General features: G+C 42.1%; 4 protein-coding genes across 8 annotated transcripts; 3 read left to right on the forward strand and 1 right to left on the reverse strand.

The window, feature by feature from the left end:
* The first annotated feature begins 4,168 nt into the window (after positions 1-4,168).
* LOC104600614 (polyadenylate-binding protein-interacting protein 3-like) lies at positions 4,169-30,903 on the forward strand. Of its 5 annotated transcripts, none has more exons than XM_010263669.2 (16): positions 4,169-4,486; positions 5,151-5,202; positions 15,245-15,429; positions 15,501-15,662; positions 15,861-16,000; positions 16,139-16,329; positions 16,903-17,080; positions 17,182-17,418; positions 19,106-19,233; positions 19,366-19,426; positions 19,545-19,578; positions 23,036-23,364; positions 23,470-23,616; positions 27,475-27,570; positions 27,702-27,764; positions 30,541-30,903. In XM_010263669.2, the coding sequence occupies exons 3-16, from the start codon at positions 15,291-15,293 to the stop codon at positions 30,568-30,570; spliced, it is 1,935 nt and encodes a 644-aa protein (XP_010261971.1). In that variant the 5' UTR covers positions 4,169-4,486; positions 5,151-5,202; positions 15,245-15,290; the 3' UTR covers positions 30,571-30,903. The 5 variants fall into 5 exon arrangements, with proteins under 5 accessions (XP_010261971.1, XP_010261973.1, XP_010261972.1 ...); XM_010263671.2 differs by having other exon boundaries at positions 4,201-4,486; positions 15,279-15,429; XM_010263670.2 differs by having other exon boundaries at positions 4,201-4,486; positions 15,290-15,429.
* On the forward strand, positions 7,739-10,135 carry LOC148789566 (uncharacterized). The gene is made up of 5 exons (XM_088892995.1): positions 7,739-8,244; positions 8,343-8,403; positions 8,521-8,638; positions 8,891-9,556; positions 9,969-10,135. The coding sequence occupies exons 1-5, from the start codon at positions 7,739-7,741 to the stop codon at positions 10,133-10,135; spliced, it is 1,518 nt and encodes a 505-aa protein (XP_088749121.1).
* Positions 30,904-32,424: 1,521 nt separating the features above from the next.
* LOC104600616 (uncharacterized) lies at positions 32,425-35,765 on the forward strand. The gene has a single exon (XM_010263672.3). The coding sequence runs from the start codon at positions 33,786-33,788 to the stop codon at positions 35,463-35,465; it is 1,680 nt and encodes a 559-aa protein (XP_010261974.1). The 5' UTR covers positions 32,425-33,785; the 3' UTR covers positions 35,466-35,765.
* An 868-nt stretch (positions 35,766-36,633) lies between these two features.
* Positions 36,634-45,514, reverse strand: LOC148789567 (uncharacterized). Its single transcript, XM_088892999.1, has 3 exons — positions 45,335-45,514; positions 44,769-45,261; positions 36,634-36,647 (listed from the first exon to the last, which is right to left on the reverse strand). Exons 1-3 carry the CDS (start codon positions 45,413-45,415, stop codon positions 36,634-36,636), a joined length of 588 nt encoding a protein of 195 aa, XP_088749125.1. The 5' UTR covers positions 45,416-45,514.
* Between the last annotated feature and the right edge of the window lie 5,437 nt (positions 45,515-50,951).

Below are 50,951 nucleotides of genomic sequence, written 5' to 3' on the forward strand. Positions count from 1 at the left end.
GTTGTCTTTTCTAAAAAGCCATTGGGTGGGCACTTGGCCCATTAACCCGTTAATGACCTATTTTGGGTTCAACCCAAACCCACCATAATCCAACCCAACTTGCCCAAACCATTAATTTTTCACATAATACATAAATTCTAGAAAAAATAAAACTATAAAAAATACATAATATACAAATAAAGATAGAAAATGTAGAAAATAACATAAATTAAAGAAAAAATAAAAAATGCAAAATAATTATGAAAACATAAAAAACGAAGAAAATAATATAAACTACAACAAACAAAGAAATACATAAAAATGTGGAAAGTCATAAGAATTGATGAAAATAACAAAAATTACTATAATCAAAGAAAACCATAAATTGCAAAAAAATGAATAAAAAATGCATAATAAACCAAAAATTTATAAAGAATATAAAAATGAAAAAAATATAACAAAAATACATAAATTTCATTCCATGGGCCCTATACATGTTTGTTAGTTGGGCCCACGTCTTATAAGGGCATTTTGGCCATTGGGATTGTATGTTCTCATGTGTGTGTTTGTTAAGTAGGGCCTGCAACTCATGTCCTTAGTCGTATGCAACACTATAACACATTGTGAATCGTTTGATTGTTTTATTATTGAACAAACGTGCCTACAAGGTGTTTACATACATGTTACTCTAGTAGTTGGTTGATAAATATTGCTTCCAACTAATTTCTTTACCTCATTTTAGTTAAAAAGTAAGAAGAAAATGTTTTTAGGCATAAATATACGTTATTTAATAGTCATCTTAGATAATAACTTCCACTATTCAATAGTTAATTGAGTAAATTAACATAATAGTTTAGTTTTACTTATAACCATTAATAGTAATTATTTTCATAGGTTAAAAGTTATCACAAAACATGAGATCGGTTAAGAGTGGCATCTCCAATTCTCCATAAAATTTGTGTTTTTTGGGGATGAAATGTATCTATATATAATTTTGTTGAATGTAATTTTATTAGGGGTGCTCACAGTTTGGTTAACCAAACCGTGGGGCATTTTTTGGAACCGAACCGATACTACCAGTTTTTTTGAAAACCGGTAACCGGAACCAAACCGAAACTAGTTGGTTAACTAGTTAACTGGTTGGGTTAACCATTGGTTTGGTTCATCAGTTTTTCAGTTTTTAATTTTTATAATATTATATATATAAATATATAATAAAAAATTATAAATATATATAATGCATATTTATTAATTTATAATATATAAAAATATAATATACATAAATATATAAAAAAATATAGAAATATATGTATACCGGTCGGTTCGGTTAACTGCTGGTTTTCTATATTGGTTAACTAAAACCGAACAGGTACCTTTGTTTTTTTAAAATACCAAATCGATCGGTTCAGTTAATTGATTTTTCGGTTCGGTTTCGATCAGTTTGGTTTTTCGGTTTTGTTTTTTGCTCACCCCTAAATTTTATCATTGATTTGGTGCATTAATGTTTCAATCAAATGCATTTGCAACAAATATTATAAAATATAAAATTTAGATATTGGCATTTTGTGATGATAGTCTTTTTTTATGTATTATATAATTGTCTTAGGACTTGAACGGTATGTAAATTTTCATATATGCCCAAGATTTAAAAGTATAGTCAAACATCACCATCAATATCAAATATCCCGTTATTAAAAGCACAAATAATTAAAGAAGTGGAGCAAAGTGTGATGTGAAGAAAGCTTTTTTTTCCCCCCAAACAGCCAAGCTCTGAGCTATTAATATTCATCTCAGCGTTAAAAAAAAAAAGAGTATCAATGATTGAAAACTCCACATAAGTGAATTTTTGCATATTCAAAGCTTCAGATTTCTGCACCATAATCAACCCCTTCCTCTTACTTTAATGGCATCACAGAATGTGAGTGTGATTCTATAAATAACTCAATTTATTCATACTTGTTAAAGAATGGATACAAGAGAGAGCCCTTTAAAGTATAAAATACCAATAAAGTTGGAGGTGGTTCAATAATAAGACCATGCAACATGTCAAATGTGCAAACAATTTTTTTTTTTTTTTACAATTAAAAAAAACTAGAAGCATAGATGGTTATTAATTATCAGCCAATTTAGGATGACAAAACTTGTTTGTCTAATATGGTTTCAGGGTTCAACCCTGTGATACTTTTGGCAACATCAACCGGATACAATTTTTATGGAAAATTGAGAAGTGAGAACTGTGAGCTTTATCATTATTTTTTACGCTAAAACTAAATTGATAAACCAAAATAGAGCACGGACAACTATTTCAAGCAAAAAGAATCCAAGTTATCTAGCTGTAGTCTTTGTTCTTCTCTATGGTGTTCTTTTATGGTTTTAAAATGTTAGGGTTTTTGCTATTTATATTTATTTTCGTGTTAGAATCTGATCAATATCTAGGGTTTCACTTCCATAAATCCTCTTTTACCATCTTCGGTTTGTGAAGCAATGACCAATTCATTTCAGTACTCGTCGACCAAAAACAGTTTCTATACGACGATCTCAATGCTCCCTCGTCTATGGACTTCGTTCTAGAGTTGATTGACTCGTCCTTATCTCTTTGTCGTCTTCAATTTTAAATCATCATCATTGCAGCTTTATCGAACTTACAACAGAAGTTCTCAGACAAGAGCGGAAGCGAAGAAGATGAGAGTCGACGCAAGAAGCAGAGGTGGAAGGTTTCACAAGGAGTTTGGTTGGAGATTAACGAAATGGAGGAAATGCAGGTGTAGATAGACGAGAAAACAGGGGGTTGGTCGGATGTGTCATGCGTGACCGATTATGACGGGAAATCAGGGCTGAACTCCTCGGCCTCTTCTGCCATTGTAAAAACAATGGGGACGTACCGAAAAACCGCCAGAGACACTGCGACGGAGGCGAAGCCAGTGGGACATACAGGGTGCGTTGTGAAGGCAACGGTGGAGAAGAAGGTGAGAGGTCTAGGGTGTGAGGCAAAGCGGGAGGAGAACGACATGCTGGATGCAATGTGGAAATCGATCGCAGACAGACGGAATCCTGTGACATGATAGTTGAGGAGGGCACCAGAATGGTGAATTGCTATCGTTATGATTGGGTTCAAAGCTCGACTAGAAAATGATCTGTCAATTTATTGTATAGTTTAGGTGTGAGCATTTTCAACCTACCCATTTATTAATGGGTTTGGTTGGGTCGTGTTTGTTTTCAAACATTGATCATCAACCTGGTGGATTTAGTGTTAATGGGTTGGGTGTATTGGGTCACAACTTATGCAAGGCTGCATTTGGTTGCAATGCAATTTTATATGCACTATTACAAATGCATGAAAGTGCAAATGAAAAAAAATATATAAATTCTCATTTAATTTTGTTTTGTGTTTTATTTTATTATGTTTAATGTTTTAATTTATTTCATTTATACTGCAATCAAATAAAATAAACTAAAAATTGAAACAAAAATAAGTCAAAATTTACACTCAATTTATTTACAATCATAATTTTACATCAATACAAATTTACTCGCATCGCAACCAAATATAGCCCAATGAATAACCCTTAACCAATGCCCACATACAGTCATCACAAATTTAATATGTTTTCTCTTATTATCTCTCTCGTCCAACAATTGTGTACCCTTTTCAACTCAAACCAATAGAGCCCAGATTTTACATTGATCATATATCGAGTTTTATTGAGGTTGATCCATGTTTAGATCAAATTATAAATTTCATTCTAATCGGATCGGTTATAAATCGAATCCAAACAAAATGGATAACGTATTTTTTATGCATTGAAAAAAAAAAAAACGTTTTTTGCAGTCCTATTCGTGCTAAGGCCTGAGAGTGAAGTCAGTACAGGGTTAGAATTTTTAGGCTCAAATTACAGTTGAAATAGGTGCCAGCTCAAAACTGATGCTAATTCACGGTATTATGTATTCTGTATAAAACGAAGGTTTTTGACATTTTGAATCTTTATAGTTCTCCAGTACAATTTAAAAATTTGCATTGAACTTATCCGTACTTTTTCGATTTTATTACTACGTGTCACATTTTAATTGGATTGTCCACTATCGACAGGTAACGGCCCAGTTAGCCCATTAATATTGTTTATTAACCAAATCCTCTTGAATGCCCTTGGCTTTCTGATATTTCCATTTCAGTACCCATTCGTTCACGCTTGCAATCAAGCATTTATTTGCGTTCAACTGGTCTTTGTTTCTTTTTTGCCCCCGTTTCTCCCTAGAAACCCTAAAAAAACCCGTCTTCCCCCTCCCATCTCAGCCCCCATATCGGTCGATCTTTCGGTCATACTCTTCTTTGTTGCAGAGGAACATCGTGATCCGTCAAATTGCTTTGTTCCTCTGCTTTTCTTTCCAACTTGTAAAACATAACAAGAAACCCTAGCCCTAATCCTCGAGTGGAGATTAGCTTTGTCTCCTATTTGCATCCGAAGGAGAGGAGGAGGGAGAGGAGAGAAGCAGTGAATAATTGAAGTTGGTACGCTAACGATCGTGTTCTTCTTACTTGTGGCTCTGTTTCACGAGATCAATACGCATATTTTAACTGTTTTTTTATTCATTTACTTGGATCCCCGGAAGCCTTTATTTATTTATCATATTTAACCTGCTTTTTGAGATTTCAGGTTTGTTTTTTCCTCATTGTCAAAATGTTTCTCCAAGTGCATTTTCCACTTACTAATTTCTCCTAATTTTCGTCTTCTCCACTTTATAATTTATCCAATATGTTCTTTTTCTTTGTGAGTAATTGTGCTTATTTATTTTCCATTTATATCAAAACATGTTTCTAATGTAATTACGTTTACAATTATTGTTGTAGTTGCTTTATGGCTTGTTGCTGCTGCTGTTGTTGTCGTTGTTATTTGTGTGTTCGTGTGAGCTTTATTTTAATCTACATTGGTTTTAATTAATCGTGCTTTTGCTTTTTGCAAAAGAACATTTTATAGCTGATGCACTGAAACCAACTTGTACTGTACTGTACTGCTTTTTCAGGTTGGTTTTGAAATAGATTCCTTATTCATGGACTAGCTTTGCAATTTTACAGTATATTATTCATTTTGCATCTGTATTTTTTTACCCTGTCAAGAGGAGCAAGGGTATTGAGCGGAAACAAGTATATGATTTTTTTTTTTTTTTTGCTGCAGATATTCTTTTACAACTTCATAGGAGCTACCACCTGTGGCTCTGGTTCAAGAGGTAGCAAAGTTTTCCATATTCCTTGCATTTTAATTGCATGTGATGTTAAGGCATGTATCTGAAGTTTGCTAAGTATTGAATATTTGGAAGTTTAGGCATTTATCAAGTTGGCAGGGAGCATTCTGTACTTGTTTTAAAAGATGACATGACATGCCCTATGTTTGTTGAAAGACAAAAACCATGAATTATAGCTTTTGAAATTTTAAGTTCTAATGGATTTTTGTTCTTGGTTAAATGCCTGATAAGCCAATTTTTTACTTGAGTTCCCACCTATGGTACCTGGACAGGACAAGTGTAGGACCACCATGGAAAACAACATGGCTTTTCATTTAAAATTTAAGTAACAAACATTAAGAAGAGTTCTGTCTAAATTACTGGGGAAACATAGAGAGACTGCCTTCTTGTGTTCCTAAGATGTCATGAAAAAGACCAGTACTTTAACAGATAGATGAGCTGTAGTTCAGATCCACAGGTTAATCAAGCACCAGAGGTTTCATTTTCTCAAGGTTGCTATGGTCGTATTTTGCATGTTGATGCATTGCCACTCCCTACTGATTAAATCACTATGACTCTTATTCTTGTATTTTTATAGTCAAAACATCTTGTTGCTTTTGCAGAAGCACTGAAGCACTAGAGTTTAGACATATGATGTGAACAGAGATTTTATATTCTGAGAAAATTTTAAATATTTGATGTTTAAAAAGGGCAGCCCAGTGCACAAGGCTCCCACAAATGCGGGGTCTGGGGAGGGACAAATGTATGCAGCCTTACCCCTGCACATACAGAGAGGCTGTTTCCAAGAGTTGAACCCTGGTCACCCAAGTTGCAATGGAGCAACCCAACCGTTGCACCAAGGCCCACCCTTCAAAATCATAATTAATCTTTTGCTAATCTTGGTATTGGTTACTATTATTAGCAAATGAATGTAGATAAAGGGAGCATATAGATAGTGTCCACACTCCACAAAGGGATAAGAGTCGCAAGAAAAAACATGAAATTTCTCCATGATAATTAATTTCCATTGGGTGTATATGAGCAATTGTTATATTTTTTTGTAAACAATTCTGACATTTTGTTCCAACTTTGTTGGCAACCAAATGTCATCTATAGAAACTTATTGCTTTAAGGTTGAAATAGAGAAATAGGGTAGAAAACAAGAATACAAGGATAAAGGCAGGTATTAAGAGGAAATGAGTAGGAACTAGGAAAAAAAGAGGAAGGGCTATAAAACAAAATTAAGTTTTTCTTTTGGTATTATATACATCAAATTTTTCTTGAAACTCAAAAGGATTACTGAAATTCTACAAAAAATTTAGCCCAAATTTCCATTTTGGACGATGTTGAAACATGGTTCAGTAGTGTTGGATGGAATCAGACATGGGAACTGGAATCTAATGCATGTCCAGGAGTCTGATTCAATGTACCCAAAAAGGTGAAAATAATTTACATGAAGGAGCCAATGCTTTTGATGTAACAGTGGTTGGGGATTTTGGCAGGGAATGCCGGTTTGAGTGAGGATGATTATATTTGGGTGGTAACTCATCTCCCACCCACAAAGAAGGAAACTAGAGTTTTGGTTGAAGAGAAGGGGATCTGAAGTTGATAAGGGTGGGGAACACTCTTCAGATGTGAGTCCATAGAGTGAGTTTATTAGACTGTCATCCCCTCTCGAAAAAAAAATAAAAAAAAAGATGTGGGCTGGTCTATGGTTGGGGTTTAAAGTCTGATAAAGCGGAATGCATTGAGGTGATTTATTCACAGACTATGTGTGGACTTGGGTTGTTGCAGGTGAATAAATCAGGGAATTACATCAATTTTGAACAATGGATGGAAGGGTGATTTGACTATTCAAGATTATGTGATGAAAAGATAGAAATGTTAGTATAGGTAGAAAGGTGAAAGGGCCAAAAGAATCAATGTTTAATTCATATTATCAAAGAGTTTTTGAGATTTAAAATTGGACTCTGTGGACCTGTACCATGTAAATAGTTTAGAAGGGTTTACAAAAGAAAGGGAATAAAGATCCTTCTTACTGATGTTGGATGGATGAAGAGATGTGGGATAATTTTGGAAGATGGTGATATTGAGTGTAGTGAACACCTCAATTATCATCCCATTCTTTTCATGTTCAAGATAAGACTTGGATAATTGAGGATAAGATTCATAGATCTGTTGTGGAAGGTAATTTGATAGATCTGAGAAAGATGATGAAAGTATTTAACTAGTCTGGGTATAGAGGTTAAGGAAGAAGCAGAGGTAGAAGCTGCATAAGGTGTTATTCCAAATGTTGAAGATTTCCAAGTAGTCAAGTAGAGGTGCGGGTCACGTGGATTTGACTGTTGGAAAAGAAGTTGAGGTTGGCAAGAAGTTGGGCCTGTTCTTAGGAGGTGAAGAGTCTTTGAAGAAAGCGTTTATTTACGCTAGAAGGAGTCATGGATTAAAATTTTGAAAATTTATCCATCGAATAAAACAAGCAGGTTGAAATTAAATGGCTTGGCTGAAAGAGGGGGATAGGAATACACATTTTTTTCACAAAATGGCAAATGCCAGAGCTAGAGCTTATATAATTACTAGGCTGGAGGGAGAGGGCAGGGTAGGTCTTACTGAGACTGATATGAAGCTTGTGGCAACTAGCTTTTACAAGAAGCTGTATAAGGAGTCTTGGTTCTTCAGACCTTTTCCTAGATCGCTTTCTTTTAACCAGTTGAGTGATGAGCAGCAGTCTTCCCTTATTGAGAGACCTTTCTCTGAGGAGGAAATAAAAGAAGCTATCAAGTTGTTGGCTGATGAGAAGTCTCTAGGGCCCGATGGTCTTACAGATCTCTTCTATATTAAATGCTGGGATGTGGTGAGACAAGGCATCCTGAATGTCTTCCAGGATTTTTTTGAGAGGGGTTCTTTGCAGAGAAGTCTGAACACTACCTTCATTACCCTCATTCCAAAGATTGAAGGTGCAGTGAATATAAAGGATTTCAAGCCGATTAGTCGTCTGCATGGCTTCTACAAAATTCTAGCTAAAGTACTTGCTAAGAGATTGAAAGAGTCCTTGGTAGTGTTATCTCAAATAACCAAAGTGCTTTTATTCCGGGTAGGAAGATGCTGGATTTTGTTCTTATTGCCAATGAGCTCATTCACTTCAGGAAGAAAGAAGGTTCCCTAGGGTTGATCTATAAACTTGATATTGAAAAGGCCTATGATCATGTTAACTAGAGATGTGTGGACCTTGTGCTTCGTCAGATGAATTTCGGGCAGAAATGGAGGAAATGGATTAAAGTCTGTATCACTTCTCCAAAGTTCTCAATCTTGGTTAATGGATAGTCCACAGGTTTCTTTGATAGTTCTAGGGGTCTTAGACAGGGAGACCCTCTATCTCCTCTTCTATTTATATGTGTAATGGAGACCCTCACTCTTTTCTGTAAGAAGGCTGCAGTTTTAGGTGAGTGGGAAGGTTTTGCAATTGTGCCAGGGGGAGAGAAGGTGAATATTCTTCAATTTGTAGATGATATATTGTGCTTTGTAGATGCCTCCCCCTCTTAGGTGGAGTTAATCCTTGGGATTTTGTCTTGGTTTGAAGTGATAACGGGTCTAAAAGTAAACTGGAACAAGAGCCAAATCATCCCAGTTGGCCATGTTTCCAATTTAGCATAGTGTGCTGGTATTTTGGCTTGTCAAATTGAGTCCCTTTCAGTCAAATATTTGGGACTCCCGCTAGGGGTGAGTGGTGGTTCCTCTGCAATTTGGGACCCAGTTATTGAGAGATTGGAAGGGAAGCTGGCTTCTTGGAAGGCAAAATACCTCTCATTTGGGGGGAGGGTGATTCTGATTAAGAGTACTCTCTCCAATTTGCCTACCTACTTCTTGTGTCTATTCCATATTCCTAAGAAGGTTGCAAATCAGATTGAAAAGCTTCAAAGGAGTCTTCTTTGGAGAGGCTGGGAGGAGGAGAAAAAAATTTACTTGGTGACTTGGGAGCAAGTCCGTTTTCCCAAAAGTGAAGGGGGGTTAGGTATTAGGAAGTTGAATTCTTTTAATTCTGCTCTCCTCTGTAAATGGATTTGGAGATTTGCTGTAGAAATTGATGCTTGGTGGAGATCTCTCATTGCCAGCAAATATGGTGTGAGTTGGGGCAATTGGAGAACTAGGGACCCTGCCCCCATCTGGGGTAACTCTCTGTGGAAAGGGATAATGAAGAACTTTTCAGCTCTGGCTACGGGGGTCTCAGTTAGGGTTGGTAATGGTAACGGGACCAAATTCTGGAAGGACCCTTGGTGCTCAGATGATCCTCTTGCTGAGTCCTTCCCACTCCTTTTCCAGTGTGCTTCAGATCAAGAGGCCTCAGTTGCAGAGTGTTATAGTATTTCCAGTGGTTCAGTCCTTTGGACTCCCTCATTTCGAAGGAATCTTTTTGATTGGGAGGTGGCAAAGGTTGTGAATCTCTTGACCTGTCTTCAAAACCAAGAGTTGGATTATAGTTCGGTGGATAAGTGACATTGGAAGTGGCACTCTGATGGGATGTTTTCTCTTAAATCTTTGGCTGCTATTCTTGGTAGGAGGGGTGCTCCTGATTCCCAGTTCGGCAAGTGTGGAATCCTAACAGCCTGGCTAAAGCAGGCTTCCTAGTTTGGACTATGGCTCTTAATAAATGTCTTTCTAAGGAGAACCTTGTGAGAAGGGGAATTCAGGTTTCGGACTTGACTTGCAGTTTATGTGGGAGCAATGTTGAATCTACTGATCATTTGTGTATCCACTGTCTGTTTTCTGCTCAGTTGTGGAACCATTTCCTCAACTCTTTGAAGGATTGTTGGGTGATGCCAAGGTCGGTAAAAGAGATGTTGTGTTGCTGGCAGATTATGGGTTTGAGCAAGAAAAAGAAGACTATTTGGAAGATGATTCCAATTGCTGTAATTTGGTGCATCTGGACCAAGAGGAATAGAAGGGTTTTCAGCAACAAGTTTCTAAGTCTGGAAGACTTAATTCAGAAGTCAGTGGGCAAGCTGATTTCTTGGTTGTCTGTGGCTGCAGATTTTAGAAACTGTAATGTGTCAGATGTATTATTTTCTATCTCTTGATGGATTGTGTAATTGCTGATTAGATCAGTCAGCCTGTTCTGGGACTGATCTCAGCCTCCTGTGTGTATTTCCTTCTCAATAAATATTACTTTACCTTTTCCAAAAAAAAAAAAAAACAAGCAAGTTGAGGAGAGAAAGTTTGATCAACAAGGTGTACAAGGAGAGGTAGTTTTTTTTTTGATAAATAACATTAATTCCATTAAAATAATGAATAGATACAAGAAGATTCCCTTAGAGGCGCGAGGAGCAGCCTCTCCAAACAGCAAATACACAAACTACAACAGAGATAACATGAATGTTGAAATTAAAACAATAGTTACAATTGTGCCCAGAACAATGTTTCCCTATTTATCCCTTGTTTTGCCAAGACATCAGCAAAAGCATTAGCTGATCTCCCAACCCATTGTACTGTTATAGACATATTTCTCGTCAGCCATTTGAATTTCTTTAACTCGTTTTTGTAGCCCCAAGTGACGTCCTTCGGATTATTTAACCAGTCCACCATTGTCTTAGAGTCTCCTTCAATCAGAAGCTGTTCCACGCCCACTTCTTTTGCAAGAAGTATTCCTTGTATTGCAGCTAACAGTTCTGCTCGGATAGAGTTCCCAACTCCTAACAGGCTAGAGTAGATTAAGACAACCTCTCCAGCCTCATTCCTCAGTACACCTCCCATCCCAGAGGGACCCGAGTTACCCTGGCTACTCCCATCAAAATTCAGCTTCAAAGAACCAAGAGGAGGGGGGACCCAGCTAGTCACTGCTCTTCCCTTGTAGGAGGAACAACTTGCTACCAACTTCCAATCCTTCCAACAATCAGTAAAAGTAAAATGGTTAAATAATTCTAGAGTCTTTAACCAATGTAATGACCTGGACAAAATGCAGTCCTTTAAGGTTTGACTGCTTCTTCCTTTTTCTTGGAAGATTCTGGCATTCCTTTCTTCCCATACTGTCCATAACAATGCTGCTCGTGAGCATCTCCACATTTTCCTTCCTCTTTTATGGGGCCAAGAGAAGAAAGAAGGGTTAAAGATTGTGCTTACTTCTGCTGGCATATCCCAACTAGACCCAAACAAAGATAGAAGCCAAGCCCAGAGCTCTGCAGTGACACTACAAGATAAAAATAAATGATTACAATCCTCACCATGAGATCTGCAAAGAATGCACCAGTTTGATGAAATACAAAGGACAAGTCTTCTCTTTTGTAGGTTGTCCATCGTGTTTACTTTACCATGCCACACTTCCCAGCACAAAGCCATAACCTTGGGGGGGACTGGCCTACACTAGACTTCATCCCTTAATCCTCTAAGGAAACCAAAATCCCAAGACAAAGCTGGTAAGAATAAATTCGACGGAAGGAATTTTGAGATCACTTCATTTTTATACAAGGAAACAGAGTACAATGGAGGAAAAAGGTCTTTCAAAGGGAGATCTCCAATCCAAATTTCCTCTCAAAACCGAATAGAATTACCTGAACAAGCATCATACCTGACACAACTAAGGAATTGCGGAAGAATTTTGTGAATTGCTTTCCAAGGTGTGGCTAGGTTAGCCCTCCTTGATGCACCAACATCCCAACCACTCTCTGAACATCCATGAATACTCTTCACTACTTTGTGCCAGTCTATCCCGCTCCAAAGGCCATCTCCACAACCACTTCCCTAACAGAGCTGAGTTCTTTTTAAGCACATTCCCGAGCCCTAATCCTCCCTCCTCTTTGCTTCTACTCACAACCCCCCACTTAATTAAATGGTCTTTTTTACCTTCTCCCGATTCCCACAGAAAATCTCTCATCAATTTTTCCAACTTCTTCGCTTCCCTAGACGGTATCCTAAAGACAAAGAGATAATAGGTAGGTAGATTCATGAGGGTAGCTTTTATCAAAGTGATCCTCCCTCCCAATGAGATGTTATTTTTCTTCCACACAGCTAGTCTCTTTTCTAACTTCTCCAAGACTAGGGTCCAGAACCTACTCTCCCTAGGGTTTGCTCCCAACGGAAGCCCTAAGTAAGACAAAGGCCAGGAGGAAATGGAGTACTCAAGACAGCCTGCAATTGCCTCAACCTCCTCAAAAACTAAATTTACTCCGAATATGCAACTTTTTCCTAGATTGATTTTCAAATTAGAGACTCCTTCAAAAACTGTAATCAATTCTTTCAAATTTTCCACCTTCTCACCGAAACCTCCCTCACGGAAGATCATCAAGTCATCTGCAAATTGAAGGTGAGTGATTGGAATTCGGTTTGTGCCTACTCTCCAACCCCTTATCACATTTTCCCTATCAGCCCTAGTGATAATTCGACTAAACACATCAGCTACCAAGGTAAAGAGGAAGGGTGAAGGTGGGTCACCTTGTCTGATTCCCCTACTAGCTGGAAAAAAAATCCCTCACCACCCCGTTTACTAGGATGGAATAGTGACAAGAGCTAACACAACCAGTCATCCAACTACATCATCTTTCCCCAAACCCACACTTCCTCAAAACTTCTTTTAGGAACTGGCAGTCCACCAAATCATAGGCTTTCTCTAGATCAAGCTTACAAACAAAGCCTCTCTGCTTGGACCTCTTCATCTCTTCCGCACAGTCATTGGCAATCAGAATCTGATCAATTATCTGACACCCTTGGATGAAAGCCCCTTGAGCCTGACTAATAATGGAGGGGAGGATTGCTTTAATCCTTAAAGACAAGACCTTGGCCAGGGTTTTATAAATACTAGTCACCAAACTAATTGGCCTAAAATCTTTAGGATGGAGAGCATCAACTTTCTTTGGAACTAGGGCCAAGAATGTGGAATTAATGCCTCAACTGACTATATGCTTCTCTGCGAACTCATTAAAAACCTCACAAAGATCATCTTTTTATCACCTCCCAACAATCCTGGTAAAAAGCCATTGTAAAACCATCTGGTCCTGGAGCTTTGGACCTGCCCATCACAAACACTGCCTTCCTAATCTCTTCTTCCTTAAAGTTTCTTTCCAACCACCTAACCTGATCTTCTTCCAACCTTGACCAATCAATCCCTTCGATTTCCCTCCTCTCTTCCAAGGGTCTTCTGAAGTAGTTCCAAAATGAGGGTGCCAAAATGGTGGAACGTGGAAGTGTTTTCGGGAGATGAGAAAGTTTAGGTTCCAAAATGAGGGTAATTTGATTTCTCAGTTAAGCTTGGCTCTGAAAGTTTCATTTGGTTTAAATGTTTAATAAGGTTTTTGTTGTCCAGGGTATTTCTTTTGAATTGGGTAGGTTGATAACATAGTCTACAGGATGAACAATGTGGTGAAGCAATGACTTGTTGATTAGGCCTCTCTAGTTGTTGTGATGACTACTCAATGCTTGGGTGCTGGTTGGTCAATAAAAATTGGTATGGTCTAAAGAACGAGCAACTTTGATTATTTGATGTTCCTTTTGTTTGTGGTAACTCCATAACAATACACCATTGATTGCAGAATCACTTAAAAAAAACTTCTCTACTGTTTTCTTCTATTACCATCATCCAATTATGTTCTGTCACAAATATTTAAAGCAAAAGCATGGATATAAGAAAATGCAGAGATATTCTGTATTATTTCAAATAATGAGAAATAGTGAGAGATACAAACAAACAAATGAAGGTTTAAAATGACTGTGGTTGATTTTTTTTTTGATCAGTAACAAAATGCTTTATTAAATAATAAAATTTGTGAAACTTTAAGTACAAGAAAAGGGAGGTAACCATCTTAACTCGCCCACAACAGGGAACAAAAAAGAAAGCTAAAAATTAGCCCGAAACATTGATTCCTTAAGCGCCCCTTGCTTGGCTAACCCATCAGCCATTGAGTTAGCGCTTCTCTTCACCCAACTGTACTTCACCTCAATATCCCTACTCAGCCATTTAAATTTTTTCTTTTCATTTCTGTAGCTCCACAAACCATTGCTGTCTTCCTTCAGCCACCTAATCACCACCTCCGAGTCCCCTTCAATGACCAGGCATCGTATGTTTAATTCTCTTGCTCTTTGGATTCCTTCCAGAACTGCTAGAATCTCAGCCCTAAGAGAGTCACCTTCTCCAATTGGGCCTGAGAAAATAGCAATAATAATCCCAGCCTCATTCCTGAAAACTCCCCTAATCCCCGAAGGCCCAGGATTCCTTAAGCTACTACCATCAAAATTCAGTTTTATGAATCCTGAAGGAGGGGGGGGGGACCAAGAAGGTCTAGAGGTTGATTAGACTGACTGGTCATCGTTTTAGATAATGCTTAGTCATCCTAGGCTACTGCATCATGAATATCGACTGACTAGTTAATGATGTCAGTTTGGGCCTCAACCAACAAATTGGTACTAGTGAAGCACTGATGGTCTATGACATAAAAGGTCTTGTTTTGGGGATTGTTCTGGTCTGAATAGGCATTTTCTAAAAGCTGATGTGGCTTAACTGAATAATTTATTTCTTTGACCTTAATGGATGAAATAGTCAAATAATAAAATATTTGAGGGTATATTCATTAAGGAACTTGCAACGCCCTAGCTTTTTCACTAAAGACAAAGCAATAAGTCATTTGATTCAGTCAATTCAGCTGCTGTCAAATGGCCTATGGTGTGATGTTGTTAGGGAGTGTATGTGGTAATTGTTTTTTTACTCTTGGTGCATTCTTATCAGCTGTAGTTGTTTCACTTTTTTTCTTTTTAATGAATTTCTCTTTTATTACAAAAAATCTATACTATGAAGTTGCAATTCATTGGCACATCTCCAATAAGTAATATCTTATTTTGTATTATTAAATATTATAGTTTTTGATATTATTAATAAATCTCAGAAAACTATTTAAGCATAACAACTTAATTTAGTTAAATTGCAATTTACAATGGACAAGTTAAACTCACTGCCTTTGCTTAATTGCCATGTGGCCATTACTGTTTTTTTCATTGTTTTCCTTCAATTTAGTGTGTAAAGTCAATAGGAAAAGTATATATTTTTAATTGTTAATGATGTTCGTTTTAGATATTTTTTCAACTAGTCTACAATTGGTTGCAAGCTGCTATTTAGGATGAGTCTCCAACAAGTTGTACAACCCAGGCCTTCTGCCAATGGATTTGGTCGTCGCCGTACTGAAAGAGAGACAGGACCTCGGCTGGAAAGCAGGTTGCAGTCTGGAAAGTCAAACCCCAGCGGTTTTACCAATGCAGGTGATGACTTCTTACCGAATTATGTTATTTATTGTATGTTGACATTTGCTCCTAAAACCTCCTTCTTGCAGGGGTAATCAATGGCAGCAAAGTTGGAGGATATGAAAGTCCTTCACGTGACCGACTTATTTATTTGACAACATGTCTTATTGGACAACGTGTGGAGGTCCAGGTGAAAAATGGATCTATATTTTCTGGAATATTTCATGCAACAAGTGCTGAAAAAGATTTTGGTACGCCTCAGTGCTTTTAATATGTTTCTACTTACTCTTTTTTCTGTTGGAATCCAAATGGATTTATGAGCTTGTAGATTGTGTTTCAACTTTGCTTGAAAATGAAATATTGCTTTACCACAAATCAACAATTTTTTTTGATCAATACCACAAATCAACAATTTGCATCCTTAATATTCAATTGCATGTCATTTGCAGGAATTATACTGAAAATGGCTAGGTTAACCAAGGATGGTTCTTTTAGAGGACAGAGGTCTGTATCTGATTCTACTACTAGCAAGGCTCCTTCAAAGACTTTGATCATACCTGCAAAAGAACTTGTACAAGTTATATCAAAGGTTCAACTGCATTTTCTCAATGGTTTTTGTTGTTTCATCTCATTTTGAGATTCTTTTTGTTTATTGGACCAGATGTCTAGATTTTATGGTTTTTCTTGTATAATGCTTTCTGATCTCATTCTGTATCCATTGTGCCAGGATGTGCCATTGACTGGGGATGGTTTGGCAAATGGGCTTCAACGTGATATTCGTCAGGATATTATGATAGACTCCGTGATATCACAGTCTCATGTTGTTGAGGTAGAGAGGGAGCTGCATCGTTGGACTCCTGACGAAGATGATCCACAATGTCCTGAATTGGAAAATATATTTGATGGCCCCTGGAATAGGTTGTTATAGAAGCATCTTGAAATTTTATTACACTAATAGCTAAATACTGCTTGTGGTTTCATTGCCATCTTTTTATTATGTATGTTGGGCTGATATAACAATTGGAACTTTATTAGCCATACTGTTTTTAGTTCTTGTTTCACAAAGGGATTGACAATCAAATTCTGTTTGGCATAAAATGTTTAATCTCGAGCAGTTCTGTACTATGATTTTTTTCTATCTGTTTCTCCCATTAGGTATTAGTTAATGCTTTCATCTGGTAATTTCTATTACTATTTGTTTAATTTCTGGTATTTAATTATTTTTAGAATTTCAGGATTAGAATTTCTGGTATTTAATTATTCTTTATATGTTGACAATTCCCTTTCATTGATTCCTACTCATGTTTAAGTGTTGCAGCAAAGTGATTATGGTATGTTTCTTTGCAGTAAATAACTTCCTTTTGGTTATTGAGTGGTTCAATACAAGTGATGTTTGCATTTTTCTTGTTTTCTATCTCAAATATTCTAATTGTACCTATTTTCATTTAACCTGTTTATATTGATTGAATGTGTTTCTTATTTCTTAACTAGGAGTTGGGATCAGTTTGAAACTAATGAAGCATTATTTGGGGTAAAGAGCACCTTTGACGAGGAACTTTATACAACAAAACTTGAGAGAGGTCCTCAAATGAGAGAATTGGAAAGGGAAGCTTCAAGAATAGCAAGAGAAATTGAGGGCGATGAAACTCATGATCTTCATTTAGCAGAGGTGATCCTTTGCTGTCATGTTCATGCTTTCCTCTGGTCTGATGTTCTTTCTTGTTGTTTATCTGTTTCAAGTTATGACATGTTTGTTGATCCATTCAACAGGAAAGAGGTCTTCACTTGCATGATGACTTTGACATTGATGAGGAGACCAGATTCTCATCAGTTTTTAGGGGTGTTGATGATAGTGGATATGAAGAAAATGAAGACTCAACAATAGATTCACAAAATGCTGAAACATTTGGAGATTCCTCAGGGTCTGTAATTATTAGGTCCTTTTCTGATGTGGCAAGGGGAAAGAACAATGATGGAGCTCAAGCATCATCAAGTTCTTCATCATTGGTATCTATTTGTAATTAATTGATAGTACAATAGGGTGTGTATTTAGCAGGTCCTTTTGGCCATTTCCTTCTATGAAATGATAAATTAATTGAGTAGTACATAGGGCTGCAAATGGTATCTGATTGAATTTGAATTTGAATTCAATCCCATTGAATCAAATATGCATCTGCCCCTATCTGATCCAATAAAATCTGATTTGACTGCTCATGTATACTTAAGATTTATATTTTATCTATTAGTAAAGCTGGTTTGAATGTTGTGGTTTTGCTAAATAGGCATAGCTTTGAGTTTCATAAAGTAATTTTCAATTCATTTTGTTCACAAAATACAATATCAATGTCATTTTTAGTTCATTTTATTAATAATATATAATATTTTGATCAATTTTCAGTTTAATTTACTTGTACTAGTCATCATCTGATTGTAATCCGGATTCAATTCAAATCCTATATAAATCTGAGTGTAAAACATAAAAACCTCCCTTGAGGTTTCTGACAATCATTAAAAACCTCCCCTAAGGTTTTACTTTCACAAAAACCTCCCCTGAGTATTGAAAAAACCTGCAGCTACCTCCATTTTTGTTATTGTCCTGGGCTGAAAATGTTGGCCTAATGCATTAGTTTTCAAAAATACCCATTTTACCCTTATATCTGTTGATTCAGATGGAAATTTATTAATTACCTCCAAAAGAACGTTTCATTTTTAATTAAAAAAATACCTAAGTCAAATTAAAAAGAATAAAGTAATTTACTCTATAAAAATGTTAGATCTAGTGAAGTCTAGAAGGGCAAATTTGGCATTTTGAATTATATTGAAAGATGCCTAATAAGTTGTAAAGGTATCATAACTCTGAAGTCTCCATTACTGGGACAAAGATGAAAGGGAGGTAACTGCAAGTTTTTGTAAAACTACAAGGGAGGTCTTTGTTAAAGTGAAGCCCCAGGAGAGGTTTTTATATTCTACCCTTAATCTAATGGTTAAGATCCATTTCAAATTCAAATATAACTGAATCAAATTTAGATTTATTTAGTACTAATATCCAATTCGATTCGATCTGTTTGCAGCTGCAGTAGTACAGTGTTATGTAATTGGGTTTGCTGGTCATGTAATCCTGAACAGTACAGAATCGTCTTTTAATAATGAGCAATGGCATGATAGAAAAACATTTTAAGTTGGTAACTCAACATGCATTATCCTTAGCTTGAATGTCCTGATATTAAAATGACAGACACCTGAGAAGATATTATCTTGATGTAAATGTTTATAGCATATTTATTTATTGAAAAGAATCTTGTCTGATCTTGTATGATTTGAGTTCAATGTAATACTCATCAGAAGTCATAACTCAAAAATGTATTTGTACAATAATTCTGTTTAAACTGCATCTACTAGTATTATTTTTGAACCAAGAACTGATTATTGGCAATTGTTTTTGTAAAAGGGTTCTCATTTGTTCTGCACATAAGAAGACACTGGTTTTCTTAGTACTTTTGTTCACTTGTGTTATAACCATATTCGAGGAAGATACTCACTGGTTTTGTACCTGGGATTTATGTGCCCCCTCTTGTTGGCTTGTTGCTTCCTCTTTGTTGTAGCTTATCTAGTGTGTAGTATGAACTGTGAACTGCAAAATTTCCATCCTTTGTAGCTAATACTTTGTTTTCCTTCTATTATTCGTACCATGCAGGATGAAGCCTTATCTTCTCAGTTAAATGCTGGTAGGGATTTATGCCGGTCAAGTTCCAGTGACCATGCTAGACAATTGTCTTCAGATTCTGTTTCGAAAAGTCTCACAGCTTTAGATGGAGAGAGCAGGTTTCTGGTTATTATTGTTAACTATGTATTTTGTTTAAATACTATCCTTCCTAGATTGGGAATTATCTGCTTGTAACATAAAAAATTAACAAAAAAACCCAAGAAGCTGAAATTTTACACCTGAAATTTCAGAATGGATGAGAACCAGTTAAGAGAACAGAATGGAGGAAAGAATTGTTCGAAGGAGTTTGTGGTACGAAAAAATATCAGTTATATTTTGACTGCCATTACAGAGTTCTATTGGTTTTGATGCTTTTGTATACTTCCTAACATCCATATTATTTTATTTTTCTTTTTGATGCTTAATGCAGGGTTCTGATGAGGTTCATATTTCAAAACTAGAGGGTAAGTAATGTTGAAATATATTCATAAAAAAGTAGTGCTGAAATATATTTATGATTGGGTTACATGATCAGGTGTATTCTTTTTAGTTTTGATAGTGTTGTAAAACCACAAATAGCAAAAGGGGCCACATGCCTAAGAGTTTTATTTATTTATTTATTTTTTCTCCACCCAAAACACAGTGCTCCTTTTATTTTCTTTTCTAATCTAATCTAATTACTTTCTGCTGTTGTTATTTGGTGGTGAATGGTGATGAAATCTTCTTAGAAAATCAAAGATGGCATCAAGTAGTACTAATTTTTGAGAAAAGGTAACAGAGATTTCATTAAAATAAAAGCCAGAGGTGATGGCCTATCTTCAAGGTGTACACTAAGTTGAGATAGAGGGAGACTCTAAACTGTTAATTGATTGGCTGCAATCAGGTAAGTTGGGAGCCTGGATTTATAAGGGAAATCCTCAATATAACAAGGGAGATTGGTGTGTGTTTCAAATGGACAATGAGATAAGCTAGTGGCTTAGCCGATACGTTGGCTAAACAAGGGACTGTGAGGGAGAGTATGTTCTGGGCAGTTTTGTAATAAAGATTACTGGGGATTCAATACCTGTTTTAGGGGTTGACAGTTGTACTTAATATTGTATTAATGAAGTTACCATTTCCGATAAAAAATCATTAAAATAAAGTGTACGTGAAAGGATGTACAACAGCAGAGAAAAGACACACAAAGATTGCAGTGGGAGATTTCTGTCACTAAACAAAGAGTCCCTGTGGACCCCAGATTTAGCTAAGCTATCAGCAATCACATTCAGCTCCCTAGGTATCCAAACCAGACTTGCTTTCATGTTATCAAGGATGATCATCTAGTACTAATTCCAAGCAAAATATGGATGTTAGGTTTGTCTCGTGTCTGAATTCCCAAATAACCACTATGTGGTTAAATAGATAAAACTATTTGGAGTGGCTTCCATCTGCTCACATGTATATCTAGGATTGTGGTAAGATTGGTTACATTTGATCAGAAGAGGAGCCAGACTCAAAAGGCAAAGCATGACCAGTGCGTGCGGGGGGTAGGACATTGCACATGACTATAGGTTGCTCCAAGTTGAACAAGCTTAAACACGGGGAGAAGTGATTATTACTTCTCTGCTCTCATATCTAGGAACTTATGTAATTTTTTTTTTGATAGATAAAATCATTTCTGTAAGTTGAGACAGTGGATTGAGAATATTCCAAGAATACTGAGATGCATTGAAAGTTAATGGACTGTAATAGTGTCTCTAAATTCTTGGTTGGTTTGAACCTTGAACAAAGAACATAACGTCACAAAGCAACATATCTTGAATTGTGATACTGTAACTTTATCTGAAGTGTATGCATTAATACAAGGTGAGGAAAGTAGGAGTTGTACCATTCTATAACCTTGTATTGTTGATCATTCTACACCAGGAACAATTATCTTATCAACTTGGAGGACAGAACAATGAGACTAGTTAATCAGTCTCAATTTAGGAAATAGTTGCCAACATTGATTGTGTACCAGTATGAATACCGCTGTGGGTTCACTCACCTAGAAAAATATTTGGGCATGCTATATGTGGCACTGTGTTTGGCAGTTATGTTATATGGAGCGAGTGTCAGGCAGTTAAGAAACATGTTGGAAAAATGAGTGGCAACAATGTGTATGCTTAAATGGATGTGGTAAAATTAGAATGGACAGGGTCAGAAATTAATCCATACGACGGAACCTAGGAGTAGCTTTCAATAGGTGATCAATGAGAGAGAGTAGACTGAGGTCGTTTGATCACATGCATAGAAGACCATCTACAGCATCGGTTAGAATAATTGATCTGTTACAAGTGGAAGAGGATAGAAGAGCTAGGGGCAGACCCAAAAGGACTTGGGTGGAAGTAATAAGAAATGACTTAAGTGCCCATAATTTAATGGTGATATGGCACTGAACAGAATTGAATGGAGATTCATGTAGCTGACCCCACATAGTTGGGACAAGGTATAGATGATTATGATGATATGTAGTATGCTGTTTACTTTGTTGGCACCATTTTTTGTAATGTTATAGCAGCTTCCTTTCTTCCTTTGTAATTTTGTCTTAGAAAATGAAGATGATTGAGATTCAGGTTTTTGACACTAAGAGTTGAAATAGGCCTTCTATATGCCATTTTAACATATATCTTCTTTACCAAAATAAAAAGTTGGGGTTTCTGAAAATTAATGAACTTGCTTTTAGATAAAAATATAGTTGGTTGAAAGAAAAATTTTCTTGTGATAGGATTTGGGTTCCAAAAATAACATTAGAGCCATTTCAAATGTGCCAATTAGAAGTTTCATATTCTGTCAAGATTTGTTTCAGGAAAGTTTCCCAAACCTCGATGTTGGGACTGGTAAGAAGGTATAAACTCACTAAAAATGCTGCTTTGGTTTGGAATGGCTAAGCTTAGTAACTTTCCTGAAACCAATCCTGACAAGTTATGAAAGTTCTAAACTGTCAAATTTGAAATGGCCTTGATATTATTTTAGTTATCAAAATTTTGGGAACTTCTATTACAAGTGGAATTCCCTTTCAGCTGGCTGTTTTTGTTGGAAAGCATTGTATTTTGGGACTGGTAAGATAATGAAAGTATAAACTCAGCACCAATGCTGACTGATTTAAAAAAAAAAAATCTCAGTTATCAATGCTGCTTTGGTTTATAGTGGCTGAAGCATAGGAATTTGACTCTTCTATCAAATGGTTTGGAGATTCTCAGTTGACCATGAAAAGCTAGACCCTGTATAATCAAGAGTATGCATGGGTTGCAGAATTGATCAATAGATCCATTCTTACCATTAATGGAAGTTAATTCATAGTTTCATACAATCCTTTTCTTTGTTTTATCAGGTTTGACCTTGTGTTGATCGAGAAAAGTTTTATTAATTTTTATGCTTGGGCAGTTCACCCAATAATGAAAACCTTCCAAGCAGAACCTTTCATTTTCCCATTTTTCCATTTGGTGCCATGCTGGCTGTTGTGGAACTTAGGTTTATTGTATCATGGAAGCCTAGATGTCATTTTAATGTCTTGCTGCCCCCAGGTTATTTCCAAAAACAAAACACTCACCAATTTGCATAGAACTGTAGATAATCTGTTTATAATTACTTGGTTTTTGAACTCAAAGCAATGGACTGAATAACTGTCCTTGTGTGTTTGTCTTCCACAAAATTGTTTTATATCTTTCCGGTTTCCCATTAATCTACTTCTTTGGTGATCTAATGTTGATGAATGGCTATTAGTTGGTTTGACTCTTCAAATTTCTTGGCATTATTAATTGATCCAATAAGATTTATTATTTGTTGCGCACTTGTACTGTACCATTTCATCAGCTATATCTGACATATTGAATCATTGTCTATTTTACCTATTGCATTGTCAAAGATGCACAGTTAATCATGTCAAAATGCCTTGTGTAGATGTACAATCATCTCTGAACATGAAGAAGGCTATTCATGATAAAGGGGGTTTATCTCCCAGTGCCACAGCATATTCTCCGACTCCATCATCTTGTGTTTCCTCAAAGGGGCAAGAATGTGAGGGTTCTTTTGGTGATTTGTCGGATTCTTCAGCCAAAGGACATGGGGCAACTCAAGCTGTAAATCCTCGAGGACAACCAGGTAGTTCTACCTCTTCCACTTCAGAATGTGTTGGTGGGGTATCCACTTCTGGTGGACCTGGTTTGTCTCCAAGCTCGTCTGTAGGATCATTATCTTCGGAGAAATCTACACTAAATCCTCATGCTAAGGTGATCTTTAACCCACCCATGGACCCTCATTTTATTCTCTGCTGCCTTGATTTGCTTTATATTGTCATTTCTTTGGCTTTATACCTCAAGAACTTTGTGATTTAGGAATTCAAGCTGAATCCTAATGCGAAGAGTTTCATCCCATCACAAACACCTTTAAGGCCTCCTTCTCCAGCATCTGATGGTTCTTATTACTTCCCTCCTAATGCTACTGCTATCCAACATATCCACGGTGTACCCATGGGCATTGGGGTGAGTTCATATTAGACCAATATTCTTTTTTCCCCTTTCTCCTTAAAATAGTTGCCGGTTCATTTCTATAACATAAAGTACTATATTCATTGGTGATTATAGGTTGCATTTTATTAGAATGTGATTAAGCTTTTGATATCCTTAATCCTACGTAAAGTAGCTTGTTTTTTTTTTTTTTTTTGTTTAGTTGGGTAATGAAGCTTGTTTGACATATTCTTTTATTCTAATTTTCATTTGCAATTATGAAATGCATAGTTAATAAGTTATTATTGTGGAGAGTTGGTGTAGGATAGGAAGGGGATGTCCTACAATTTCTTTCATGGTGGGCTAAAGAGGAGGTTTAAGTTTGTGTAGGATGAAGAAGAATGATCTTAGATTAACTTATAAGAAGAATCAGGTTGAGCATGACCGCTCTCAGACTTGAACCCGCATTCTCATGCTTCACAGCCTGGGAATTTAAAATTACACCAAGTAGTTTTGGGTTTCAGTGTTCTGTTTTGGAGATGGTATTCTTCAACCAATCCTTATATTTCTCCTTTCTTCTACCCTGTTCTTTCTCTTCTCCCTTCCATTTATATGCAACTTCTATTAAAAAACCACTACTGCTCTGAATCCCAAGGTGGTATTTCCATTTCCTCTTGGGACTGCACCTGCTATCATAAACCCATACTGAGCTAGTTCCTTTTTAATGGGATCTTATTTTTCTTTCTTATTATTAAATCCTAAACTTTGGGATCCAAGGCTCTCCTATTCCCTACACCTAAATCCTTTAGGGTCCATGAATAAGTTTACTTGTAGCTTTGGCTCTCACCACATAAGTTTACTTGAGTTTAGCATTATGGGGAGCAAATAACAACTGTTAACTTAATTAAATATGGTAAAGTGTGGGCTCCAGGCTCTTACCTCATCCAACACAATCTAACTTGGATGTGTAATGAGTGGGCCAAGATTGAAGTGAATATTGTGTGAAGCAAGGGTTCTAGTAAAAGCAAGAGCATTAAAAATAAAAATATTTAAGATTCAAGAGCAGCTCCAGAGTGTATGCCAGATGCATGTATCTGTGGCATGGTTTGTAATTTCTGTATCATCACCATGCAGAAATGGGGAAATTTTAGAGATATTACACTACTGTTGCTAATAATTTTGGAAAATAAAAAATTAAAGGAAAATTATTAAAAAGTTTGATTTTGTCAATGAGACTTAATGGATTATTAAAAGAAATATAATTGTACATTTATGACTAAACACACACATAATCAGTTTAGTAAATAAGAGATGTTTATTATCATGCCATTTTATTTTGTTGTTTTTGTTACTACTTGTGTTGATTAGTTTCAGATATGAGGGGAAAAAAGATTCTTGTCCTTTTTTTTTTATATCACACCTTAACAAAATGGCAAGATTTGGTCAATTTGCGCTGAACCATGGTATGTTGCCACCCACACACGTGCTTGCGGGGGTGGGGTGGAGGTGATATGCATGTCATTAACACAAGTCGGTCTAGTAAGGTGGCGCTTGATAAATCTGAAAATTTAGATCTGAAAAGTTAAAAAGATATTAAATGTGTCTGAAATCTGAAAAGAGGCATAGTTGCTTTTCTACTTTTTAGAGGATCTGAATCCATAAGTTTGTTTGTGTTTGATCAACCCTTTACTAATTAGTAATTAATAATTACTAATTAATAAATGAAACAACTAAAATTAAAAAAATAATTAATGATTATAAAAATATTAAAATAATTAATAATTAGTAGTTAATAAAAATAATTAATAATTAATAAATAACACAAGTAAATTTAATAAACAATAATTAATGTTTAATAAAAATATTAAAATAATTAATAAAATTAATTTATAATTAATAATTAGTAAAATCATTATTATTATTCACCGAACCACCACTGCTGCTTGTTGCAGCGGCGGTGGCGGTGGTGGGAAGACGGGAGGGAGAGAGAGGGAGAGAGAACGAGAGCGAGAGCGAGAGCAAAGACAGTGGCAGTGGCAGTGGCGGTGGGAAGACAGGAGAGAGAGAGAGAGAGAGAGGTCGAATGTTTAGGTTTTCTGGCTTTGGGGTATCAGGGGTAACTCAGGTCATTTACGAAAAATAGTAAGGATATTTTGGACATTGGGCCGGCTCTGAAACATGTCTGAGCGCGTTAAGAGCCGGCCCAAGGTCTATAATTTTCAGATCTGAAAATCAGTTTCAGACCCAGTTTAAGAGGTACAACCAAACAAGGTGTGAGGTCTGAAAAATAGCATTTTCAGATTCAGACCTCAAAAAAGTGCAATCAAATGGCACCTAAGTAACACGGTAACACCTGGTCAAGGGGATTATTATAAAAATTACTGATTTCATCAATAATTCCTTTAGGAATTTAAGATTTGAACTCAATTGTAAGATGGTAAGTGGGGGTTTGGTGGCTCTTGCCCACCTATAATTGGGATGCAAAGGATGATGTACATAATTCATTTTTTTGCACAAGGCTCCCACCAATGCAGGGTCTGGGGAGGGACAGATGTACGCAGCCTTACCTCTGCACATATGGGGAGGCTGTTCCCCAGATTTTGAACCCTGGTCACCCAGGTCACAATGGAGCAACCCAACCACTGTGCAAGGCCCACCCTCATAATTTGTTCTTTTACTAATTATCAATAAAGTTACTGTTACCATTCAAAAAACTAAAAAAGATAATTTATCACCTGAAGGAAAAAAAGAAAAAAAAAACAACAAAACCCCAATTCCAAACAACATAGTACAACACCCACCCCAAGAAACAAGACAGCAACCGTCCAAGAGAGAGAAAACAACTCCCAACCCAAAATCTTAAAACAATACCTACAATTTACAAAGAAACCATCCACTCACCCCTAGGACAAAGAGCTAAATGAACTCTACATGGAACCTTTACTCCACCTACAAGACCACACAACACTTAATTCACAGAATAAGCTTCTTCTTGTGTATTATTTTATTTTATTTTAAATCAGCAAGAAATCGTTAAAAATTTATTAAGTGATTTTAAAACTGGTTAATACAAAAGGATCTGTTCCAATCTCCACAAGTTACATGTGCTACAATAGTGCCCAAAACAACTGTTGCCTATATACCCCTTGTTTTACTAGGGTATCAGCCATCCCATTTGTAGTCCTTATCCAATTGAAAGTAATGTTCAGTCCCTGGGTAATTCTATCTATTTCCCTAAACTGATGCCTATAGATCCTTGGCAATGAACTGTTTATTCCTGGCCCAAGAAATGGTCAGCTTTGAATCTCCTGCTTCTTCTCGTGTATGTTCACCTAAACTTCTCAAATTAATCTTCCTAGCTTTCTTCACCTTCTTATTAGGTCCAAGTGTCCAACATCAAACAAACTCCCTTTCAACTTTTGAGATTTCAATAGCTCTTTAACTTTATTTTTACTTTTTTGACTTTTGAACCTTCTGACAGCATTAGGATCTCTCTCAATCCACACTTGCTAAATTCTCATCTCTCTCAACTAAACTTGAATTTTCCGCTTTAACACTTTTGCATGGCATCCTTTCATTGAACAAAGTTCCTTTTCATTTGCCCAAATTATGCATGGGCAAGAGCCATATCCCTCATATTTGAAGTCAAATCGTGTTCCTAAAACTGATATAATGCAGATTAATTTGTTTTCAAATCCATAAATCCATGACATCCTTTCATCTGTAATCCAAGTTCCATGAATTGGGGCACTAAGGTCAATACTTGAAATTGAGTTATGCACGGCATACTTGAAAAATGCTATCACTTTTTGTTATTGTCGATATGATTGTCCTCTTTTTCCAGCTCTTATTCTCTCTTTTGTTAAGATGCTTATTTTTTCACAATGTTTGCAGATTCCACCTTCATTTGGACACCAACCTGTTATTTATAACCCACAGGCTGCACCAATTCAATCACCTCAGGCATATATCCATCCAAGTGCACCTCTGGTATGGAAATTTTGTGCTATTTCAACTTCCTGCCAAGATCTTTGTTAGACATTTCTTATTACCTATCAGTTTGATATAAACATCAAAGTTGAAGAATATGATTGTGTGCATCATTTTCCTCCTTTTGGCAGTATGGACAGCAGATGATTCTTGGTCACCCTAGACAAGTTTTGTACATGCCAAGCTATCCCCCTGTAAGACCGCTTTCTTACCATAAGCATTAGTAATTTGTATGTCCTTTGTATGAATTGCACCCATGGATTGCTATTTTGGAAGGTCCAGGTATTCTCCTAGAATAAAAGTCTGTTGCTGTTCTTCAAGCTGACAGGTCTCCAATGGAATTTGCACCAATATGGTAAAACAGTGATTTAAAGGGCATGCCTCAGGCACACAGGCGAGGCACATTTTAGGGTATGCGCCTCGCCTAGGTCCTAGGCGCAGCCCTTTCAGATGGTGAGGCGTGCCTTTTAAATCGCTGATTTACGATATTGGTGCAAATTCCATTGGACCCCCTATTTGATAATGGTGTTCATTCGTTCATCCTACTAAAATATCTTCTTAAAAAGCAATTAAAATTATAAAATCTTTTTTTGTTGTGAGAACTAAGAATTTAAGACCCTAACATGGACTTGTTTGGGCTTGCCTTGAGGGGCATGGCACAAAGGTGGCACGTAGAATCAGGAATGTAATATGTTTTACATCACATTAACTGCCTGAAGTAATACAATTGAGGAAAAAAAGAGATTGTGGGTTTTACATGCTTGAAAATGCTTTATATGTTTGAATTTATTTTTAAATTCTCATTTGAATACGCTTTACATGTTATGTTTATGTATTTTAATTTTAGATAATAGGTTTTTTAAAACATTTATTTTAAATTTTTGGTTTATATTTTTATTAATATTATTGTTTATTATTTTTTGATTTTTTTGCATTTTTTGAAATTTCTAATTTTTTTTTTGCATTTTTTTTTGTATTATTGTGCCTTGCTTCAAAAAGGTGCGTGCCTCGCTAAATAACCCTGAACTAATATATTCTCCCCTTGAATCAATAATGTTTTGCGAAGACTTTGAGGTATAAACCTCAAAAAGATGTTACCAGTGTCTGACAAGGTGTAACTGTGAAAACATGCCTTTTTTGGTGCTAGTTACATGCCTCTTTCAAATGGAGTCCAGATATGGTCCTCATAGAGCACTCCTCACACCAACCTCACAACACTTCCCAGCCGCACATCTCCCATACTTTATGTTGTTTATAGAGAGATGTTCGCAATACACAGTGGGATAGGGCTGTGAGGTGTGCTCTGTGAGGATCAAATCCTGATTCTTTCAAATGAGAAGTCAGAGGTGTGACCTCGTGAGCATGTCACATGATTTGTTAAAATATGAGAATTGAACACAAATTTTGAAACCAAAATTTGTTTTACTTAATTCTCCAAATCCTGAAGGCTTATTGCAAACTTTTATTTTCTACATGATTGTTGTATAAATAATTGACATATCAAGTGTTTTTAAATGATTCAATATGTTTCATGTTATTCCAGTTGAACTGTACTCGGTGTTATAAATGTAGTATTTTAGTCTGTATGTTTAGAAATATCATCCAATCACACATTAGGATGGCCAATGCCTATAACTATTTTCTCTTGCTTCGATTTCATCAAAGTCAAGTTGTCTTGTTAGGACTGATAATTTCTCTTGTGATCATGACTCATGAGATTATTTTCAATCTCTTAGATTCTTAAAAAGAGTAAATAATTATGGTGGTATAAAACACATAAATCATAAAACCAAGGCTTCATATTAAGGTTATGTTTGGCATCGATGATGATTTCTCCTTGCTGATTATCCAGAAAGCGGTGATTTCTGGAATAGTGATTTTTGAAAAATCATCAAAAATTGTTGTTTGTTATCATTTATGCCATGTAAGCTGATTTTTCAGAAATTGGCTGAGTCTGTTTGTTACTGATTTTCAAGGGCTGATTAATTTTGTATTAGAATTATTATTCAAAATCAGGAAATCAGAATCAGTTAAAAATCAGGAAATGAGTTAAAAATCGTTGGATGCCATGTCATCCTCAAAAAATTGGAATCAGTTAAAAAAAATCAGGAAATCACCAGAAAAAGTGATCCCTGAAAAGGGCTGATTTCAATAATCGATTTTTAGCTTATTTCCCAGAAATCGGCATATTCAGCCAACCAGAAAAAAGTCACTGATTCTTCAAATTCTGATGTGGATCCTACGTGGTGCTGATTTCTGGGAAATCATCATCTATGCCAAACATCAGCTAAAGAAAAAATAAATTATATTTTCATCTGACAGCAAGATGATCAATTATCATGGCACTAGATAGAGTGGAATGTTCAAAAAATGTGCATTTTTGTCTATTTGCATCTTGTTTTATCAGAATTGTTTTTGACATTAAAAAATCTTAATTTCATAATATTTTGACATGGTTCCTATATTTAGTAGCTAGCATTTCCACCAGAATGAGCAGTTATTTGTGATCATTGAATTAAATTCAAGAGTATTTATGCAACAGAGGTTTGAACAGGATACTCGGCTGAAGCCATAAACTGTATATTAGTATTCTAATAGAGGATCGAAACGCCCCTTTGAATGCTTACCTGTCATTTCTGGATTTTTGACCACTTGATTTGCAATGTAATTTGAGTTTTGATGCATGTGTTTCCATTTAGCTTTAGCCTTTTGCAACATACATTCTCCAACACTGACAATTCATTTTATATAGTGTATTTTGGCAAGGCTTAAGCCTCTAGGCAAGTGATGCTTCATTTGATGTTCGATTCATGTTAATGAACATCTAGTTTTCATCAATGATGCTTGTCGATGCTAGTTTATCTGCTTTTGTTTTATTTTATCTGAAATTTGTTGGATGAGATGTTTTACTTATCTAGCTTGTGGTTGAACAATCTTGGAAATCCCTCTTCGGTGGTTTGTTCTGTACAGGAAATGCCATACAAAGGAAGAGATTTCTAACCCCCCAGCTAGCCAAACCCAGTGGCTGTAAGGTGCTTGTAAATGACCCTTCTCAGAGATGATTTGTCGATTTTTAGAGGAGAAATCCAGTGCTCGGTTGAAGATCAATAATTCTGCGTCACCGTTTGGAGCCATTGGAACATTAGTTGCTTTGTCTACCAGTTTCCTTTTGTATTTGTAAAATTTGGAAGCTCTATACCGGTCTTCCCTACTCTGACGTAATGCTTGTTTGCTCTCAGATGCAACTTCTCACTTTTTTGATTTACCTCCTGATGAAAGTAATCTGGAAGCAACCCGGGAGCAACAAAAGATGCACCGGTCTTATGGCAAAAATTTATGCCGAGTGATTGGGTGTGTACAGGATGCTTTAAGTGACATGTGTCCATGATTTAGGACGAAACTGTTTCTTGTGGATTGGGAATATTGTTAATCTGGAGGTTGGGTTGGGAAATTGTTACGCAAACACAACAGGGGCAGCCCTTCCTCAAATCCCTAAACTAGGAATGGCACCAAGGCGGGACAGGGATGGGGAGCCTTATCCTGTCCCTGTGAAAATCCACATCCCTGTTCCCGACCTCGTCACCCCTAATGGTGATAAGGTTACTCCCATTTCTTGTGAGCTTTTATAATGTTAATCATTTTGTTTTTATTTTTATTTTATTTAAAGAATAAAAATAAAATAATTAAAATTTACAATCCATTTAAACATTTTTAAAAATATTAATATATGGACATATGCATACATATATACATATATTTTTAGTGGGATCGGGTCCCAATGGGATGGGGAGTGCTCTTTTCGTTCTTACCCTGTCTCTGCCTCCTATTCCCCCTTCCCCCCAGTGGGGGGGGGGGAAATTATCCCCATTTCCGTCCCATTTGGGGCGGATTCTCACCTATGGGAATTGGAAAAATGGGGAAAAATTGTCATCCCTACCTTAAATCCCCTTAACCCAGGTTAAGTCATGATTTGATCTGTACCTCAACCATCAAGAGACTTTTACCAGCATGTTAGCTGGGACCTTCTCTCATTTTGTTTTGTTGTGTCGTTGCAAATTATGTTTGTCAAATTAAACTAGGGTCGCAAATGATATCCATTTGTTCAAATTTGAATTTATTCGATGAACTGATGAAGGTGATTTGATTTTTCATCCAGCTTTAGGCATTTAGTTTTATGCTATATTTAACATAAAATATAGACTTCCACACTCTCTCGGATTCAAAAATCCGGAGACATGGACGATATAATGGGTAAGTTAGTAGAGAACTGAATTACTGAAATACCATTCCCCAAACAGCAATACAGGGTTGTGTATTGCAGTAAAATTTCATTTGACCTACAATAAATGCATGAGATTGCAAATGAGAAGAATACAAATTATGGTCGGATTTCACTTTATGTTGCTTTAGGCTTTATTTCACTCGAAAAGCCAACACTTGCACTCAAAATCATTTGGATTCTCGTACAAAATTGCACTGCAAACAAGCCAGGCCTGTTGCCCAGAGAGAAAATTCCAGTACTCTCACTCCCATTAAGAAGGTAGCAGCCAGCGGCATAGATCATGATTTGGGTTCTATTGGCGTTCATTGCATTTTGCGGGGGTTACGTAATTGTTAACAAACCCTACTTTCACAAAATGTCTGAATAACGCGTTTTTTTCTTTGCTTTCCATTGGTATTGCGAAACAAAAATTCCTCGTAGAGTTATCATCATCATCATCTTGTTGGGTGAGCTCTGCAAACAAGTGCGCCTAAAGTCTTTTTTATCGATTATCATCATCATCATCAACTCAATTATCGATTATCCACTACCACCGCTCTAGCCTAAAGTCTTTTTTAACGAGTGCGCCTCTTGTTGTCCAGTGCAACAGCCAACAGAGCAGAGCTGTACTTCTGCACAAGAAGCACGAGCATGGAGGAGCTCCATGCACACTCATTGCACCTTGAGCATGCAGTACCACTTCACTGCGGTTTTTGATGGTTCACATACAAATCTCCCCCTCCTCCCCCATATTATACGTATAAATCTCCGCCACCAACACCCATACACAAATACAAGCCATCTCCGCCTCCGCCACCACCTGTACACAGCTACATGTCACCACCACCTCCTCATCACGTCTGCAACAATATCTCATCACCACCTCCGCCTCCGCCTGTGCATAAGTCTAAATCTCCTCACCCACCGTCAAAGCACCCCCCACAAACACAAATGGGCTCCTTAGTCCTTACCCGTATGTCACCTGCAAGTCGCCCCCAGCGCCGCCGTTGCTGCATCATCCTTCCCCAGACTATCACTACAGTTCTCCGCCTCCTCCAATGCCATAATAACGACTGGAATACAGAACAAGGAGCAAACTACATGGACGGGAGGCAGATTGAATGGGAGGGAATGTTTATTTATTAGATTGTGGAATAGCTTAATATAATTTCTGATCAGACATTAATCTCGTCTCAGCAAGATCTAAACTTTGTATTAGTTATGACGATTAAAATTCTACGCGTCTTATGCTATCTATCTCTGATTATCATAAAGATGATTTATTAATTTATTCTTTCTTGGTAGAAAACAGATGCCATTGAACCAAAGGATCAGAGCAGAACAAACCACACCCAACTACACCAACCAACACCACAAGAACCAGAACAAACAGAACACACACCCCTACACGCTGTCATCTTCTAAACAGCAAACCAACCAAAATGGAGGATCAGATAAGATCTCAGCAGTCCCCAAGAAACCTTTCGTGAGCCACCACCATGTATTCCAGGTTTTTGAACAGAGAAGAACTTCACCTCAACTCCAATGACCAAGCACAAGTGCTGAAGATATCTTTCACTGGGAAACTCGGTCAGGTTCTTCCCTCCAGATATGCAGAGTTCGTTAATTTACAGGACTTTGAAATGCATTCAAATTTTAATAATATCTGGTCGAACAGTCAAAATGACAAACGCATTATTCAAAGTTCGGACGTTTATTGGTGTTTGTGGATTTCTTACCGTCTGATGATCTTTTGGCAAGTCCTAGGTTAATTAAAGGGAAACTAGATCTATAAATCGGACGGTCGTGATTAGGCAGAAATTCGATTAGATTTTGGATTTCATTCAAAAACTCCGCAGATTTTCCGGGATGCAACGGCACTAACCGCCTACTTCTTGGTTTTTCAAGTGCAATCGTAATTCGGAGCTGGAGGGAGCCACCGGCGGCAGCAGCAATGGCGGTGGCAGCTCGAAATCTTAATAGTAGTTATAATATTGTTCCCCTGGTAGAGTCCATCTCCTCCGTCCTTCATTCTCTCAACCTTCAAAACCCAAACCCCTCAAATCTCGCTTCTTCTCCTCTCGACCAATTCACAACATACTTGAATCCCAATTTGGTGATCCAAGTTGTCAAATCCCAAACCAATCCTCACAACGCTCTCTTCTTCTTCCGCTGGGCCTCAAATCCTAACCCTAACCCTAACAACTACTCCCACACTCAGCGCTGCTACTCCGCCATGGTCGACCTTCTCATCTCCCACAGCATGTTTTCTACAGCTTTAGCTCTTCTTGAATCATCAAATAAACTCTCCGATTCCATGGTTGCCAAGTTCATCAAGGCTTATGGAGACCGTGGCGACATCAGAGGTGCGATCCACTGGCTTCACCGCGCCAAGATGATCGAATCAGGTCGGTGCTTGTACTCGTACAATGCCATTTTAGGGGTCATGGTAAGAGCGAATCGCATAGATCTAGCTAGAGCTTTCTTCGATCAGATTCTGAAGGAGGACATAGTGAAACCTGATGTCTCGACTTACACGACGATGATTCGGGGTTTCTGCAAGTTGGGTATGATTAACAATGCAAAAAAGGTGTTCGATGGAATGCTCTGTAAGCCCAATTTGATTACGTACAATACCATTATCTCCGGATTCTGTAAGAAAGGGCTCCTGGAAAATGCACGAGAGATTTTTGATCTTATGATAGCTGGCAAGGATTGTATTCCCGATGCGGTTACATTCACGACTTTGATCGACGGATACTGTAAAAGGGGCGAGTTGGGTGAGGCAAAACAATGCATGGATGAGATGGTGAGACGGAACTGCGAGCCAAATGTCATCACATACAATTCACTGATCAATGGTTTATGTTTGAGCGGAAAGATCGACGAGGCAAAGATGATGATGACAAAGATGAGATTAAATGGTGTCAAGGACGACATTGCAACCCATACAAGTCTGTTGAAGGGGTATTGCATAGCAGGGAAATCCGATGATGCTGTCAAACATCTCAAGGAGATGATCAGTCTTGGGGTGAAACCTGATGTTAAATCGTATGGAGTGGTTATTAACGAATACTGCAAAATGGGGCAATTAGCTGATGCCATGGCACTTCTAGATGAGATGAAGGCGAGAGGGGTCAATCCAAGTGTCTCCACTTTCAATGCACTTCTCAGAGCGCTGTGTGATTCTGGGGAGCTCGACCTGGCAATTGATGTTTTAAAGCAAATGCCTTGGAGGGGTTGCTCTCCCAACTTCTTATCTTATTACACAGTGATCTGTAGCCTATGTCGGCTTGGAGATAGGATGCGAGAAGTTGAAGACCTTGTTGCTGGCATGCTTCAAAGAGGCCATCACCTTGATGCCTCTATGTATAGTGACATGGTTGAGGGTTACTGTGAGGATGGCGATGTTGAGATGGCGATGGGTATGTTCTGTGAGATGATGGAGAAGGGCTTTGTGATCAATCTTCAGAGCTTTTCTGTGTTTGTGAAGGAGTTGAATGGGAAGGGGAAGGTATCTGAAGCTGAGAAGCTCTTTCAGGATATGTGTAGGAGATGCCCTGTACTGGATATGGCTAGTTACAGAAGAATATTGGATGAGCATCAAAGCAAGCCATGGGCAGGTGGAGGCTAGTCAATAGGTTGGCACCATGGTGTACTAGCTAGAACTTTGCTTGGATGTAAGGAAGTCGGTTGGGAAGGGCATAAACTCCATCAATGTGGTTTAGTTCAGTGACTGGATCAAAATGGATCTCTTGATTTTTTTTTGTCACTTGGTTGGTTGAGTTGCAAAACCAAACGCAGTAAAAGAAAAACCAAGCAAATTCCCAAGAGTCAATTTGATCAGTTTTGGCTTTACTGGTAATGTGTACTCAGTGTTTAAAGAAAACCATAGACAGCTACCAGATTTTGAAATAAATTATTACAATTTGCTAACTTCATACCTCAGTAGACGGTAGGTAAGCCAGTACTCTTTTTCACAGATTGGGTAGCTCTCCTCTGGGAAACTGAAAGGGTGATGAACATGATCAGCAGCATTTATTGTCAACGCAAGCCTAAGATAAAAGAAAAGGTCAATTCGAGCCAGCTTAGCCCAAGCTCCCAGTGCCAACTCGGGGCCACAGCTGCTTTAGTCCTCCCTTTCGGCCATTCATATCCTAAATTCTGTTGAAAATTACTGCAAACTGTGGTCAGATTACACTGGAGGTGAATTGAAGCCTAGGGTAATGTGTGTGAGTAAAAAGCAAATACATTGCTTAATTCTTAAGAGATGAGCTTAGTAAAAATTCGAGATGCATTGATGATTGTATTGGAAGTATCTGAAAGCCTGGATTTTTCTTAGATTACCTCTGTATTTGTGGTCATTGATTCAAATCAAACATGCAAGTGGAGGGACACAAAAAACAGAAAGAATAAATGAAGGGAAGATTGGATTAGAAAATATAAGTTTTATGAGTCGAATGTATCATCAGCACAGAAGCTTGGTTTGGGCTTCTCATTTCTCTTGGGTTTTAAATTGATATTTTATTGTGTATCGCTGATTTATTTTGTTGAGTTAATGTTTGAAAGGTTCCTCATTAAAGCAAGTATTAAAGGCTTCCAATTTGTCGGAAAATGGGATTGTGCTGAAGTCTTCCCTCTGTTTTCTTTTTTTTTTTTTTGGGAAATGAAAGATTGAGAACTAACCTAGAGATTCACTTGCCAGTTGCCACTTTTCCCCATATATCCACATGCAGCAACCAGGACCCCCGAGTGATTCCGTCGTTACCCCCATTCATTTTGCAAAAATATTTAGATTTAATTCAAACGGCAAACTCTGTTTTACAACAAGGAAAAATCAAAAGCATGGAGTAAATTATGGATTTCACACAGGAACCCATTGCTTTGATCAGTTCATCCATTTGATCTCCTAGATTTATTCTGGGTTCCGTTGCATCACTTCATATGATTTAAAAAATAAAAATTATAAAATGGAAGGTCCATAAAAATCAACACGAATCAATTCTAAAATTCCATTGCACTGATGGATTTTTTTCTTTTTTTCTTTTTGGTCTCAACTGTTCATAAAAGCCCGAGTGAGTTCCTGGCATCTATGCTGTTTTTTGAGAAAGAATCAATGATGTCTTAAAAATTGGAAAAGTATGGTATGGAGCAACATTCAATGTTTTTTTAGAAAATTGTGTATTGCCATCAGTGGTGCAAAGATGTGACATTTTAGACAAAACCAGTTTATATGACAGCACCAGTTCCTATAAAAAAATAAACACTATTTTCTGAAAAATAATATTTACAACTTCACGTGCCCAACATCAATTTTATGAAAATGTGGTGTGATATTTCCAACACCAATGCCAAACACCTAGTTAGATTCTCAACATTCTTTCTTATGACCATCGAGAATCTACGTTGCCCTTATTCAACCAACAGCACCGGCTACCTCTAACTTCATCGTTCATTCTTACTCACTTGTCATGATTTCTTCATTTTTCTTTGGGAATTGGGACCAGTCACCAGATTTCAATCCATTCATAAACAGTCAAGCCTATCATCGTGATGCCTATGCAGTCTCCATTTTCTTTTTTCGGTTGGATGAATTGGATTCAAATACGACTTGGTACATTCGACGAACAATGAAAGGGCATATGTTGTTAATTAATTTATCAGACAGATGGTTCCAGTCCAAGCATAAAGCAGTTCTAGATTTTAGCAATACAATCTCATTTATTCACCCTATCCTCCCGTCCTCCCGATGTGTGTTGTGTGATGGGTCAATGTGCAAACATGCCCCCATGTAAACCCATAAAGATATAGTTGGCTAGTTTAGTAACTCCACCCCACCCACTCCCAAATAGTAATTGATGAAGGGAAATTTGGCCCAACCTCGCAATCGCCCGACACGTGGCAAAGGCAAGCAGTTTGGGACAGTAGAGCACCCAAAGCGAACATCGGAAGCAAGTCCAAACTCACTACCGAGCCCGAACTTCAGACCGCTGTACTTAGTCCGAGTTCCTTGTTAAGAGCGAACTCCCTGTTAAAGGTCCGAGCTCCCTAAGTCCTAGCTCGGTACTAGGAGCCCGAGCTCCCTAAAGAACCTGAGCTTCCTAAATCCGAGCTCCCTACTAGAAGCCCAAGCTCCCTAACAAGAGCGAGCTCCCTATCAAAGGTCCAAGCTCCCTAAAACCTGAGCTTCCTAAATCCGAGCTCCCTACTAGGAGCCCGAGCTCCCTGATAAGAGCGAGCTCCCTCCTGAGAACCCAAGCTCCCGGCGAGGAGCACGAACTGTACTGGGCCCCAAGCCTCACAAAGCTGACCCGAGCTGACTCGTAGCAGCTCGGAACACTCCAAACCGAACTCAAGGCACCTCGCTCGCCACTCCAACACTTTACTTCCAAAGCACCAGGCCGGCCAGACGTACCCGATACCAAGGACGTCTTTATCCAAGGGCGGCATACCTGACTGATTTCGGATCTGACGCCTGACAGCCGCATTTCAAACGGCTTCCTGCCACCGCCACCTGCAACCGTCGTCACTAGCCGCAGAGACGGCTCCGACAAAAGGAACAGTGGCGGTTCTGTCCGACCAGAGGAAATGACACCCGAACTGGCAGGAGTTCAGAAGTAATCATGCCCGACCTGACGGAGGCCTGGAAGTGAGTGCGCGAGGTGGTTATAAAAGGCTTCTACCCCCCTAGGGATGAGGTATGCTAACTTTCGCGCTATCTGGTTATTCTTGCCTTTGAAGGATTCTAACTTGAGCTTCGGAGCCCTTACGCCGGGTTCTCCCCGGAGCTTCTCTTCTCCTCCCGTTTCAGGTCCCTGTTACTCATTTCAGAGGCAAGATCATCAACAGCTAAGACCGGCCAGATTGTGCATCATCAATTGGCGCCGTCTGTGGGAATTACGCTTCAAAAAGCCTCCCTCCAAAACTTTCATACCCTTTCCTTCTTCTCTGAAAAACTCATTACTTATGGCCTCATCCAGCAACGCCGGACGCGGCACAGAGACAAACACCACCGGGGAACAGCTCCAAGTCCCCGTAGTGTGTGTTGGGCAGTTCGCCATCCCCCTCACGGTGGATGGAATCCCCAACCTGACTACGCCACAAACAGTGGCACCTGTAAGCCTGCCCTCCGCAAACATCTCCTTCCCTCTTCCCATCGAGACTACCTTCACTGAACCGATCGCCGTCCCCCTGGCAGCTAGCCAAAATCGGTTGGACGACTTAATGCAATGCATGCGGGCAATGCAAGCCCAGATGCAGCAGTTCCAGCAACACCAGCTTCACCAACACCAAGTGTTGCACAACCTCTCCCAATACCACTATCAGCAGCAGTTTCCCCAACTGACACCGAACCAACCACTGCTTCCACCTCGCCACCCTGCCCCGAAGCCAGTAAAGGCCTCTCCGCAGGATGGGCGCCTTCACCAAGGAAAGGCCTCCAGGCCCCAGAATCCCCCAAACAGCCAGGCCTCGTCCCCAGGCCGGAGAGAAAGAAAAGTCATCCCCGCCTCGCGGCTCGCAGGCGGATCAGGAACCTCGCCTGCGAGGTCAGCACCTCGGGTCTCAAAACCGGAGTCCCCACTGGTGGGAAATCGATTCGGCGCACTGGCAGCAGCGGACTACCAGAACTCCGAGCCCATCGAGCTCGGCAACACGGAGGCCAGCAGCGCCAACACAAGGCCCACTCAGCAGCGAAGACGCCGTCGAAGTCGACGAACCGCCACCCGCGTCTTATCCGAGCTCAGAGGCAAAGGCGAGACGAGCTCGGACGAAGTAGGAATCGCCCCGATTCTCTCAGTTCCTTCCCCCCTCGCCTCAGAACTCCTGGCAGTCCCCTTGCCTAGAGATTTCAAGCTCCCGCCCCTAGACAAGTACGACGGATCCTTCGACCCCAACGACCACGTGGAAGCTTTCCAGTCCCAAAAGCACCTCGCCAGGGCCAGCGAATCATGCATGTGCGTGACCTTCACCACCACCCTCAAGGGGGTAGCCCGCACTTGGTACAGGAACCTGGCCCCCGGATCGATAAAGTGTTGGGCTCAGTTCGTGCAGGTCTTCACTGCACACTTTGTTACCAGCAAACGGTGCCCCAGAGTAGAGGAAAGCATCTTCGGAGTAGTCCAAAGGGAAGGAGAACCCATACGGGGCTACATCAAACGATTCAACGAGGCATGCTTACAGATACCTCGGTTAGACCCCGCGGTACAGCTCGCCGCAGCAAAAAGAGGGGTGACGCACAAGGAATTCAAGTGGCACATGGTAGCTAACCAACCCGCGACCGTGGCCGAGTTCCTCAAGCTCGCGGACAAGTTCATGAGGATGGAGGAGGAAATCAACCAAAGAACCAAGGGCGGAAACGAGAAAAGAAAGAGGGACGGCGAGCCCTCTAGCTCGGCCGACCGAAAAAACCCGGCCCGGGACCCGAAACCGAACCAGTCATTCCGAGCTCCCCTGCCAGCTCGGACGGATTACACGCCACTGAACACAAGGCGGACCGAGATCCTAATGACGATCAAGGACACCCCCTTCGTGAAATGGCCACCTCGCCTAAAGGGAAATCCGAACGAAAGAAACAAGAATTTGTATTGTAGTTTCCATAGGGACCACGGTCACAGTACAGAGCTATGTAATAACCTCCGAGACGAGATAGAGGGGCTCATCCGTCGCGGATACTTAAGAAACTTTGTACAGCACAACAATAATAGCAATAAAGCGGATCAGCCGGGCGAACACTTAAAAGACGCCCCGGAGACTAGCAGCAGGCCTGCCGAACCGATGCAGCGACAGCCTCCGGTAGAAAGGCCAGTTCGGGGAACCATCCATGTAATTGTGGGAGGTTCAGTGGTGGCGGGGTGCACATCAACGGCAGCTCGGACCTCAGTTCGCGAAGCGGTCCTCGAGGAGCGGAACCCCCCGAAGAGGCCGAAGACCGAGGAGCCGATCCTCTTCACAGAAGACGACGCGCAGGGAGTTCGCTACCCTCACGACGACGCACTCGTCATTAAACTCAGGATCAGCGACTTCGAAGTTAGGCGCGTGCTCATAGATTCAGGCAGCTCGGCGGACATCCTATTCAAGTCGGCATTTGATCGGCTACAGCTGCCAAGGAGCGAACTAAAACCTACAAGCACTCCCCTGGTGGGCTTCAGCAGGGAGGAAGTCAGGCCCCTTGGAAAGATAACGGTGCCCGTGGAAGTCGGCACGTGGCCTTGTGCGGTCAGACTCAACCACGATTTTCTGGTGGTCGCGACCCCCTCCCCATACAACGCCATAATAGGACGGCCAATCACGCATATCCTGCGGGCGGTGGTCGCTACCTATTATTTGGCAATGAAGTTCCCTACGGACTTCGGTGTGGGGGTAGTGCGGGGCGACCAGCTCGAGTCCCGCAAGTGCTACGTCGCCGGCCGGCGACCTCGACCTGGAGCGGCCTACGGAGCAAGGCGAAGAACAAGCCTCGCCGACAGAAGAGACAGTCGCGATCCCGACCTCACCTACGGACCCATCTCGCGCACTCCAGATTGGTGCTTCTGTCAAGGAACCCCTACGGACCGAACTGGTAAGTTTTTTACTCCAAAATTTAGATGTTTTTGCGTGGTCCGCGGCCGATATTCCCGGTACTGACCTTAGTCTTATAACTCACAAACTTAACACTGACCCTTTAGTCAGACCCGTTAGACAGAAGAAACGGAACTTAGCCCCAGAGCGTTGGAAAGCGGTCGACGAGGAAGTCGAAAAGCTCCTCGTGGCAGACTTCATAAGGGAAGTCCATTACCCGAGCTGGGTGGCCAACCCTGTGCTGGTGAAAAAGGCGAACGGCAAGTGACGCATGTGCGTCGACTACACCGACCTGAACCGAGCTTGCCCGAAAGACTGCTTCCCCCTTCCTAGGATCGACCGTCTAGTGGACGCGACCTCGGGACACGAATTGCTAAGTTTCCTGGATGTCTACTCAGGCTACAACCAAATCCGGATGGACCAGTCCGACGAGGAAAAAACCAGCTTCATAACCGAATTCGGTATATTGTTACAAGGTCATGCCCTTCGGGTTAAAAAACGCCGGGGCGACCTTCCAAAGACTTGTAAATAGGCTGTTTCGGCCCCTGATCGGCACAAAGATAGAGTGCTATGTAGACGACATGGTCGTCAAAACACAGTTTTCGCGAGAATTAATACAAGACTTAGATTCTGTCTTCCAAATCCTGCGTCAGTATAACATGAAATTAAACCCCAACAAGTGTGTCTTTGGCGTCACCTCGGGCAAGTTCCTGAGCTACGTTGTCAATCGACGTGGCATCGAGGCCAACCCAGACAAAATACAAGCCATCCTAGATATGAGACCACCTCGGAAAATAAAAAAAGTCCAAAGGCTAAACGGCCGCATAGCCGCCCTAAGCCGCTTCATGTCCAAATCGGCAGACCGCTGCCTACCCTTCTTCAAAGCAATCAAAGGCAAAGGGTTCGAATGGACCCAAGACTGTCAGCTCGCGTTTGACGAGCTAAAAGGCTACCTCGCCAAAGTGCCAACCTTAGCTCGGCCCGAGGAAGGCGAAGTCTTAGAGCTATACCTCTCGGCCAGCGACGAGGTGGTCAGTTCGGTACTAGTAAAGGAGGCATACCGGGTCCAACGACCCATATATTATGCCCTGGTGGTAGCAGCACGGAAGCTCCGCTCGTACTTCCAGGCCCACACCGTCATCGTCTTGACCGACAAACCTCTGAGGCAAGTTTTACTCAAACCCGAGGTTTTCGGCCGGCTGACGAAGTGGTCCATCGAGCTCAGCGAGTACGATCTCCAGTACAAGCCAAGAACTGCCATTAGGCCCAAGCCTTGGCAGATTTTATCGCAGAGTGCACATTCAACCCCGAAGCCCCTGAGCCGGTCGAGCCCAAGGTCCCCAGTTCGGGCGAACTCGGAGCTCTCAAGCCAAACGAGTCCGAGCCCCGTGAAGTAGCAGCCAGCGTGGCTTCCCTCCTGGTTAGACCAAGCGCGAACTGGGATGAGGAGCCCTGGATCCTTCACGTAGATGGCTCCTCGAACCAACAAGGCAGTAGGGCTGGAATAGTGCTACGCGGCCCGGGCAGAACAAAACTGGAATACGCACTACGCTTTGAGTTCGCGGCATCCAACAACGAGGCGGAGTACGAGGCACTGATAGCCGGGCTAAACCTAGCGCGCAAGGTCGGGGCAAAGCACATGGTTATCTACAGTGATTCCCAGCTCGTGGTCAACCAAGTTACAGGCGAGTACGAAGCACGCAAACTCACTATGGTTGCGTACTTAGCAAAAGTAAAGGAAGCTCTGCTCAACTTCCAATCACACTTCATCAAGCAAACCCGAGGTCAGAGAACGCTGAGGCCGACGCCTTGTCCCGACTGGCTAGCACGAGCCACAACGCCAGGAGAACCGTGTACGTAGAAGACTTGCCTCGGCCCAGCATTCTCGGTGGGGCAAGAGAGGTCGCTCCCGTCACCGAAGCGGAGCAGAGCTGGATCGACCCACTCGCGAGCTTCCTGTTGGATGGAGCCCTCCCCGCGGACCGCAACACAGCCAAGAGGGTGCAGCGCCAGGCAGCCAAATACGTCATGATAGACGAACGGTTGTACCGACGATCCAACACGCTCCCCTATCTGCGATGCTTGCGCCCAGCCGAAGCCGAGCTGGTACTTCGCGACATCCACGAAGGCTTGTGTGGCGGACACCTGGGGGGCAGAGCCCTCGCCCAAAAGGCACTTCGACAAGGATACTACTGGCCAACGATGAAGACAGAGGCAATCGAGCTCGTCAGAAAATGCAGCAAGTGTCAGAAGCATGCCAGCATCCACCACCAGCCCGCTGCCGACCTCAAATACCTCACCAGTCCATGGCCCTTCGCCCAATGGGGCATCGACCTCCTGGGGCCATTCCCACCAGCGACAGGCGGGAGAAAATTCCTAGTGGTGGCAGTAGACTATTTCACAAAGTGGATAGAAGCCGAACCCCTGGCAATAGTTACGGCCCGAAACATACAAAACTTCTTTTGGAAGAACATCGTATGTCGCTTCGGGCTACCTCGGGTACTGATCTCCGACAATGGCAAACAGTTCGAAGACATCAAGTTCCAAGAATGGTGCCGAAGTATGGGAATTAGTCAGAACTTCACATCGGTCGCACACCCGCAGGCAAATGGCCAAACAGAAGTAATGAACAGAGCCATCCTCCGCGGACTAAAAGCGCGCTTGGACCGAGCCAAAGGTTTGTGGGCAGACGAACTACCAAGTGTTTTATGGGCACACCGAACCACAGAAAAGACCGCCACGGGTGAGACCCCCTTTAACCTCACCTATGGCACCGAAACAGTGATTCCGGCGGAAATCGAAGTGCCTACGTTACGACTAGAAGCGTACGACGAACGGACAAACGAGGGCGAGCTGCGCACCAACCTCGACCTACTGGACAAAGTGAGAGACCTCGCGCACATTCGAACTGCGGCTTACCAACAAAAGGTAGCCCGGTACTACAACACGCGAGTAAAAAAGAGGGACTTCCGCGTCGAAGACCTGGTTCTCCGTAAGGTCATGGTGCCCGAACCCGGCGTAGGGAAACTTGGACCGAACTAGGAAGGACCCTACAGAGTAATGAAAACACTCGGTGGGGGAGCGTACGAGCTCAGAACCCTAGAAGGGAAACAAGTACCCCGAGCATGGAACGTTGTCAACTTGAGAAGGTACTATCCGTAGGCCACCAAAGCAAGTACGCCGAAGTCATTTCATAAAACGAACTGAGGGACCGAAATGGTCAGTTCGGCAAAAAACATAGCTCGAAGACACCAGTACATGAACAAAAAGACATTTCATTTCAAAACAGATGTGTACACTTCATTTCATTTCATTTCATTTCACAAGCCCAGGGCTACTTCATCGTTATCAGAAGCCTCTCCGACAACGCCCGAAGGACCTGCCTCCCCCTCGGAGTCTGGTTCGGCATACGCGGCATTAGCCATCTCCGGAGTGATGCGCGAAGTGGATATGGCGCTGGTATCGAGGTCGGGGTACGTATTCCGGATCATCCACCGACTTAGCCTGAAACCCCTCCTGTAGGAGTCTACCATCAGGTCATCGAAATCCGGCGAAGCAATGTAATCGCTGACAGCCTTCTTCTTCGCGTCTTCGATGCCTTGAGAGAAGATCTGAGTCCTCTCCCTGATATCCTCCTGAAGATATTCAACCTGGTGCTCCAGGTCCAGCTTCATTTCCGCCATGCGCTGCACCACCACCCCCATGGCCTTGGCATCCCTCTGAGACCTCGCTTGCCTAGACCGCGCACGGCGAGCAGCAGCATCAGCAGCACGAGCATTCTCCTCGGCAGTCCGAGCAGCCTCCTCGGCAGCTCGCGCCTGCCGCGAGCATTTCTCCACCTGGTTCGCCAAGGCGTGAATGGAGGAGTTCACCTATCAAAGGAAAACGAGGTCAGAGAAACGAATGAAAAAATAGAAGCCGAGCTCTAAAGAAGGGATCACTTACCACCATGGCATGAGTAACGGCACGGCAGGCCACTTGGTGCAGAGGGAGCTCAGTCCACGCCGCAACTTCCTCAGGAAACATCGCCCCCTTACTCTGTTGAAGAGCATGCACAGGCGACAGCACGCTCCTGAAGTCCCCCGGGGCCTCCGAGCCCGACGGCCCAGCTCGCGTATGAGCGGACTCGGAATAGGCGGGAGCCCCCGTGTGTGTGGTTTCAGCATAAGGAGCCCCTGCATAGGAGGAACCATCTCGAGCTCCTCTGCCGGATAATCCGGCACCTCGGGCTCCGCAGCTCGGGATGGTTCGGCGCGAGCTCGCTTGGCCACCCGCTTTCTCCTCTTCATCCCCTCGAACAAGTGCGCACCTCGGGACCCTCGAGAATCCATTGTACCTGCGAAAAGGAGTTCGGCATCAGTAAGACGTAAGCGAAGAGCAAGACAAGATCACTAGGGAAAGAACCTACCCGAACTCAGGCCCGCAGCAATAAGCTTGGCCTCCGTCAGATTCCATTGGCAATCCAGCCCAAGCCGCGCCCATTGCCGGAGGCCCTTCGCCGTCTCCTCATCAAGTGTGATGCCGGAATCAGGAGCGGCCACCCCCCAGCCGGTCTGAAACGGCCACCCCATCGCACTTCGCACCCCGAAATAGTCCCGCTTCCACGCCGGGACCTTATTGGGGAGTCCGTGTAAGAGCTTGAAGCCCGGGCGAGGGGACAGGTAGTATGCCCGCCTACACCCAGGAAGAGGACCCACTTGCTTTTTCAACATTAAGATAGAAGAAAAAATCTCCAGATTCAGAGGGAAGTTCTCGTCGCAAAATAAAGAGATCGTTCCCACTAAGTTCCTAATAGAGTTCGGGTGAAGCTGGCCAACCGTCACACCAAAGTGGTTTAGGACCTCGACAAGAAGAGGGTGGAAGGGCAGTCGCAGTCCCGCGGCGAGCTGTTCCCGGAAAATCACCATCTCATCAGGACCGTGTTCCCAAGGAAAGCTCCCCGTAGGGATAAAATAACCGTACTCACTGGGCAAATTATAGTAGTCTACGAGGATTTGAAGTTCCTCAAGCGTCATAGTCGAAGGGCCGAACTGATCTACAACCCGGCCACGGCGGGAGGTGGATGCCGACCTACCCGAAGCACCTCGGGTGGTAGGCCCGACCCCTTCCTCAGGACCTACATTGGGCTCACTTGAACTACTGTGGGACGCAAACTGGTTCGTAGAACCCACATCAGACCCGCTTGAACAGTCTGAACCCTCCAAACCAGACATCGTGGAACGGAACGGGATTCCAAAGAACACTCACCCGGGGAGAAGACTGAAGCAGACCGCGAGAACTCGAACAAGCAAGAAGCCCTGGGACGCGAGCTGAAAAGCCTGGACGCGAGCCGAAACTTAAGGCGCGAGCTCAAGATATACAACAATAGCAAGGACGCCCCCCCCCCCCCCCCCCCGCGCACTATTTATATCCACAGCGTACAGAAAGCGACGGCCCACATCGAAGCCAATCCAACGGCCCACAGCCGCGCTAAGCCGCACATCTTCCAAGACCAATCAGCGCACGTCTTTCAGAGCCTGACGAAACGTCGCGCACGTCTTGTCAGAGGACAGGTGTCGGCACGCGTCTTCCCGAAACTGACGGGGTAACAGCGCACGTCCCCTCGCAATAAAAGCGTCTGCAGCGCAACTCCCGAACAACTGCCGTCACAACTACCGAACGCGCCCCCCCCCTTTTTTTTTTGAAAGTCAAATTAGAGCAAGCGCGCTCAGCACGGACCAAAACCCTCCCACTACCTTGCAAACTCCCCGCGCCAAGACGGAACCGTTGTCACAGGGAGTGGAGGGCAATTGATGAAGGGAAATTTGGCCCGACCTCGCGATCGCCCGACACGTGGCAAAGGCAAGTAGCTCGGGATAGTAGAGCACCCAAAGCGAACATCGGAAGCAAGTCCAAACTCACTACCGAGCCCGAACTCCAGACCGCTGTACTTAGTCCGAGCTCCTTGTTAAGAGCGAACTCCCTGTTAAAGGTCCAAGCTCCCTAAAACCCGAGCTCCCTAAGTCCTAGCTCGGTACTAGGAGCCCGAGCTCCCTAAAGAACCTGAGCTTCCTAAATCCGAGCTCCCTACTAGAACCCCGAGCTCCCTAATAAGAGCAAGCTCCCTATTAAAGGTCCAAGCTCCCTAAAACCTGAGCTTCCTAAATCCGAGCTCCCTACTAGGAGCCCGAGCTCCCTGATAAGAGGGAGCTCCCTCCTGAGAACCCGAGCTCCCTACGAGGAGCACGAACTGTACTGGGCCCCAAGCCTCACAAAGCTGACCCGAGCTGACCCATAGCAGCTCGGAACACTCCAAACCGAACTCAAGGCACCTCGCTCGCCACTCCAACACTTTACTTCCAAAGCACCAGGCCGGCCAGACGTACCCGATACCAAGGACGTCTTTATCCAAGGGCGGCATACCTGACTGATTTCGGATCTGACGCCTGACAGCCGCATTTCAAACGGCTTCCTGCCACCGCCACCTGCAACCGTCGTCACTAGCCGCAGAGACGGCTCCGACAAAAGGAACAGTGGCGGTTCTGTCCGACCAGAGGAAATGACACCCGAACTGGCAGGAGTTCAGAAGTAATCATGCCCGACCTGACGGAGGCCTGGAAGTGAGTGCGCGAGGTGGTTATAAAAGGCTTCTACCCCCCTAGGGATGAGGTATGCTAACTTTCGCGCTATCTGGTTATTCTTGCCTTTGAAGGATTCTAACTTGAGCTTCGGAGCCCTTACGCCGGGTTCTCCCCGGAGCTTCTCTTCTCCTCCCGTTTCAGGTCCCTGTTACTCATTTCAGAGGCAAGATCATCAACAGCTAAGACCGGCCAGATTGTGCATCATCAATTGGCGCCGTCTGTGGGAATTACGCTTCAAAAAGCCTCCCTCCAAAACTTTCATACCCTTTCCTTCTTCTCTGAAAAACTCATTACTTATGGCCTCATCCAGCAACGCCGGACGCGGCACAGAGACAAACACCACCGGGGAACAGCTCCAAGTCCCCGTAGTGTGTGTTGGGCAGTTCGCCATCCCCCTCACGGTGGATGGAATCCCCAACCTGACTACGCCACAAACAGTGGCACCTGTAAGCCTGCCCTCCGCAAACATCTCCTTCCCTCTTCCCATCGAGACTACCTTCACTGAACCGACCGCAGTCCCCTGGCAGCTAGCCAAAATCGGTTGGACGACTTAATGCAATGCATGCGGGCAATGCAAGCCCAGATGCAGCAGTTCCAGCAACACCAGCTTCACCAACACCAAGTGTTGCACAACCTCTCCCAATACCACTATCAGCAGCAGTTTCCCCAACTGACACCGAACCAACCATTGCTTCCACCTCGCCACCCTGCCCCGAAGCCAGTAAAGGCCTCTTCGCAGGATGGGCGCCTTCACCAAGGAAAGGCCTCCAGGCCCCAGAATCCCCCAAACAGCCAGGCCTCGTCCCCAGGCCGGAGAGAAAGAAAAGTCATCCCCGCCTCGCGGCTCGCAGGCGGATCAGGAACCTCGCCCGCGAGGTCAGCACCTCGGGTCTCAAAACCGGAGTCCCCACTGCCTGGTGGAGAGCTACTTGGTGACGAGCTCCCTGGTGGAGAACTGCCTGGTGATGAGCTCCCTGGTGGAGAGCTACTTGGTGACGAGCTCCCTAGTGGAGAACTGCCTAGTGATGAGCTCCCTGGTGGAGACCTACTTGGTGACGAGCTCCCTGGTGGAGAACTGCCTGGTGACGAGTTCCCTGGTGGAGAACTGCCTGGTGACGAGCTTCCTGGTGGAGAGCTACTTGGTGATGAGCTCCCTGGTGGAGAACTGCCTAGTGACGAGCTCCCCGGTGGAGAACTGCCTGGTGACGAGCTCCCTGGTGGAGAACTGCCTGGTGACGAGCTCCCTGGTGGAGAGCTATTTGGTGACGAGCTCCCTGTTTGAGAACTGCGTGGTGACGAGCTCCCTGGTGGAGAGCTACTTGGTGACGAGCTCCCTAGTGGAGAGCTACTTGGTGACGAGCTCCCTAGTGGAGAACGACTTGGTGACGAGCTCCCTGGTGGAGAACTGCCTAGTGACGAGCTCCCTGGTGACGAGCTCCCTGGTGGAGAACTGCCTGGTGACGAGCTTCCTGGTGGAGAGCTACTTGGTGGCAAATGATGAGGGCAGATTTGGCCCTCTAGTGAAATTGCGACATGTGGCACCTCGTGACAACTAGGCGACACCCATGCAACAACTTACCAAGTTGGTGTCCCACCTGGGCACCGGCCTGGCGCGGCCTGCACGCGGCTTGCGCGACCTAGCTGACCTGGATTAGGCTGGCACATGATCCGACCGACCCGACCTGGCTGACTTGGCAACCCATAAGACACCCACCGATAACGACATGCATACCCCACGAGCTCGGTAGCTCACCAAGGAGCTCGCCAAGGAGCTCGGTAGCTCACCAAAGAGCTCGCCAAGGAACTAGGCAGCTCCAAGGAGCTCGCCACCAAGGAGCCAGGCAGCTCGGTAGTGCTCGCGACAAGCAGCTTGGCAGTGCTCGCCACAAGCAGCTCAGCATAGCTCCCTCGGGTAGCTCGCCACTTGTAGGGTAGCTCGGTACAGAAGAGTAGTTTGGCGTATCGCAGGAAGATCTCCTACCTGACAACCGTACCTGACAGATCTGGTGGCAACGCCCACATCTCTTGCCAGGCGGCGTCGTGTCTGCGGTCTCTGAAAAGCATGGCATGCCTGACGAGTCTGTACCCTACAGCAGCAGCCTGCACCTGTCACCTCAGTCCTGGCAGTAATGGCTTGGGCAGTGGCGGTTACGCCTGATGTGACTGGGCACCACTATATAAGGACTCCGACCCCCAAAGCCAATGGGAGAGGGGATGGAAAAATGGAGGTAATCCCAACTCTCTAGCTCTCTCATTTCTCTCCAAGCTCTCTACAATCAGAATGCTAACTTAGGCATCGGAGAGTCCCCGCTGGGTAAACACCCCTGGGTCCTCTGATTCAGTTCTCGCAGGTTCCTCAGCTCCCGCCGCCTACAAAGAGGAAGAAATGATGGAGTTCTCGCAGGTCCCTCAGCTCCCTCCGCCTACAAAGGAGAGGAGATCACCTCATGCAGAGGGCAGTCGAGTTGCGCTACACCAGGGAGCTCCACCACCCTCTGAGTTACAGGCCGCCTAGGAGCAGGTCAAATGACGAGTCCACCCAAGCAGTTCTCCACCAGGGAGCTCGTCACCAAGTAGCTCTCCACCAGGGAGCTCGTCACCAGACAGTTCTCCACTAGGGAGCTCGTCACCAGGCAGTTCTCCACCAGGGAGCTCGTCACCTAGTTCTCCACCAGGGAGCTCGTCACCAAGTAGCTCTCCACCAGAGAGCTCGTTACCAGGCAGCTCTCCACCAGGGAGCTCGTCACCAAGTAGGTCTCCACCAGAGAGCTCGTTACCAGGCAGCTCTCCACCAGGGAGCTCGTCACCAAGTAGCTCTCCACCAGGGAGCTCGTCACCAAGTAGCTCTCCACCAGGGAGCTTGTCACCAGGCAGTTCTCAAACAGGGAGCTCGTCACCAAGTAGTTCTCCACCAGGGAGCTCGTCACCAAGTAGTTCTCCAC

Source organism: Nelumbo nucifera, chromosome 8 (genome assembly GCF_055504915.1).
Source record: "Nelumbo nucifera cultivar China Antique chromosome 8, China Antique-T2T, whole genome shotgun sequence".
NCBI classification, from domain to species: Eukaryota; Viridiplantae; Streptophyta; class Magnoliopsida; order Proteales; family Nelumbonaceae; genus Nelumbo; species Nelumbo nucifera.

Coding starts and splice junctions, on each gene's coding strand:
- LOC104600614 (XM_088892851.1), top strand. CDS start 13,596: ATGCTTGGGTGCTGGTTGGTCAATAAAAATTG. Junction 19,427..19,544: donor ATTGTTCGAAGGAGTTTGTG/GTACGAAAAAAT, acceptor TGCTTAATGCAG/GGTTCTGATGAGGTTCATAT. Junction 27,571..27,701: donor TCCATCCAAGTGCACCTCTG/GTATGGAAATTT, acceptor TCCTTTTGGCAG/TATGGACAGCAGATGATTCT.
- LOC104600616 (XM_010263672.3), top strand. CDS start 33,786: ATGGCGGTGGCAGCTCGAAATCTTAATAGTAGTTATAATATTGTTCCC.
- LOC148789567 (XM_088892999.1), bottom strand. CDS start 45,415: ATGTTTCCTGAGGAAGTTGCGGCGTGGACTGAGCTCCCTCTGCACCAA. Junction 45,262..45,334: donor CCGTTACTCATGCCATGGTG/GTAAGTGATCCC, acceptor TTCCTTTGATAG/GTGAACTCCTCCATTCACGC.
- LOC148789566 (XM_088892995.1), top strand. CDS start 7,739: ATGGCAAATGCCAGAGCTAGAGCTTATATAATTACTAGGCTGGAGGGA. Junction 8,639..8,890: donor TAAGAAGGCTGCAGTTTTAG/GTGAGTGGGAAG, acceptor AGTCCCTTTCAG/TCAAATATTTGGGACTCCCG. Junction 9,557..9,968: donor CTCAGTTGCAGAGTGTTATA/GTATTTCCAGTG, acceptor TTTTCTGCTCAG/TTGTGGAACCATTTCCTCAA.